Source organism: Tenrec ecaudatus, chromosome 16, assembly GCF_050624435.1.
Source record: "Tenrec ecaudatus isolate mTenEca1 chromosome 16, mTenEca1.hap1, whole genome shotgun sequence".
Taxonomy (NCBI): domain Eukaryota; kingdom Metazoa; phylum Chordata; class Mammalia; order Afrosoricida; family Tenrecidae; genus Tenrec; species Tenrec ecaudatus.
The window spans coordinates 29,997,537-30,067,662 of record NC_134545.1 but is presented as its reverse complement, the minus strand read 5'-3'; the positions used below and the strand labels follow the sequence as shown (position 1 = coordinate 30,067,662).

General features: G+C 57.4%; 1 protein-coding gene across 1 annotated transcript; it reads right to left on the bottom strand.

Moving 5' to 3' along the window:
• Window positions 1-25,960: 25,960 nt before the first annotated feature.
• On the bottom strand, window positions 25,961-54,924 carry RTN4R (reticulon 4 receptor). Its single transcript, XM_075533684.1, has 2 exons — window positions 54,555-54,924; window positions 25,961-27,629 (listed from the first exon to the last, which is right to left on the bottom strand). Exons 1-2 carry the CDS (start codon window positions 54,574-54,576, stop codon window positions 26,239-26,241), a joined length of 1,413 nt encoding a protein of 470 aa, XP_075389799.1. The 5' UTR covers window positions 54,577-54,924; the 3' UTR covers window positions 25,961-26,238.
• Between the last annotated feature and the right edge of the window lie 15,202 nt (window positions 54,925-70,126).

The following is a 70,126-nucleotide window of genomic DNA, read 5'->3' as shown; positions in this document are numbered from 1 at the left end:
GACAGTGACCTCCCTGGTGGGTCCCCCGCCCTCCCACACTGTAACTCTGCGCCTACCCTTGCATCTCTGTCCCTGTGAGCAGGCTGCCACCCCAGGACCTCTTTCTCCTAGGGAGTCCTTTCTCCCCTAGTCTTTCCCAGTTGGGTGGCTCTTTTCTGGAACTGTGCGGAGCCCTGTGGGGATAGTGAGTGAGTTACGAGTTGGGCTGCTCACTGTGTCAGCAGTTCGAAACCACCAGCCTCTTCGTGGGAGAAAGACGGGCTTTCTACTCCTGTGAAGAGTTACAGTCTTGGAAACCCACAGGGGAAATTCTACCCTGTCCGATTGGGCCGCTACGAGTCAGCATCGGGACTGGATGGCAAGGAGTGAGAAAGTGCCCAGGTAGTGCCATGGGTTAAGCATTGACTGCTCACCCAAAGGTTGGTGGTTCGAACCCCCCAGCTGCTCCTGAGGAGAAAGAGGAGACCGCAGGCTCCTTCAAAGTCTCCGTCTTGGACGTGCACATGGGCAGTCCTGCTTTGTCCCTTTGGGTCCCCATGAGCTGGAGCCAGCTCAGTGGCTGTGGCGGTTGTTTGCTTGGGAATGCTGGGTGGGAAGACCCTGCCTGGCCTCCGTGCCTCAGCGGGCTCAGCGTGGGTTCAGTCTGGTGCTGCCCCTTTAAGAGTCTGTGCACAAGTCGTATGGATGGGAGTGAAGCAGAGCTCCTCTGAGGGCAGCACCAAGTCCTCTCTGCACACAGTGGCACATGCATCCCTGCACACCCATGCACGTTGTATGTGTGTGTGCACAACATGCATGGACCTAGATCAAACCCAAGCCCATCGAATCTATTCTGACTCATAATGACCCTAAGTAACCTTCTGAGATTGTCAGTCTTTTTTTTTTTTCCTGTTATCTGGCTCTTTACTTGTTCTCTGATGTATATAATCTTTTATAAACATTCAATTGTTTTAATCCATATCAGATTGTCAGTCTTGATGCGTGCACACAGCCTTACCTTTCTCCCAAGGACCCGATGGTCGGTTTGAACTGCCGACCTTTCAGGGAGCAGCTAATACCCAGGGTCAAGACACTCTAGGCTCATTGTGCACTCATTGTACCTTGTGGACACAGGGTGCCATGAGGCTGGGCATGTGGCTCAGGGATGTGGGACATGGATCAGGGGTGTCGGGCAAGCACCCCCAGTCTCCTTCACTCTGTGGGATCTGGAGTCATAGAAAGGCACAAACCCAGGAGGGGCGGGGGGTGGGTGCCAGGGCTCTGGGGACCACTTTCTTAGTGTGTCCAGCTCTTCAGGCCATGCTGCTGCACTGGAGACATGCGGCAGGTGGCAGTGCAGGACGGGCAGGGTCTGGGGGCTACGGAGCTGCCAGGGTCTCCCAGGCACAGCTCAGGGTCTGTAGGTGGGCCTGGCCTGAAAGTTAGGTATCTAGCTAAAGTCCAAGACCCGCTGAGGGCCCAGACTGGGATTTGGGTCCAGCTGCTGGATACGGGAAGGCTCTGGAAACTGGCCCACAGGCCCTCGGATATCAACTTCTCTGAGACTCCCAGGTCCAAGGCCAGAGTGGAGGTGAAGCCCTTTGGCTCTCCCACCAGCAGCTGGGGCCCTTGCTTATGCTCACCAGGCCTATGGGTGCCCACCCATGCTCATCTGCCTTGGGAAAGCTGGCCCCACATCCCAGGGATGTCCGCTCCTGCTGCCTTCCCACCCTATGCAGCCTGTCCTGCTGAAGACTCACTACTCTGGACTCTACACAACAGAAGGCCACCATCCAGGGGTCCCTGGGTGGCAGAGTAGGGCTGCAGTACCAGGGAGCAGTAGCGGACTCCCTGTCCACCTGGAAGCTGTGACCTGCCCTTCCTACTCAGAACCTGGCCCTACACCCTCCAGCTCAGCCAGCCTGGTGCAAGGTCCACACGCCCACACTTAAGCCCCCCCCCCCCCCAGTAGCCTGGGGCAGGGGTCCAGGAGTCTGCCTCTGGCCCTGCCCCACCCACATGGAAGCCCCTGCCCCTCAACACTCCCACCTCTGGCTCCTCCTCTCTCAGGCCGACTATAGATGGCTTCTTCAGTGCGGTGACTTTCCAGTCAATATCTACTGGGCCGTGGCCACTCCATCTTGATTGTCACACCGTGAAAACCGCTCCAGCAGCCTGTCCTGCCCAGGATGGGCAGGCCCCCGGGGAAACTGGGGACGTGGGCTTTGCCAAGGCATTGCTCTCTTCAGGCACCTGGGCGTCCTTGGCTGTGGTGACACCGGTGACACCATCCATCCAGATCAACCTGCCAGGGACCAATCCCAGGGAGGGAAAGGCTGGAGGGCCAGCCAGCATGGCCGTGGCTCCTTTGATGAAGGTAAGGACACCCGCCCATCTCCTCTCCCCTGTCTTCCCCTCCCTGCTGTGTACACCTTCTCCACCCTGACTCCACCCATGTCCGGGGCTGCTGCCTGCCTGACCACTCCCTGTGCTGCAGGTCCAGGGGTTTCAGATATAAACACCCAGTAGAACCCCACCCAGGGCACTGCCCCCTCATGCTCCTGGGTCCCGTCCCCCACTACCACCTTCTTGACTCCTTGGGTAGTCAGCCCATCCTGGCAGAGATTTGGGAAGCCCTCCCAACCCTTGGCATGTCTGGCTGAGGCTGGTGGGGAGGTGCCCCTAGGATGCCAAGCTTGCCTGTGCCCTGGTACCCCAGACCCCCACCCTGAAGCAGGCCTAAGCCTTCCTGCTCACTGCCTCACCTGTCTTCTTAGACTTCTGTGGACTTTTCATTCGCATTTGAATGGGGAGAATCACAGAAGTCCAGGAAGGTGGCTGCCACCCACACCGACTCTGAAGGAGCTCTTGTGAGAAGGGCCTGGACAGGGCAGAGAGAAGAAAGTGGAATAAAACTCAGAATCATAAAGAGATGAAGCTTTGTGGTTGGGCTTGGGACCCTCAAGACGACAGTCCCCAGTTACCCTTCAGGTCTGGAACTGAACTCACTCCATGGCACCATTTGCAGCCAAACAATATACAGGGCTGTAAGGGGAGCCGTAGCCCTGGTGGCATAGTGGTTTTGCATTGGACTAACCATAAGGTTGGCAGTTTGAAACCACTAGCTGCTCTGAGGGAGAAAGATGAGGTTTTCTACTTCTGTAAAGAGTCATAGTCTCAGAAACCCACGGGGCCAGTTCGACCCTGTCCTGCAGGGTCTCTCTGAGCCCATGAACTCGATGGCAGTGAGCACAAGGACAGCAATGACACTAGAATCATCAGCCACTGGAGATCTAAAAGGCACCATTGACCCAAGGATCAAGTTCAGCAGGATTAGGAACCAAGGAGGGAGGGGTGGGATAGGAAGCGCAGGGAGGAGGTAGGAGTGGGGTGCTCCACGGTGGACCGGCTGTCAGTGACATGAAACCAGACGCGTCTGAAGGGTTGAATGGGAAATGGTCTGCTCTGCCTTACTTATGATATAAAAATTAAGGAGGGAAAAAAAAGTACAAGAAGGTGTACAAATATGGGCCACATGTGACCAAGCTGGACCTGGGGAAGTTGGTCACCAGCAGATAGCCCAGGGGCAAGGCACCTGTCTCCAGGACACACAGGAGGGACACACAGACAAGGGCTTGATGCATAGCTGCTAAAACCCTGATAGGGAGACGACGGAGTCCTTGGCTTCCCCAGATGTTAGCAGCGACAGGCCTGGCCATTTGCTTCCGTCTTGATCTGGAGACCAGCACACTGCCTTCCTCCCCACATCTCTGGCTCAGGAAACAGGCCCGAGGCACCTGCAGCTCTGACTGCACCTGCCCTTCCTGAGGGGGCTGGCGGGGTGCTGAATCCTCTCCCCGGGGCTGCACTAAGCCCACACCCAGTAGGCAGCTGGCCCAGGCTGCTGCTCCCACCAGCGGGGCTTCGGAGACACTCGGAAATGTGGACAGTGTATAACGTAGGCCCTCTGCACCCATGTTATAAACCGTCCACGTTTTCGAGTGTCTCTGAAGCCCCGGTGAGCTTTTGTGTGGCTGATGATTCAAGGGGGGACATGTGAAAATGACAACTCTTAAAGATAGGAAACCGCCAAAAAGGGCCCATTACAGAGATTTATACCGATCTTTAAACATCAGAGATTCATTTTTTGAAAACATCTATAAACTAAGAGATTTACACCTAAAACCATACCCGTGTGTCCTGACAGGGAGGGATTAGAGTCAATTTATTCATGTATTAGTCAAAAACTCAATTTCATATATTGGGCAGGAAAAATTAAAACCCACTCTGCATTTTATTACAAATTATGCATCCTCCATATATGGGCGCTGAATAATTGATAACATTACAAATACTTAATCTGGAAAATATTTATTAGGGGCCAACAACTCATTTTTCACACGGTTTGTTGAGAACAATATTGCATATTTTAAAAAATTAATGGCAACGTTTTGCAAGAACAGAGCAACGGCCTCCTAGTGCTTTGTTTAGCTGTGTCCGAGCCAAGGTTCCTCAGCTGGGCCTGCATGCCCTACAGGCCTGGGGGCGGCGTGGGCCGCCCTGCTTTTGATTCTGACAGAGGACAGGCCACTCCGGGAGGGGCCAGCTCTGGGCCATCCGAGGCCCTGCCTTTGGAGGGACACCTGCAGGTGTCGACGCAATGCCGTGCTGCGCTGCCCAAACTTCCCTTGGCTGGTATTTTGTAGAAAGTGTTTGCACCTTCATCTCTGGGAGATGCATGGGCCAGCTTCGGGGCCAGCAGGGAGCAGCATGCCCACTCCAGGCCCGGATACAGAGTGCAGATGTTTGTCCCGCTCTTGGCTCCCAGGAAGGAGGCTCGGGCTCCTACTCTGCCCCTGCCTGCCCTCCCAGGATGAGATTCTCTGCCCAGGCCCATTTCAGTGCACGCCCTTTGCCTGAAACCCTTCCCGGCGGCATCTCAGACTATCGGCGCCCCAGGCAGGTGTCGGTGTGTTCCGTGTCCGCGGACAGACAGCCGCTGCCCAGCTGTGAGCATGGGTGGCTGGGCAGAATGCAGTGGAGCCGATGGCGGCAAGTCCTCCTGGTCCCGTGCCACCCACTGAAGCAGGCCTAGTGACTGAATAAATAACTGCCGTGTTTATTAAGAAATAAATTTGGTGCCTAGTGAAAGTGCTATTTCTATACATAGAAAAGGGGGGGGACGTTTAAAATAAAAACCAAAACAGTTTCAGAGGCATTGTGACATTAATTATTCATTTATTGCTAATGAAACTCAGGCTCGACAGGCAGCTCAGTCCCCTCCCACCGCGGGGCGGGGTGGGGTGGGTGCGGGTGGGGAGGGAGCAGTCCTCTCTCTCACGCTCTTCCAGTAAGCCTGGCCTGAGGGCGGGGTGCAGGTGGCTGGGACCACCCTGTACACTTAGAAGGAGATGCTTGGAGAAGTAGTGAGGTCTACTGAGCAGGGGAACAGAATGTGTCCACCATCTGTGAACTAGGCAACTCTGAGCCTCAGGGTCCCATGTTGGTAAGTGAGGTGACCACAGTCCCATCAAAGGCTATTCAGGCCACGTGGATTGGCTGAGGTGAGCCAGGGACGTGTGGCCTGGAGGGGCCTTCTGCCTGCACGGGTCACCTCTGGGCAGCCTTAGCGCCTGCCTGCCTGTTGCCTCCTTGGAGTATTGGCCACTGTCTCCTGGAGCGGCATGCAGGTTCTGCTGCAGTAACAAGCATCCCCAAGCTCAAGGAATCAAGCTGCAAAGAAGCATTTCCTGCAGGTGCCAACCAAGGGCTGCGGGGGGCCCAGGTGAGGTGGGGCCTCTGCTCTTCAGAGCCACTGGGTGACCTAGGCTGATGGGCAGCCCCCATCTCAGGTGGCCCTGGATTCAGTGTGGGGAAAAGAGGATGACGGCAGGACTCATACCAGCCAAGAAATGTGCCAGCCCACACCTGCCCATGCCGGCTGAGCCACAGTACCAAGTAGTAGTGACAGGACATTCCACCCCCTCTGTCTTCACTCCCTGCACCTCCATCATCTGCATGGGAGGCAGCACAGCTCTAGGAAGGGACCCCATTCTGAAGCAGGCTAGTGGGCATTACCAGAAACCTGGTGCCAGGCTGAGTCCACAGCTCTCTGCTCCTCCATCAGCTGACCCTGTAGGTGGGGGGGATGGACGTTGGAAGAATTTGTTTGTCCATTCATCTGTCCGTCCATCCATCCATCCATCCATCCACAAGCACCCCAGTGTGTAGGTCAGGCCACTCAAGAGGGAGAGGGGATGTGATCTCATCATTACCCTGCGCAGATGGGAGCCTGGGGGACTAGAGCTGACAAGGCAGCCTTGGGCTGGGATGCAGGTGGTATCCAGGGCAACGATTCCCAGAGGGGAGATGAGCTGTGCCCTCAGGCAGTGATGGGGTGGGACTTTGAAGCTCTGGGGTGGGGGGAGGAGACAGAGGGTCTTGGGAAGGAGGCTGCAGGAGCTGGGCCTTCCTCTGGTCCTGTTCAGCCAAGGCCTTCCTATCCTAGCTTCCCCCAGGGTCGGGGGGAGGGAGGGGGAGGAGGCAATTGGAGCCTAAGACCCCACTGTCTTCATCTGCTGGGCTCTCAGAAAGAACCCAGGTCCTGCATTTGTTAGAGGAGCCTGGCAGGGCGGAGTGCTGGGGGTGCTGGGTGAGGGGTTGGTCTGATTTCTTCAGGGGTGGGGGGAAGGAGCAGTGTGGTGAATCCAAGCCCCCTGAGCCTCAGGGATGGCCTGCTTGCTGGAGACACCACTCAGCCCAGCTGGACTCTGCCTTCCTTCGCCGGAGCCTCCACACCGGCCTCACTTGGGAGTGAGGGGACAGCTGACATGGCCATGTTCTGCCAGGGCAGGAAACGGGCCCCACACTCGTCCTGCCACCTGCTTCTCTGGCCTAGATGCTTCTCTGGCCTACAGCAGGAGGGAGGCTGGTCTTATCCGGGCCCTTTCCAAAGCTAGAGGGACAAGGGCACAATTGCCAAACTCTGACTGACCAACCAAAGCCTCAGGAGACACTGGAGGCAGCCAGGGCACGCACAGACGCACGGGTCAACAGTCACCTGGTCTCCCACAGCTTGAGGTCCCAGAGGCTCCTCAGGGGAGTTTTCACATTGCTCTTCCATTCCCCTCACAGGGCAGATAGGGATGGGAAATGGGGAGCGGGGTGCAGGGAGGATGAGGTGCAGAAGGCTGAGAGATGGAAGTAGGGGACAGAGTGATCAGGGAAATGCGGTCAGGGGTGGGGGAAGGGTGATAGAGGTCGACAGACAGCCCGGAAGCTAGGAGGTGTGCCCTCCACCCACCACACACATACACACACACACACACACACACACACATACACGTGCCTGTGCGCAGCAGGCCGACACACAGCACGTTCTCAGACACACTCACATTCAGGGCCTGCCGGGACTTGGGGCAGGGAAAGCAAGGGGCTACTGGAGCCCCCTTTGATCTCCCAGTGAGTTACCTGGCCCACTCTCTCACAGTCAGTGACTATGGACCCTTGGCTCTGCCCCTTGGCCCACAGCTGTGCCTCAAAGCCCCTCTCCCCCGCGGGGTCTATGTCCCCCGACCCCAGACTCTAAACATATCAATGTGAGGACTGAGTGGTGTGGTCTCTGAGGTCCAGCCCTGCCTGGTCCAACCCCCAACAACCTGCCCAAGCCCCAGGGCCCCCCAGCACGTGGGGTAGGGCTAGGGGCCGAGGCTGGGGGAGGACTTATCAGTGCAGGGCAGAACATCTGTGTCCTCAGGTTGAAGAGGAGGCTGAGAATTCTCAGCTGTGAGGAACCCTGCGCTGGGGATGGGGGTGCTGCTGACCCAAGAGCTCAAGGCTGATTGGGACCCAGGCCTGGGCCAGCAGTGGCAGCTGGGGAAGGTTTCTTTCTCAGCTGTTACAACCATTTATTTAGCTTGAAGAAAGAAACAGCTGTTTACAATCTGCAAGTCAGCGCTGCTCCCCAGGGTGCAGGCTCGGAGGATCCCCTGTGAGGAGGACAGAGGGCAGGGCGGAACTCTTCCTAGCGGGCCCTGGACCCCACAGGAGGTAGGAGTTGCTTCAGGGCACCCCTGGGAAAATGAGGGGTCAGGAAGGAGCAGTGAGGGCAAGAGACTGCTAAGAGGAGGGGATGTGAGCTGGGGTGTTGGGGAGGGAGAGAGAAGGGAAGAGGGAGAGATGGAAGAAGGGTAGAAGGGAGAGATGATGGGGAGAGGGGGAAAAGATGGGGAGAAGGGGAGAGATGAAAGAGGGAGGGGAGGAAGGGAGGATAGGCTTGGAGGGGGGATGGGGAGGGGTGGAAATGTGCAGGAGGGAGGGAGGTGGGAAATGTGGAGGGGGGAGTGGAGAATTGCAGGAGGGATTCAGGAAAGATGGGGGAAGAGGGGAGAGGAGAGCAAGGAGAGGAAGAGAGGGAGGAGGAGCAGGAGAAAGGGTTGGTGGGGGGAAGCAGGAGCACAAAGAGCTGGTGAGCAGATCTCTAAGGTCACCTGGCACTGGGCAGAGCAGCAGAGGCTACAGGGCTGCCCTGGATTGGGTTTCTACAAGATTTCCTGGAGTTTGCCAGTACTGCATGGCCAGAGGCCCCTGGGAGGCAGGGGTTCTGGCCTGAAGTTTATCACAGAGACTCCAGGTCCCTGGTAGAGGGGGACCCTTCCCTTAGTACCCCTCATCAGTCCTGGCCCTACTTCTAAGTCTTGGGGAGGCATTTTAGGGGGTAGGTGCTAGGTGTGGATTCTGGAGTGAGCCTATCTGGGCCCTTGCTTGCTTGGGGCTCATGGTCCAAATTTTAGCCAAAGAGAAGCAAGAGGGGTCTGTCAGAGGCTGATTTTTGAGTCTCTCACCCCACCCTCTCTTTTTTTTCCATTTAACATTTTTGGTGAAAGTATACAGAGCCACGGTTCACTCCAACAGTCTCTCCCTGATGTTGAGAACATCCTTACCCCCCAGGCACCCATTCTCAGCCTCCTTCGCCAAAGGGTCCCACCGCCACTGAGCGTGCTCACGGTCCCCTGAGCTACTCATCCAGCCTCTCGAGTTGCTTTGTCAATTGGATTCCACACAGAGTCTTCTCAAAGGCTCAGAATGCTCACAGTGGACACGCTAATCTGTTGTTTAGGGAAGCAGCCTGGGTGAATCTCCTGACACAAGACCTCACTAACCTAGTATTGAAAAGCAAGGGGGTTACTTTGAGGACTAAGGTGCGTCTGACCCAAGCCATGCTAATTTCGATCGTGCATTTAATTTTCAGTCTTGCAGTTGTCCATGCTAATTTCCATTTCCTACCTGCAAGGGATGTCGGACATTGAATGAGGAAGCCTGCAGAAGAATGGACGCATTTGAAGGACGGTGCTGGCAGATGATGCTGAAGGCCCCTGGACTTCCCAAAGCACTAACGGATCTGTCTCAGAAGACGCACAGGCAGGATGCTCCCTAGCAACACGGATGGCGAGGAGACTCTGGGACATGTTGTCAGGAGAGGCCAGTCCCTGGAGAAAGACCTCCTGCTTGGTAAAGTAGAGGGGCATCGGAAAAAGGAAGACCCTCCACAAGACGGGTTGGCCCAGTGGCCACCACGATGGGACTGGGCAGCGCTTCCCTTGGCTACACGGGGCATTTCTAGGAGTCGGAGCCGATTTGATGGCTCCTACCAACCACAGCAGCGATTGTCTGGTACTAAGAAGATGTCGGGGGTCTTTTTGTTTTTTTAAGATTTAAAGACGATCCCAGGACGACAGTTTCAGAAAGTCTGGATTCCATTGAGAATTGGAAATTCTGTTCCTTAGGCTTCCCCTTTTGATCGGGATTCTGGTATAGCATCTGTGATCCAAATGATCAATAGTGGTAGCTGGGTCCCCTACCGTCTTTCTGCTCTCGTGGCAAAGGAAGGATTTGTTCATGAAGGCACCCTTCTCCCCCTTCAGTTCCCGACTCTGCTGTTTCCTCCACAGCTCTAGCTGCTTAGAGCCCCGTGCTTGTACCTTGTGAGGTAACCCATAACCTATTGCCCATTGAATTGATTTCAGCCCAGACCACCTAACAAACAGAGAATCGCCCACAGGATCTCTTCCTTACTGGGGTTTGAGTGGGAGTTTCCAGAGCACGTTAATTTTCTATTCCACAAGTCATGGCATTGATTGCCATCCGCACAACGTGCCGGCTCTCGGGCTGGGCTGCTTTTGCCCTGTGTCTCCGAGTTCCCTACACCTGTCTTCCCTAACCTTTCCTGTCTTCTGTGGGCACTCTGGTGCTTAACCCACCATACCGCCCGTTGAGATTCCTTCAGGGCAGACCGAATGATAAGGAGAACACAGGGTCCACACGGCACCGAGAGGCCTGTTAGGAATGAGGGGCTCTAGGAATGGAGGAGACGCGGCTGAGGAGATGTGCACTGCACCCCTCACTCAGAAAGCCCGGAGTCTAGAGCAGGGCGGGCCCATGGGCCCACCTACCAGGCCCGGGACAGGTGACAAGAAGTCCCAGCACCCAACGCAGAAAACAGTTTCCTTCATGCTGGGAAGGATATGAGGGCGAGGTCATGTGGGGTCCGTGGGAATCAGCCCCAGCGGGCAGACCTGCTGGAGCCTCACTGGCCCAGAGCCCGTGGTCTGCCTCAAGACCCATGTGATGGAGGACCATCCCCCTGCGACAGCCCTGCTTGGAGGACGTCAAAGGAGACAGCCGGGTATTGTTACTTGTCATGACCCTTGCCTGGCCACATGCCTGGCCACTGAGCACGGCCACTGCCTGGGGCCAGCTCTGAGCACCGACACCCACTGGCCAGATGCCAAGTGTCCTCCCACTGGCTGTCGACCTGGCTTAGGGGGTGGGGGATGGCCCTAGTGCTCGGGACAGAGGCAAGGGGCAGGTTCTGTGGTCAGAGGGGTGGTTGGTGCCGCCAGCCTCACGAAGCCACTGGCATGTCCCAAGACCAGCCTGCCCCTGAGAGGAAGGCAACCATCAGAAACTGCCTTCATCTTTCTCCATGCCCCTCCCCCGCCACACACACACACACACACATACACACACACACACACACACACACACAATGGAGCCAGGCCTGCCGCCCTCTGCCCCGCCTCCCCCTACACACACACACACACCTTGTTCTGGTCTCATTTTAACAAACAGTTCTGCACCTTGCCAGGGGGCAGTGGTGGAGCTGAGCCAAGGTTCTGAACTCCATACCTGGCTTGGCCGAGAACCCAGCCTGAGCATGAGATTTCTCTGTGGAATGGGAAGGTCCCAGAAAGATCTGGAAGGCGGTCGGTGTCCTCTGTGACTGTCCCTGCTGGGGGCACACAGGGCATCTTCTCGATGGATGACCATGCCCCAAGTAGCTCCCCTGCCTCCACACCGGAACCTGGGTGCCGCCAGCCTGTGGCCCAAGGCCCTCCTGGCTTTGCCACGTGACAGGCACCGACAACTCTGAAGCCTCCATCCCACCCCTCCCCACTCGCTTGCTTGGCTGCCTCGACAGAGTTTCTGAAGCGACTGCCCTTTGGGGCCGGGCTTTGCCGGAGTTTGAGCTCAGCTTCTAAATTTAATGCTGAGCAAATCATGAGCAACACACCACACCCAGCCACGAGGAGCTGTGAACACACGCTCCCTCCATCCGAGGCCTCTGGGAACAGGCCCAAGCAGCCTGAGAGCGGCTTTCCCTGCCACCTGCTCACCCCCCCACCCCCAGCACTGGGACCGCCATGCCAGGGCGGGCAGCGCCAGGGAGAAGCAGGCAGTGGCTGGTCTGCAGAGCCTTCGGGGAAGCCGGCCTGCCCCCTAGAGCCAGTGGCAGCTTAGGAGTTTCGAGAATACACTGTTCTCCCCAGAGCCACTAGCTGGACCTCTCTCCACCTTTGGGTGCCCCTGTTCAGTACCAGCGTGTATCTGGAGGTGACAGGGAATCCCCACTGCAGGAACAAAGGGGTTTCCCAGCGCTGCCTTGTCAGGAAACCTCTCCATCAGGGACTTCTGCCAACCAAGTGGTGGCAGGCCTCTGGACACCTGCATGGTCACAGGGTGGGGCACTCATGTGTGGGACCCTAAGTTGGATTGAGGCTGATGAAGGAGATCCCAAGACCACAGGATGGGTTCCAGACAGATGCCCCTCCCCCTCCCCCCAACAGTCCTTTCTGCACTGGAAGTGCCATCTATCCATGTCTCAAGTTGCCCTCACCCAATGCTAACCAGCCCGCTGGCCCACACCCAAGTAGCTAAGCCCTGTGCTGTGGACAGGCGCTCTGGTGTCCTCTGAAAGCAGTTTAGGCCTGGAGGGCCACACGGGAGTGCAGGGTGGAATGTCTCAGTGGGTTTGGCTCTCCCTATGCCCCTCCTACTCCTGGTATCTGACTCCCTGGGGCCCGAGCTATTGCAGGAGGCAGGCATGGGCCTCTTGCCTCCTGCCAGGCCTCAGTGAGCAGAATTGTGCCCACTGAGTCGGAGCAGTGATGAGGCGGCAGCCTAGTGCTCTGTCAGGAGAAGGTCCAATTAGGAGGGTGTGCTGGGGGGAGAGCAGAGCTACACACACACACACTGCTGGGAGGAGCAGAACCTCCCCCCTACATATACACAGAGAATCCTGGAGAGCAGCAGCCTTCTCTTCAGGTGCCCACAGGGTGTCAAGGCCGCTGACCCTCCTACCAGCAGGCCGCTCTGCTCGCCTCAGTGTGCAGGCAGGCTGATGCTGAGAGGTGCCCGTGTTAGACTATGGCCCCTCGCAACCAGCCCAGGGACCTCAGGAAGCAGTCCACGAGGAGGGACGCGGTGTTGCCCAGAGCAGCTGCAGTGCTGGAGGGGGCCAATGTCCCCCTCCACACAGGGCTTGACGAGACCCCTTCGGGCCAAGTCAAAAAGCCTCAACCCAGGTTGGCTTGTGCTTGTTTGCTTCAGATGGGGGAGCACCAGAGCGGGGGAGGAGGGCGGAGCTACCCCAGGAGCCCCCACTGGTCAAAGAGGGCCCCCCCTAGGGACCTGGATGAAGGGACTGTCTTTTCACAGCTGGGTGTCCAAGTGGTCTCCCCACTCAACCAGCTCAGAACTCCTGGGGAATGTCCAGTCGGGAAACAGGCCGGGAGGGAGGCCTGTCTGGGGTGCCCTTGTCAGCATGTGTCCAGAAGCTGGGTAGGCCCAGGCAGTTAGCTCCCAAGAGTGGGTACCAGAGAGCAGGCTGCAGGGCCTGGGTGCACACAGGCCAGCCCCGGCCTTGGGGCTTTCCCTGGCCCCTTTCCTAAGATGTCTCAGTCAGTGGCGGGTGCTGAGTGGGCCCCTCCCTGGCATAAACCTGCCCAGAGCTGGACACGCCTTGGGACCTCCTGCCGGCCCGAGAGCTGCTCTCCACGGCAGCCTCAGGTAGGCTGGAGACATCTGTCGCAGGCCCAGGCCCAGGCGGCCAGTGGCTCTCACCTTCCTCCTTAGCAAAATGGTCGACGCTCCAATAGCAGTCTTTCCCAGTATATGAGCCACCTGGATTGTGCCCCTCACCCAGACTGTCCTGCTCACAGAATGCCCTGTAGCTTGATGTGGACCAAACCAAAGGGCCGAGGACCAGGGCCCATTCTGTGGGGTGATTCAGGGTGTCGGGAGACGGGTGGGGTGACTGTGGCATCCCCTTGCTCTGCCACCCTAGCCCTCAGACTTCCTGTCCCTCACCCTCTGAAGCTGTCACAGAAGACCCTATGGCCACAGGGACTGTGACCCTGGAGGTGAAGGATGAGGTCTATTGCCCCTCACTGGCTCCTCCTGCGGTTATGCCTCCTCCTCAAGGGAGCGCCTACCAACTACATTGTCCCAGAGTCCGGCTCAGGCAGCGCCCTTGATGGATGAGCAAACCACATCCTTCCAGTCTAACCTTGCCAATCCCCATCCCAGGTGGGGCCCTGCGGGTGGGGAGCTGGCAGGAGCAGGACTGTTATCCTGGAAGGAGAGGACCCCCAGAGCCAAGATTGTGTATGGGAGGGGCTGGACCAGCCCTACCCTACACCACCACCTCCCCACTGGTCTCAGGGAAGGGGTGGGACCACCCACCTGGGGTGTTTGTGAGTAGGGCAGGGCCAGAGGGTAGGTCTTGAAAGTTCAAATTCAAGGGGTATCAAGCAGGCATGAACAACATTTCAAGGAGGAGCCAGAATTATAAAAGCTGCCAATTTGGGCCCGTCATTATGAATGGCTATTCATCTTGAAATTGGGGACAACTTAGAGATTGTCCCCCAGGTACTGGTTTCCCTCCCTGCACACCTGTAGCGCCCCCAAGGGCTGGCTTTCCCTACCCTGGTTTCAATCCGTCACCTACTAAAAGCTATGGGGCTGGTGAGTGTAGGGTATCGCAGAGGCCACTAATTTGGACAGTCTGCCTGCCCGAGTACTCTGTATCCTCAAACCATAGTGGCGCCTGAGTGATCAGAACTGGGCCACCGTCCCACCCTCAGTGCCCGGACCTCAGCCCCTGCCTCATCCTGGTCCCTACTACCCAGGGAGCCCTCGGAATTGACTCTGTTTCGCACCTGTTTCGCAAGTCAAATCCTGCACGACCCCGCTCTACCTTGGAAGTATAAGCCAGCTTGATCACCCCTCAAACCAGCCTAGGACCGTCAGGCCATTCTGACTCATAGATGCTGACCCTAAAGGACAGATCCACACTGTACCCGAGAGGTTCCGAGGCGATCAGTCGTTATGGGAGCAGACTGCCTCCTCTTGCTCGCTTGGAATGGTTGCCGACAGCGAAGAGGGGTGGAGGGAGGTGGGGGAGGTTGCCAACCTTTCAGTTAGCAGTTGAATGCTTAACCCACGGCACCACCAGATTGGTCAGCAGGCTGAACTCTGAGTTATCTGGTGGTGCAGCGGTTACACACGTGTCTGCTAAGCACACGCTTGGCCGTTTAAAACCACCAGCCTCTCCTCGGGAGGAAAACGAGGCCTCCCACTCTGGTCACGAACAAACGAGAGCCTCCGAAACCCACAGGGCAGTTCTACCCTGTCTACAAGGATCACTGGGAGTCGGCACCGACTCAATGGCACGGAGCTTGTCTGTGTTTGAGAACCCAGTTGGGGCAGGGAGGGGGATACAACAAAAGCTACCAGTGAGGGGCTCAGGAGACTTACCCTGGGGCCCTGTCCTGGCTCAGCCTCAGTACCCCTTGCTAGTTCCTTGGGGCTGGTGAACCCAACCCTGACCCCCACCTTCATCCTTGAAGCCCAGGCCTCATCGCTACCAGGCCTCATCGCTATCAGGTGAGCTCATGAGGTCTGAGCTCAGGTCCCTAACCTGCCCCCATCCCCAAACATCTTCACTGCACTGGGGGCCCTGTGGTTCTGGAGCCTGCACACTCCTCCAGCCTTGCTCTTCTGTCACCTGGGCAGGGTCCAACCTCGAGGTATGTACACAGTCTTTCTGCCTGCGCGGTCTTCCTGTCTTGAGCTGGCGAAGAGTCAGGGGAGGTCAGTTCTGGACTGTCAATCACCAGGTTGGTAGTTCAAACCTACTAGCCGCTCTGAGTGCGAAAGACGAGGCTCTCTGTTCCTATAAAGATTTATAGTCTTGGAAATCCTGTCATAGGGTTACTATGAGCTGTCATTGACTCGGCGGCAGTGGGTTGGGGTTTGGAGTGAAGACTCAGTGAGAGTTGACCTGAATGGACCAGGGCAGGGTCGTTCCGCCCCCTGCCCCCATCCCCAGACAACCACTGAGAGGGTGGAGTCCATGGATGCCATTTCAGAACGGGGGGCTCTGCCAGTAGGACAGAAGGGGCCTCTGAACCCAGGGCCAATGGAGGCACATTCAGGCAGCTTCCTGGAGAGGACCCAGCCACAGCAACGGGGTGTAGAAGGTCCAGGGGGTACAACTGATATGCCGAGATAACAAGCAGGGACCGGCCTAGCCCTGGATGTTAGTCCAACACTGTAGATGGCCCTACAGGTCGGTGTGCCCTTCCCCAGTAACACATGAGGCCCGGGGATGAGGCATCACCAGGAGTGGACACCTTGACTTGGTTCAGCTTCCTTAGTTAAAAGAACCACTTTAAGGGACCAGATTTCAATCCAGTGCTCCAAGATGTGAGTGCAACATGCCGTCATGGAGTAGGGAACAAGTGAAGAGGTCTGGGGGGCCGGCCACAGTCCAAACTACTAAGTGGACACCTGCCCTCCCCCCAGAAGAATTTATTTCAAAGGACAGCATTGAATCTGCAGCTCTGGGAGAGGGACATATCTGATCAGAGCACATGGGAGCAGATGAAGGGGGAGGAGGAGAGAGTGGAGCACATCCTGGCTCACCAGGCTGTGAGGACGATGTTCCTGATTAGAGCAGCCAGTCCACAGAGAGGACCACATGGCCGGCCCCACTATGAGACATGACGTTCCTCACTGACCCATAGCCCTACAGGGATAACACCAGAGGCAGACACAGTGTGGGAATTGCACCAGATCTGATCCCGCCACACTGAGGCAGAACACTAAGGGGGTGCAACAGAACAGCAAGGGAATGGAGCAGCGAGGTCCCCAGGGAATGCTGAAGGTGGACTTTGGGGCGAGGGTGTGGTGCCCCAACAGACTGGACTGGAAAACACTCCTTAAGGCCAACAATCCTTGAACTAACTACAAGCTTTTCTTTCTTGTTGTGTTTTATTTTATTTTTTGCCATTGGATTGTTGTTGTTGTTGTTTTGCTGTATATTATTGCTTCATTTTGCCCTGTCTTGTTTTTGTGCATGTTATTATCCCCGCAAGTCTGTCTAAATAAGATAGGTTGGATGAACAATCTGGAGGAGAAAACAACGGGACCGACAGTTCAGGGGGAGGGGGGGAATAGGAGAGAGGGAGGTAGGGGGAGTGGTGTTAACAAACCCAGGGACAAGGGAACAACAAGTGACTCAAATTGGGGGTGAGGAGGGTGTGGGAGGCCTGGTAGGGCATGATCAAAGGTAATGTAACCAAGAATTGCTGAAACCCTGAGCATGATAGTGGAACAGGAGGAAAGTCGAAGGAAATAGAGGAAAGAGCTGGGAGGCAAAGGGTATTTATAGAGGTCTAGATAAAGACATGTACATATTCAAATATATTTATATATGAGGATGGGGAAATAGATCTATGTGCATATATTTATAGGTTTAGTATTAAGGTAGCAGAAGGACATTGGACCTCCACTCAAGTACTCCCGCAATGCAAAAATACTTTGTTCTATTAAATTGGCATTCTATGATGCTCACCTTCCCGACATAATCGCTGAAGACAAAGCGGGTGAATAAGCAAATGTGGTGAAGAAAGCTGATGGTGCCAGGCTATCAAAAGATGTAGTGTCTGGGGGTCTTAAAGGCTTGAAGATAAACCAGCACCCATCTAGCTCAGAAGCAACAAAGTCCACATGGAAGAAGCACACCAGCTTGTGCGATCATGAGGTTTCAAAGGGATCAGGTTATCAGGCATCATCAGAACAAAAAATCTTACCATAGTGAATAAGTGGGGAGTGAGGATTGGAGACCCAAAGCCCATTTGTAGGCCACTGGAGATCCCCTTACAGAAGGGTCTCAGGGAGGAGAAGAGCCAGTCAGAGTGCGTTGTAGCAACGATGAAAAATACAACTTTCCTCTAGTTCCTAAATGCTCCCTCGCCCCCAACTATCATGATCCCAATTCTACCTTACAAGTTTCGCTAGATCAGAGGATGTACACTGGTACAGATAGGAACTGGATACACAGGGAATCCTGGGCGGATGATCCTTTCAGGACCAGGGGTGTGAGTGGTGATACTTGGAGGGTAGAAGGAGGATGGCTTGGAAAGGGGGAACCGATTACAAGGATCTACATGTGACCTCCTCCCTGGGGGATGGACAACAGAAAAGGGGGTGAAGGGGGACGCCGGACAGGGAAATATATGACAAAATAATAATTTATAAATTATCAAGGGTTCATGAGGGAGGAGGGAGTGGGGAGGGAGGAGGGAGTGGGGAGGGAGGAGAAAAAATGAGGAGCTGATGGCAGGGGCTTAAGTGGAGAGCAAATGTTTTGAGAATGACGAGGGCAATGAATGTACAAATGTGCTTTACACAATTGATGTATGTATGGACTGTGATAAGAGTTGTATGTGCCCCTAATAAAATGAAAAAAAAAAAAGAACCACTTCAGTAAAACCTCTCCAAAGGCAGTTTTTTCTCCTTCAGCCGTTAGAACCGCAGACAGCAAGGCTGATGGCTTAAACACAGCAGGCGCTCTGAGGGAGAGGAGAGGTTATCTGCTGCCGTAAAGACTGCAGCCTCAGACGCCCTATAGAGTCGCTGTGAGTCAGAATGGGCTTGATAGCAGCGCGCTGAGTGTCGTGGTTTTGTTCAACCACTGGAGACCCACTGTCCTTGTGGTCCCATTGGGATCCAGCATCTGGGCAGGTTTCTTAGTCCAACGGATGCTCACAGCCTTGGGGGTTCCCGGGGGCTCAATGCTCTCCCACTCCTGAGTGTCCCACTGGGCACCAGCCAAGGCTGGGCTTCACTGAGGACAGGGCTCTCCCGCTTATGGGTGGTCAGACAGCTGGCCCAGGCCAGGGTTTAAAGATTGCTCTGGGTGGGTCTGGATGAGTTGGCCTGACCCCGCCCTGGCCGGGTCCTCCCTACCCACCGTCTGCGGGCGCCACTGGTGAGGGTGGGCATCCTGGACTCTGGGCAGAGGACTGGCCCAGATCTGCCCTCTAGCTGCCCTCTTCTCATCACCGACTCATGACGGGCAAACGGGATAGGGTAGAACTGCCCCTGTGGGTGTCCATGGCTGTAACGCTCACAACACAGAAACAAAAAGACTCACTGACCTCAAGTCAATTCTAACTCATCGCGACCCTATAGGGTAGAACTGCCCTGGTTGGCTTCTGAGACGGTCACTCTTTATGAGTAGAAAGCCGCATCTTTCCCCTGAGGGGTAGCTGGTGGTTTTGAACTGCTGACCTTGAGGTGAGTCGCCTAGCGTGTGATCGCTATGCCACCAGGGCTCCCTTGTAGCTCTTTGTGGAGGCAGAAAGTGCAGACCCAGTGGTGGTTCCAAACCACTGACTTTGCAGTTAACAGCCCAGTGCCTCCCCTCCATGCCCCCAGGGCTGACCAAATGACCCCTTCCAGCCAGCATGCACCACCCCTCCCTGGTGTGGGAGGTGCTGTCGACCAGGGTGAGCTGACTCCCCAGGTCTCCCACAGCATCCTGATAACCTCTCCCGGCTCCCTTTCCATCCTGCTCTCCGGCCCAGGACCAGCAGTCCCGGGCTGAGGCACCCCTCACACTGTAAGGGCGGCACTTCACACCCCTTCACACATCCTATTTCTGGAGCTCTCGAATGGTTAGGCTCCAGTGTGTTAATTGGGACTGATTTTTACAGCAGGAGCCTAATGGGGTGGGAATCTCAGTGGGGGTCTGTGCTGGGAGTGGCTTAGGACACAGCCTGGTCTCTTGGGGGCACTGCCATCCCCAACTCATCATCCGGGGTGTGGAGGGGTGTTCTTGCAGCCAGGCCAGGGGCGGGGGTACCCCAGAGAGAGGCCAGATGCCTTCCTGTAAGGGGCCCTGGGAGTATGGGGAACACAGATTCCTGGGGCCCTGAACCCTGAGACTTGGTTGGTCAGGGGGTGCTAACGCTGGAGTCAGAGGCCCAGCCAGACGACCACACTGGTCTCCACGGAAGCTCCCAGCACCCTGTGAGGGGGACAAACCCCCAGACACAGATCACTGGCCTCTGCTGAGGTCCCCAGCACTCTGTGAGTGGTGGGGGACAAACCCCAACTCACTCGTCTCCACAGAGGCTCCTAGCACCCCACGAGGGGAACGAGACCACCTCACAGAGGAGAAAACAGACCCCACGTGAGTGAAGCCCATGGCAGGTGGGTCACAGGCTTCTCTGGTCAGAAACCAGGAATTGTGCCACGGCCCTGACCTTGGACAGCCTGTGATCCCCTCTCTGGATGACACTGGCCTTGAGGTAGGAGGGTCACAGTCTCTCCGGCCACGCATGTGGCTAGTGGGGTGTGGCCAGCCCCACTGAGAGGGACACCAGGGCCTGCTCTGTTTAGTGGCGGGTGAACTGAGGTTGGAGGAGCTGGGGTGGGGTCTCCGCCACTGATCATGCCAAGCTGCCTGTGTCCATTCCCTATTGGCTGCTCCCCACCTCCCAAGGTTACCGCTCAATCTCCCCACTCCCCAAAGTCCCTGGCTCAGCACTGCCCGGACACCGGGATTCCCTTCTCATAACTCCTCTCCCTGCACATCCTCATCTCTTCCCTCCTGTTAGGATCTTCCTAACTCTTTAATTAGCTACATTTATTTTCTCCTCTGCTGGGGTCTGCCCCACTGTGAGACCATCGTGAATTCTGGGGACTATCCCTGCCCCGAGATGAATGTTCATGTCTTACCAATAAATCTCTGCGTAGCCTTTTGTGAAGGCAAACCAGGAGCTGCTTGCTCCCTAGTCCTCAGCAGTTGGGAGACTGGCAGAGGGTTTTAATTAGCCTTCCCCAAGGGACTCACATCCAGGGTGGGTGCCGGGGAACCCAGACCCCAGAAATTTCTCTCCCACACCCCCAGGGCCCACAACAGCCCTGGTCTCGCGGGCACCTTTCTGATCAAGGAGGTGAGGGGGGTGGGTGACCTCCCGACTGGGTCCCCCTCCCCTTGGAGGGGTCTCAGGCATGGCAGCCCAGAGGAGGCAAAGGAGAGTCCCGCTCTCCCTGAGTAGCTTGCTACGAACTCCCAACCCACTAGCAACAGGCCCTCCCCTGCCCCCAGGAGCAGCCGGAGCCGCCAGTCCCCCAAGCTCCCTGTCCTACACCAAGGGGTTAATGCTGTGGGTGTGGGGACAGACCAGGCTGCCAGGAGCTTCAGGAGCACCAATTAGGAGCAGGGGCAAGGTCGCCCACTGCCCTTCTGGGGGGTGAGGTCCACATGCCCCTAAGACAGTAAGAAACATTGGCTGTGTCCGTGGCTAGAGCCGGATACACAGAGAGGGGCCGGTCAGACCAGCTGCTGGGAGCGGGGATAGAGGCGTCCTGCTAGGGGAGCACACTCAGGATGGAGGGGCCACCCCAGGCAACCCCACTGCTGTTGAGTAGGACCGAGCAGGGCTGCCTCATAGGGTAGCCGGGACTGTCGTTCTGACCAGAAGCAAGCAGACTCTTCTTTTTCCCTTGGAGCAGTTGGCAAGTTTGAACCTCTGAACTTTTGGTTAACAGGCAAACGCTGAACCCATTGTGCCACCAGGCCTCTGGAGTGGTGACCAGGGGCATTGGATCCGAGCCAGCAGAGTGTGAGGATGCTGGGGGCGATCTTGTGAGAAATGGGGTGCACAGGCTGTCAGGGGAAGGGCAGTGTTGGGGTGATGGCAGGGATGCCCCCGGATCTCTGGAGGAGGTTTAAGCAGCCTAGGCCGGGAGATTGCTGGGTGGGTCTGTGGGGCATAGGCGGGGCAGGAGGCACCTCCAGTCTCAGGACTCCAAGGCTCTCTGAGCCCCCCACCATTCCAACTGCTCATGAAAGTCCCTCCCTCCGGGGGCCTGGCCTGCCCACCAGGCCCCATGCCGAGGCCACTGTCCCTCCTCGAGGGGCCAGCAGCGTATCCTTTGCCCTTGGTTCTTCCACACATGGGACTCTGCTAAAGAGCCCTGTTGGCACTGTTGGGTGAGCGACAGGCTGCTAACCTCCAGGTTGGCGGTTCAAACCCACCAGTCACTCTGTGGGAGCAACGTGAAACTGTTGGCCCCATAAAGAGCTATAGTCTCAGAAACCCTCTACATAGCCGCTCTGAGTTCAGGACACCCAGCCCCTCCCCCCAGGCACATTTGAGCAAGCTTCCTTTGGGAGGACGAATGGGACTGCGTACCTGGCTCAGAGGTGCATGCAGTCAGTCCGTCCGGGTGAGCCATGATGGGGCTAATCTGGGGCGGGACCTCAGCAAAGGCCATCTAGAAGCCTGGCCCTGACTTCCTGGTGACGGCGAGCCTGAGCCTCGAGTCAGTGCGAACTGGGGTCAGGGCTGCAGTGCCTCGTGCAAGAGAGTCCCCTGCCCCTGCACTGGAGGTGGCCGGAGCCCATGGCTGGGGCGTGTTCGCTATGCCCGGGACAGAGTGGCTACTGCAAGGCTGGACATGGGGCAGTTGTAGAGGGACCAGCCGTATCCTCCTTGCCCCCTCCCCCCAGGTCCCTTCACCCTGGACAGAGCAGGCAGGAGGGCCAAGGGGGATGGCAGCTGGCCCAGGGAGCGCTGACTCGGCCATGGCCAGGGAGCTGGGGGAGGTCCAGGGGCTCCTCTCAGGCCCCCTCGTGTGGGGACTGCCATGTCTAGAATGCTGTTGCCCGAGGTGAGGGGCTGTCTGTCTGGCCTGCCCACCCACGGGAGCCAAGCTGGGCCCCTGCCTGTAAGGAGCCTCTGGGCTAGCTCCCCCATCTGGGAGGCCAGGCAGCTACAGCACAGAACAGGTTGGGGAAGTCGGCCAGGCCACTCCTCCAGAGTGCAGGAGTCCCAAGACAAGGCCACCAGGCCCACGGAAACCCCAGAGGACCAAGCCCCCTTGGGACAAGCTGGGCCTCACTGCAGCTTGGGGGCAGCCTGACCACATCTACACCCCCGGAGGATGCCACGGGTCAGGAATGGACTTCCAGGGTTATGGGACAAACCTCCCCCCAGCACTGAAGGCTAAAGGCAGAGGCTGTTCGGGAGCCCAGTGGGGGCGGTGGGTGGGGAGCGACCCTCTGCTACAGAGCCTCCCACAGCCTTGGGGTTGTCAGAGACAGTGTCTGATTTATCGTCTGCACACTGGAGATATCAGCGTCCCCTCCCTGTCGGGACAGAGTGCATGCAGCTCAGGGCATAAGCGGAACGAGGGACAAGACTGAGGCTGAAAGCCCCGGCTCTGGCTGTGGCTTGGGTGGGGCTGGGGCGATGATGCTAGCCGTTGGCTGGGAGCCGCCAGGAGGCACCTGTACCATGGGCTGGGACTGTGACAGGCTCTAGGGTCCCGCTCAAACAAATAGCTGCTCAATGGAAACACATTTCCGGCCTGCACTCGGTCTTACTGGACACTAATCTACCCTCTGCTGCCAAGCATGCCACCTTGTCTATTATTTCAGAACAAATTTAAGGATTAAAATATAATTCTTCCAATTATGGCACAAAGCCTTGGGGCGGGGCGGGGGGAGGGCAGAAAGTCCACAGTGGTGGTGCTGGGGCCTGAGGTTCAGAGCCATAGGGTGACCCAGGGACGTGGCCTCATTCGCCCCTCTCCTCCCGGAAGTCCCAGGGATGGGTCATGGCTGAGAGGTGGCCCTCAGAAGCTGTCCTGGTCAGGCAGCCTTGAGAAGGCTTCCTGGCTGGGGTCCCGGTCACAGGAAGCCCAGAGCTATGATGTATTCTGTCCATGGTGGTCCCTGGGCAAGCCGGGGGCAATCCCACTACTAGCATCCAGGGCCAGGTTGCCTTGCTCAACATGCCTTCACACAGTCTACTAGCTTTGTCCAAGGTCCCATGGTACAGGGACAGAGACTTAACATTGCCACCCACCCTCACCTTGTCCAGGTCCAGGCCTGGGGGACCAGCTGGGCCAGGGATGGGTAGGCAGAGCCTGTGAGAAGCCAGGGTGCAAGCAGGTGGGTGCTGAGCCTCCCTGGGGTCCTAGGCCAGGCTCTCTGTGGGCCCAGCTGCCCAGCAGGAAGCCCCATCCCCCATCCCTTCTCCAGCCATCCTCAGGGTGAGCTCATCCCTTCCTGGGCTGTAAATATCACCCAGTGCTCACGACTCCCCAATGCGTCCTCCAGCCCAGGCCCCTCCAGTGCTCAGCCCGCACAGCCTACTAGACGCCCCCGTCCAGATGTCTCTTGGGCCTTCGACAACAGACAGACTTGTCTCCTGCCCCCACCTCCCTTCCCCATCCTCCAACCTCAGGGACAGCACCTCCTGCTGGATGCTCAGGGAAGACTCCTCAGCCCAGCTACTGCCCTACCTCTTCATGCATGCTGCCAACTAGAAGTGCAGTCATTCCTCCTGGGCCCCCTCCTCAGCTGGGCCACTCAGGGGAAGATGGGCGTGGAGCCCTGAGGGATACCAGGAGTGTGTGCCCAGGGAGGTAGGGCTGTGAGAGGGCATGGGGAGAAGAGTCCCCAAGGGGTCTAGGTAGCCTTGCCAAGCACGCACTATTGATATGTGCTGCCCAGGGCTACTTCTCTATCCCTAAGTCCTTGCCCCAGCTGGTGGTGGCAGGGCCATTTGGAACCCCCCCCCCCCCCCAGCCTCAGCTTGAATCCCTGTGCCCTGAATCTGGGTGTGTGCTTGTCAGTTCAATTATGCAGAGAGATACTTGGGAGAAACATGGATAAAGAGACCCTTGCCTGTGTTTCCCACAACCACCCAATGCCCCATCTCAGGCTGGCTGACCTCTGTGTCCCCCAGGGCAGCCCCAGGGACCAGGGGCTCCAAGGAGACCTTCAGGGGGCTTGCAAGCACAGGGCCCAGATGGCTCACACTGCCCAGGGTCTGGGACCCTCCACAGCTGGCTCTTGTCTCCAGGGGCCCAGAGGGTCCCAGGCAAGTAGTTTCTCCAATTGTTCGGGGCCTGCTTGATTCACCTCACCTCAGCTCCGTGGGTCAAGGAGGACAGGCTGATTTAGGTATGTTGGCATCTATGTGCACAGTGCCAGCCTGGGAAACAGCAGAGGAGGGGGATCAGGGCCAGCCACCAAGTGAGGCCCACCATTGAGGCCTCTGCTAAGTCCCCTGGGGTTGGGAGCAGCCTGCAGGTTGAGCCCTGAGGCTTCTCTCCCATATTTGAGACCCTTAGATGGGGCAGAGGCAGAGGGGCCGGTGGAGAGTTTAGGGATGCCATGCGAATTGAGCCTGTCTCCCTTGCTCCCCTCCCCACTGCCTACAGCTACAAGAACCCCCACCACCCCCAAGGCCATCTGGCTCCACCAGCTCGACTCCCCCACATCCTCCTGCAACTGTGTCTGCCTCCTGCTCTCCCTCCTCCAGGCCCTGCCCTGTGGGGGTGCCGCCAGCAGCCACATGGTGCCTTTCTCTTCTGCTAGAGGCCTCGAGCTATAAGGCAGAGGCGAACTGCCTCCCCTTTATAGGAGCAAACAGCCTCATCTTTCTACCACAGTGAGACTGAGGGGTTTGAGCTGCCGATCTTGTAGTTAACAGCTCAATGTTGTACCTGCTGTGCCACCAGGACTCCATTTGCTACGTGGTAGGCCTGGGGCTAAGGGAGCTGGGACTCAGTCATGGGCCCCTGTGTTCTTATCTCTAAAATGGGCAGAATGTGGATGCTGCTTGATCAGATTGCCAGGCATTTCTTCAGTGGCATCACTGAGTGGGCTCAAAAGCCACCTCTGTGGCTACCAGCCTACTGCCTAACTATGGCATCGCCCAACCCACTGCCATGAAACCAGTTCTGGCTCCCAGGAACTCCATCGGATGGAGCTGAACTGCTCCCCAGAGTTTCCATCAGGAGTCAGCCTGTTTTCTCCTGAGGAGCAGCCGGGGGGTTTGAACCTCTGCACTACCCCTGCTCCTTCTTCACAGCCAAGGACCCAAAATGACGACGTACGCTCCCGGCATGTGTGCTGTGGGGGCTGTATCCTGCGCGCACCTGTTTCCTGTCTGTATGCACATAGGCACAGGTGTGCTGTGCACGTGTGCTGCACGCGCACTTTGGGTGCAGGAGCACAGACCCACGTGAGCTGTGCCTGGGGGTAGGCAGGGTGAGAGGATGTGGGTGTGGCTGTAGCTACGTGTGGTGTATACCTGTGGTGCGTACCTCCTCCAGGATCAGGGCCTTCTGGTCACCGTCCATTCAAACCACCTCGTTCTCCCTTTGGCCAACCGGCCACCTCGCTACCACCCCACCCCATCCCACCTAGTCCGGCCCAGCTGCAGAAGGGTACCTTGGAGCTGGGGCTGATTTCTCACTGCCTACGACACCCGCCCCATCCCCGTACCCTCAACCGCTGAGGCCACCGCTTAAGAAAAGAGCTCTTTATTCCACATTGTCCAGCATTTTGACACAAGTAAAATAAAATGCATATTTCTATGTTCCGCGATCCGGGCGGGAGGCGGCGCTCTGGAACAAACGCTGCGCCACCCTGTAAACATGATGGGGTGGAGATGGGGGTGGGGGCAGTGGGCGAGAAGGGTCTGCCCTGCCATGAGGCCGGGCTGGTGGGGGCGCCGGCCCAGGCTAATGTGTGGAAGGGAGTCCGTATGCACACACACCTGGTTGCAGAGAAAGGCCTCATGGCTGAGGAGGGTGGCTGGGTCAGCAGGGTCCGAGCACGGTCCACAGCGCCAGGGCCAGACCCAGAGGGGCGAGAGTGTAGGCCAGGCTGGGCAGGGTGCCCGAGCCGTCTGCATCTCCACCACCGACGGCCGCCTGGCCCAAACGGCACTGGCTGCGCGTGCGGTTTTTGCGGGAACAACCTGGCCTCCGGCGCGGGCCTGTGGTGGGGGACGCTGGCAGCTCGGAGCCCTCTGGCTGCAGCCCGGTTAGTGGGGGCTCGGCCGAGCCAGGGAGGGTCCCGAAAGGGGAGTCATTGCTGTGTCTCGGGCTGGAGCCATTGCTGGGTGGGCTGTCCCCTGGTGGCACACGGCCCTTGAGGGCATTGCCCGGGGAGGCAGGGCTCCCAGCCTCCAGCACCGAAGCCTTGTCCAGGGGGCCCTGCTGGCAGCACTTGGGTAACCCAAGCAGCTCATCGTTAGCGGGCCCACTGGCCCGGGCGGGGTGAAGGGGCCTGGCGGCCCTGGCACAGCCCTGCAGGTCACTGGCGGCCAGGCGTTTGAGGTCGTGGTTGGCCAGATGTGGGGGCAGGCTGCAGGGCACCTCGGACGAGGAGCCTCGGAACTGCTGCAGCCAGGCCCAGAGCGGGCGAGCCCGGCAGTCGCACACCCATGGGTTGTCATTGAGTCGCAGATACTGCAAGGAACGCAGAGGCACCAGGGCCTCAGCTGGCATCGCCGAGAGGTTGTTGGCGAACAGGTAGAGGGTCATGAGACGGCCCAGGTCTCGGAAAGCGTGTGGGTGCACGTGGGCCACCCGGTTCTGGTGCAGCAGAAGGCGGTCGAGGCTGTGCAGGCCAAGGAAGGCCCGCTCGGGCACGCCGGGGATCTGGTTGCCATGCAGAAAGAGGTGCGTGAGGTTGCCCAGGTCTCGGAAGGCGTCATTGGGCAGCGCCTGCAACCCGTTGTCCTGCAGGTAGAGGTACTGCAGGGCCACCAGCCCATGGAACAGGCCGGGGCCCAGCTCCCGCAGGCCGCAGCGGTCCAGGTGCAGCGTGTGCAGGCGGCTCAGGCCACGGAAGGTGGTGGAGTCCACAAAGCGCAGCTGACCGTTGTCGCTGAGGTCCAGCTGCTCCAGGAGGGCCAGGCCAGCAAAGGCGGCGGCATCGATGCGGGCCAGCGCATTGGAGTGCAACCACAGGATGGTGAGGTTGCGGCAGGCGTGGAAACCTGCAGCCGGCACCTGCGCGATGCGGTTCCCGTGCAGGAAGATGCGCTGGCTGGCGGCCGGGATGTCAGGGGGCAGGGCCTGCAGGCCTTGCTGCGGACAGCTGGTGGTCACCTTGGGCTCGTTGTAGCACACGCAGGCACCCGGGCATGGCGCTGCCACCCGCCAGGCCTGCAGCCATAGCAACCAGGCCAGCAGTGGACTCCCTGTGGAGACAGATGACAGGGGAGGGTCAATCCCCTGGGAAATGGGGTGCATGGGGGTCACATCTCAGGGGAAGCAGGCTGGGGTTCCAGACAAAGCAAGCATGGATGGGAATTAGGGCCAGGGGGCTTCCTGCTCAACCCACCAAGTCAAAGTTGCTGTGTCTAATGTATGCTGGACACCACACACCCCATTTCTGAAAGCCATGCCTGTAATTTTCACACACACCCCCACTGGAAGCCAGGGGCAGTCTGCCCAGCTCCCCCAAGGCCAGTTGCAGCCTCCCCCCGCCCCTCCACTCCCCAGGATAAGAGCTCATGACTGCAGTAAACAGGGAGGACCTGGGCCTGACTGCTACTCCCATTGGTCCCCACACTGCCCTTGGCTTCTCCCCTGTGCGTTCAATTCTCAGGCCAACATCTGGGAGTGTGCTGGCCGCAGGTGCAGGCTGCTGCCAGGAGGCAGGGTGGAGCTGCTGGAGGAGAGACTCTGGGCTTTCACCAGGGAAACAGTAGGGTCTGGGTGGTTCCATCAACAGGCCCGCTGCATCTGGGACCCAACAAAGACTGAGATTATGAGATGGCCCCGCCCATAAAACACTTCCTGCTCCAGGAAGGAGCACTCTGACAGCCTTCCCCTTGCGTGGTTGGCTGTCTCCTAGCGCAAGGCGCTCACTCCTGAGCAGCCTCCCTCCACCCCAGGCATGGGGCAATGGTAACAACACTTCAGCTCCACCGCGGGGCTAGACACACAGGGCGCCCTGCTCCTCTGGGCAGGCAAGCCTTCCTGAGGCTCCCTATCATGCTCCGGCCACTAGCAGGGCCCCGAGGCCTGAGACGGAGCCCCACCTTCAGACACCTCTCCCCTTGAACCTGAATGGTTCTCTCTGCCTCCAGGAGGGAGTCTATTAAAATGTGAATCCCCAGGGAGGGCTCCGGCCTCTCAGCTAGCACTGGAGCTATCACCAACACCAACACCTTCGGTGACAGCTAACACCTAAGAGCAGGGTTCTTCAGACACGGGGCCCGGTTAAGTGTCAGTGTGGGAGCCAGGAGCAGGGAGGAGAGCCAGAGCCAACTGCCCACCCGACTGTGACTCTGGGGCATTCTCACTCCTGCTGCCCACCTTTCCCATCAATGCCACTCAGGGTCTTTTTGGCTGGGGCTTGTCCCAAACCGGCCATACTCAGTCCCCCCAGGATCACGCCCTCTCCAACTCTGGACTTTGTCTATCCTGGGCCCCGGAGTCCCTCCTCCCCGGAGGCTGCCCGCCCTGACCCCACTGTGCCTTGTGTCCTGTAGGACTGCAGAACAGTCATTGGTCACCTAGGGGGTGGGGCAGAGAGACAGGCCTGGTCCAGGAGGCCCTGGGAGCTGGGGCCCCCTCCCCAGGCCAGCGACATTGCCCCACCCAGGCCTTGAGTGGGAGGCGGTGAGGTGCAGCCTGGCCCGATGTTCTATTTAAGCACTCTCACTTCACACATGTCCCCTCCCGGGAGAGTCAGGCTTCGTTTCAGTGGCTCCCCACCGCTGTCTCCTGTCTCACCTGCTGTCACGGGAGGTGATTGCTGTACAGACAGCACCTCGGTCGCCGGGACCTGGGGGAGCAGGCAGGTCTGGGGCGAGCAGGGGAGCTGTGGCCCACCAGAGAACACTAGGGTGAGGCCATGGCTCTCAGGAAAAGGTGGGCTGAGCCACCTGTCATTGCAAGGACCGTACCATATGACTGTCCCATGTCACCAGCTGAGTCATGTCATCCACCAAAGTCACACTCTGACCATGGCCCCACAGTGGCCTGTCCCCAGGGTTCCCACCTGACCTTAGCAGGGCTTGGGGCACTGCTGACGTTTCCGTCCTCTCCAGCCTGGCCCCTTTCTGTGAGGGTCTGGAGGGTGGCAAGGAGTTGGCCTGGCCCCCTGCATGGCCTGAGTCAGTAGCCAAGGGGGAAGCTCAGTACCCCGTAGCCTCCCCGCCCCACCCCACTTCCCGGTCACCATGGTAAGGGGTGGGCAGTGGGTATCTCTGGGGACATCAGCAAACTCAACGTGGCAGGATGGCTCTCATGCCCGCCAGGGGCTCTGGGGCCAGTACTGCAGGCGGCCGTCACAGGCTGTGGGCCACCAGGGTCTGCATTCCGCCCCACCCCCACCCCCAGCTGCCCACCCAGTGCTTTCCCTCTCTCCAGCTCCTCCCTAGAGGGGGCCACTTGGCTGTCCGGCTGTCCCAGCTGGGTCACACTACAGGGTCCACCCAGGTCTGGCTCAAACAATCCAGTGCTAGGATGGTCTGCGGCCAGCCTGGAAGGGTCGCAGGCTTTTAGGGGTGAATGGGGAGCCAATCTTTAGCTTAGGCCTCACCACCCACCTCTCCTGCCGAGGCAGCCACAAGGGGCAAGAGTGCCAGATCTTTGGGCCCCAGAAAGATTTCTAGAAAGACAAAGTGGAGTGGTGTAAGGGGCAGAGCTGGGGTCTGGGTCTGCCCATGGGACCCAGAGTGGAGTGGCCGATGAAGATTCAGGGGAACCAGAGGAAGCGGGGGCCGGGTGGGGAAGGAAGAGAGGGAGGGAGGAGGAGGAGGAGGGTGGAAGGGCAGCCAGGTGGGACTCCCTCAGCTGCTGGCCGGAGCAGCTACAGGCAGGAGGCTGCTGAAGTCAGCAGCTCTGGGAGGCAGGACTGCCAGAGAGCAGTGGTGGTGGCCAGGCAGTTGGGGGAGGGGTGGGGGAAGGTTCCTCCCATCATCCCCTGCTACCCCTTTGGCTCTGAGTGCCCTCTGGACAGTTTAGGTGCACAGGGGTGTGTGGCCCCTCTGCCTCCTCCCTCTGTCCACAGGGCTTCCTCCTTGCCCCCCCACCCCCCGCCTGAGTGCTGTCCTCCTGGGAACAGACCAGGCAAAGTGCTGAACACCCAGCTAGGGGCTGGGGGCAAAGGTGGTGGAGAGCCATGAGGGGAGTGCTGAGGCCCCTCTCCCCAGACACCCTCCTCAGCTTGGCTAGTCAGTAGCAGCCTGGAAACACCCTGACCTCCCTCCATGCAATGGGATTGACAGGGGCAGGCCACTAAGGCAACCTGAGGCAGTGCCAGGCAGCCCCATTCTCTTCCCTCTCCAGCCCACTGCACAGATTAGCAAGCTAGAGGCGGGGAGGGGGCACTCTGCCAGGCAGGCCCCGATGGAACCTACATAGTGGGCTCTATGGGGCCGGTGTGCAGGCAAGAGCCGCAGTGCCAGCCAGAGGGGACCAGGCGAATCTGGGTGGCTGGTGATTGTAGGGCTCTCTGCAGTCATGCGGGACCGCCTGCTGCTGTCGTGGTTCCGAGTCTGTTTGTCATTCCCAAGCTATGTTATTTCATAGGAGCCCTGGTGGTGCTGTGGGTTAGACATCGGATGGATTGCTAACCACAGTCAGTGGTTGCGACCTACCTTCCCCCTAAGAATTTGGGGCCAACAGGCTTTGAGGGCTTGGGGCTTGGGGGCAGCCACAGCCCAGCTGGGCTCACGGCAGACTCCGGGGCCTCGCCATTGCGCACAGCAGCCCTGGTGGAGCCGCGTCGCCGGTCTCTTTATGAAGGCAGAGTAAGAGGCCACAGCTCAGCACAGGCAGCCAGAAATAGCTTAGGCAGTTGGAGGTGGGGCGGGGGGTGGGGGGCAGTGCTGTCCACATGCTGCAAGGGCCAGGGTACCTCACAGTGCCACGTGCATACCCCCATCCCTGGTCTCCACTCCTGCTGGCCCCCACCCTCCCATCGTCCATCTGTCTGGCCCCCGCATCCTCACATACTTCTCACACCACCACCCTCCCTTCCGCCCGTCCCAAGCAGGGCACCTCTGCGCACACAGACACGTGCAGGGACGGTGCTGCTGCACCATGGGGCTTCCTGTGCTCCCCCCTCCCTCAGTGCCAGGGTCGGCGGCAGGGGAGGGAGGGGGTGAGGGCCAGTAACAGCTCCAGCAGGGCAGGGTGCTCTTACAGGGGCTCCTGGGTGTGGCTTCTGTGCCTTGCTGTCCCTGTCCTTGTGCCCTGAGAAGGGAGAGGCGCACAGTCTGGTCACCGAGCAGAGGAATGTGTGGGGCTGGACCTGTCCTTTGGGGCAGACAAGGCTACTCCAGGCCTGATCCTTATGACTATCCTGGGACCTCTCAGTGCTGCGGGGCGGGCAGGCTGGAGTCTCGCGGGGCTGCGCAGGGCAGGGGAGGGCCCCAGTGGTGCCCTGAGAGCACCAGGGGAATGCTAACAGAAAAGTCAGCGGTTTGAACAGGTCAGCCCTTGCGAGGAAGGAAGAAGGGGCTATTTGCTCCTAGAAAGACTGACAGCCTCACAAGCCCTGGGGAATCGTCTTCGCCTGTCCTACAGTGTCACCCTGAGTCAGTGACTCAACGGCAGGGGGAATATGGCTATTTTGGGCAAGATCACCCGCCATGGTGGGAGGGGGCTGGGCGGGGCCTGGGGTGGCTGGGTAGTGGGGAGACTGAGGCCCAGGTCCACTCCGGATTGCACTGTGGGAGGTGGGGGCAGGGTCATGCTGCCTCCACTTTATGCCCCCCTCGTCTGGACTGCTGGCTTACACCCTCGGCAAGAGGACACCCAAGGGCCTGAGGTGAGCAGGTCAGGTCCAAGGTGGGGTCCCTCAGTCCACTGTGCTTCCCTAAGAGTTAAGTTTGTGGGCCAGTGGCACTGTGGGTTAGACTTGGACTGCCAAGCACAGGGAGCGTGGAACCCACCAGCCTCTGCGGGAGAGGAGGCCGTCGGCTCCTGTACGGCTTTGCAGCCTTGGAAACCCTAGCTGGGGGTCACAGTGAGTCGGAATCAACTCGAGCGCTGTAGGTTTGGTACGGCTCAAGTTATTTCGTGTGAGACGACTCCGAAGGGGCCAAGTTTATCTACCCATTTTTATCGGAGAGGAAATGAGGTTGGGTGGGGAAAGGAAACCATAGCTCACGCCCTCAGACCTCCCATTTTACAAGCACACAGGCCCAGGGACCTGAGTTAAAGCCCCCTCGGACCCAAATAACGAGTTAAAGCCCCCTCGGACCCAAATAACCCACGGCCATCGAGTCCATTCCAGTTCACAGCAGCCCTGGAGGACGAAAGAGAACTACTCTCTAGGGTTTCTACGGCTGTCCATCTTTACGGGAACGACTCAATTTTCTCCAGCAGAGCAGCTGGTGGGCTTGAACCATCGACCTCCTGTTGAGCAGCCAAGTGCTCAGTCCACTGTGCCACTGGGCTTTCCTCCTTAAGGCTCTCTTAAAAAAACAAAAGCGAACCAAAGTCACGATCATTGAGTGAGTCTGCACTCCACGCACCCTGTAGCGGACAGCAGAAATGCCCCGGTGGGTTTCCACAACGGGATCTTTATAGGAGGGCCTCTTATGCCCACTTCATTCATCGCCATCATCCTGAGCCTGGTTGAACTCTAGCCTGTGCAATGACCCTGGAAGGGCTCCCCCCGGGGCCCTTTGCTGGTCAAGAGATAGGGGGGTGGGAGGTATGACAGGGTGAAGCTTAGGAGCAGACTCACCCCCACCCCCAAAGGTGCTCACTCCTTCCCGCCGGCCAGTGTTGGACACAGCAGATACGAGACCATGGTGTAGACCCTAGCCGGGGACACTTAGGAACCGGGGAGGGGGGGGGGAGTCAGGTCACATCCAAGGTGAGTGTCTGAGCCTCAAGAACCCTTCCTCAGACAAGGCCAGGCTGCCAGCCTGAAGGATTCCCGGAACCCGCCCATCATAGACTCACACTCCCCACCCTCAGGCCTGAGGGGGCTGGTGACACCATTGCCAGCTCCAGGACACCCAGTGTGAGCCCCGCGCCCCCAGTGCTAGAGATTGACTGGGGTGCAGCATCCCCTCCCCTGCCCCCTCCAGGAGCAACCACCCCTCCCTCTGCTACCAGCGGCCGGCACACTCATGATGCCTAGTTTCGAGAATTCTGTCTTCACAACTCACTCCTTGTGGTCCCACAGCTAATCTAATCTGATGGGGAGCACGGGCTCCAGTCCCTGTAAAGGCTAATGAGAAACTGGCCAGTGGTTGATATGGTCCTGTGCTGGGGAATCATGGGAAAAAGGGTACCACCTGTGCCCAGGCCTGCACACTTACATGCTGCCTGCTGCCCACCCATGTCAATCCCATCAATTCCTTGGGCCCATCCTCCAGACACTGCTGACTGTGGTCATCCTGCCCTTCATCAGGCCTTGCCCAGCACAGAGGGTGCCTCACCTGGCAGAACTCCCCTCCAGGCCCATACCCACCCCCACTGCTACCACCTTGCCCTCAGCCCTGTGCTAAACTTGTGGTGCCTGGTTGGCTTCCTGCACAGAGCTAGCTGCCCAGTCACTGTGGGGCCCAGAACAGAGCCCTAAGTAGGGCAGGCAAGTGGATGAGTGCACACAGTAGGAGTGCACACTGTGTACTCACAGGAGTGCATACTGGGCCTACAGTAGGAGAGCCCACTGAGGACTCTTCCAGGAGTGCACACTCAGGGCACATGGAGAAACATCCACTGGGGCACATTGCAGGAGCGCACACTGGGGCTCACGCAATAGGAGTGCCCACCGGGGCACACACTTGGCGTGGACGGAGTAGGAGTGCACACTCAGGCCACATGTAGTAGAAGCATTCACTGGGCACTAGTAGGAGTGCACACTTGGAGTACACAATAGGAACACCCAATGGGACGCACACAGTAGGAACACCCAATGGGACGCACACAGGAGCACATACTTGGGCATATACACTAGAAACACCAGCTTGGACACACACTTGGAGTTTTCCCTCTAGGAGCACATGTGCGTCACACAGAAGAGGAGTTCATCCTCAGGCACACACAATAGGGACGCATCCTCGGGCTCACAGTGAAAACTTACTCCATGGCTCTCCTGGCTATTGGGGCCTGAGAGCAGGCCACAGCAGAGCAGGGAGAGCTGAGTGGAGCATCTTGGGGTGGCTGCTGGGAGCTGGACAGAGCTGGGGAGCTAGCACACATGCCAGGAACCAAATCGGGATGGAGGGTCTATTCTTTGCTTGAAGGAAGCAAGACTGGGCAGGTGTGTACTGCGTGCTCGGGGTCCTCAGCACTTATAAAACATGACAGACGAGGTGGCAGGGCAGGTCCTGTCCAGACAAGATTCCTTCTGGATGAAAAGGGACATGCAGACAGTTCCAGGTCTCCGGAAGCCAGCCTGCCTGCTGGGACTGGTGCAGGTGTGTCCACTGCTGCCACTGGTGAGGACCAGCTGGACCAGACACCACCTGAGGATGTGAGCGTCCGCCTGGCCAGGTAAAGGCCAGCCACTGTCAACATCCCTCACTAGTGGCCCAGGAAGAAACCCAGTGAAGGTTAAGGAGCACACCTAGCCCGGACAGGCTGGGCAAGAGGCTGGGCCATTGTGTCCCAACACTTTCCAGGGAAGAAGGAATTCAAGTGCCAACAAAGGACCTCACTTGAGTCACCAGGGTCCAGCTGCAGCTGCCAGAGTGCGGAGTCTATTCGGTCAGAAGGGAGCACCTGTCACACTTTCTATTTCCTCCTGCCCCGACACGCATCATGGCGGAGGGCTGGCAGCTGCTTTTGTAAATAAAGTGATAATTCCAAGGAGCTATACCTGTTCCTGGAGGGGTTGGCTGTGACTGTCCGTGGCGCCATGAGAGAATGGACGACTGCAGCAGTGGCCATGTAGCCCACTTAGTGTCTGACCCTGGATTCCCACTGGCTGCCGGGAGCACCCACTGCGTGGGTATTGCCAGCTTCACTCACCCAACAATACTAGAGTCCCCCCATTTAATGAAGGCCATAAGGCTGGGGCCCATGGACAGAGCCAGGGCAGAAACCTATCTGCTTTTCTGCAGGCAGATGGCCACAGGATCAGCCTGGAGGAGGCTGGGCGAGGGCAGCCTCTCATGAGCAGGGTTAGGTCTAGTCCATGCAGGTTAAAAGAACAACTGTTTTGATAAAGAGTCTGTCAGCAGGCCCAGAATCAAGCACACACTAAAGAGGACAACTTCAAAACACAAACGGAATGAAAGTGGTTATAAGGAACAGAGAGGGTTAGCTGTCCCCAGGTCCCGGGAGGAGGCGCTGAATGAAGTCAGTACCATGGAGAGGGTAGGAAGGACAGAAATGATGGCTCCATGAGAGACAGTTGGGGCAGAGGTGGGGAGGGGCGGGGGTGGGGACTCTCTGGGACCGCATCCCCAGGCCCTTTCTCCACTCCCTGCAGGCTAGCTCATGGCATCCCAACAGCACAACCTGACCAGTTGGGCGTGGCAAGAGGGGATGTAGGTCAGGGTGTGACTAGCTGAGAATCTTTATATTTAAGAACAAAGAGCTATTTAAGATGGGGCTAGGAGTCGAGTTGGGAGGCAAAGGGCAGGGCTTTGTGGGAGAGGAGGGTCCCTGAACCCCATGTGGTTGGCGGGGGTGGGGTGGGAGTGCTGGGCTCCAGGCATCCTGGGGCCTGCCCCCTCCTGTAGACCCCAGAGGGTGGGCTGTGAACGCTTACTGCTGTCATCTACATCATCAACATCCCACCGGCCACATGCAAAGCCCCCAATCAGGGGTAGCCTGGAGTGCAGCCAACCTCACGCATGCCGGACCTGGGAGCCCCAGAGGCAAGTGAACAGCAGAGAGCAGACACCTCTGGGTATGGGCTGTAGTCCATCGGCTACCCCATTTAAGCACTAACAACTTGCAACTGTGGGCAAGACTGCTCAACAGTTCTGTTTGGGGGACTTGTGTGAGCACCTCCAAGGGAGGCCCTGTTTGTCAGTCTATCATCCCACCATCTCACCATCCTACCCCGACCCCAGCCTTACCGGGGCCCACCAGCAGCCTAGAGGTAAGGAAGGAGGGCGGGGAAAAGGAGTTGCCATGGGTTGAATTTTGTGCCTACCCCCTGCTCCCAATAACAACAACAAAAATGAACCTTGACTAAGCATGATCCCCAGTATTGTGTGAGCTGATGGAACTAGCCTTCATTTTATGATGTGCTGTCGATCCTAACCTCTAGAACATAAGGAGCCTTGGTCATGCTGTGGGCTAGCAAGAGGCTGCTAACTGAAAGACGAGTGGTTCAAACCCACCAGCTCTTCCAAGGGAGAAAGATGAGGCCGGCTGCGTCCATAACGATTCGCAGACTTGAAACCCCATGGGTAGCTCCGCTCGGCCTTCTAGAGCAGTGGCTCTCAACCTGGGGGCCGAACGACTCTTTCACAGGGGTCGCCCGATTCATACCAGTAGCTAACTTGCAGTGATGAAGCAGCAATGAAAATAATGTTATGGTTGGGGGTGGGGGTCCCCCAGCTTGAACTGTAGTAAAGGGTCGCGGCGTTAGGAAGGCAGAGTCAATGGGGGATGGATCTGGGATCACAACCTTACAAGAGCCACCCCTTCTATCTGATAAGAGAATGGTGTGAGCCACAGAGGGAACCTCAGTACCACCAGACAGAAAGTCGCTGGGACCCAAGATCTCTGTGCTGAGAACCTCCTAGACGTACGGGATGCCAAAACACATGGAGTTCTTCAAGGGACACCAGGCCTATAGATGTCGAAAGGTGACACAAGGACTTTCCTGCAGAGCCTATAAAAAGATGAAGCCTTGTCCTGGATCTCTCTCTCTGCGGTCGAGTTGATGTTGACTTAGAGTGATCCTGTAGGACAACTCTTCACAGGAGTAGAAAGCCGCATCTTTCTCCCAAGGAGAGGCTTCCAACTGTGGACCTTTCTCCTGGATCTAGTGCTCTGAATTTGGACTTCCTGCCTCCTGAATTGTGCTTTTAGATGTCACTGAAGAGCTTCTGATTCATAGCAACTCTATGTTCAATAGAAATGAAACAGCCCGGCCCTGCACCATCCTCACAATTGATGACGTCTGAACCCATTGTTGCAGTCACTGTGTCAATCATCTCCTTGATGATTGTCCTCTTTTTTCGCTGACCTTCTGCTTTACCAAACAACTCTGAGAGAATACATTTTTGTTTGTCAAAGCCAGCCCCTTGTGGCATCTCTGTTACAGCAGTACTGGGTAACTAAGACAAGGCCCACGGTGCACACACGCTAAGGGTGGATGACTATCAACCCTACTCTAGACAAGGGCACTGGGGCTCAGAAAGGATGGTGACCAGCTAGGGAACCCACAAGATGGTGGGGCCCGGAGAGAGAGTATAGAATCTGAGTCCCAGGACATGGGAAGGAGGGGGTGCCAGACCCCACTACTCCCCTGCCTCTGCTGTGCGTGGCTTCTTGGACCCCTGAGATGGCTGCTAATAGGTCCTGATGTTCAGCAGCCCTGAGCACAGGTTCATGCCTTCTGGTCCCTTGCTGTGTGGCAAGGTATGGAGACCATTGGATGGCCGCCATGTCGCACCAGCCTTCCCAGGCCTGAAGACAACTCCCAGCACCCTTACCGGAGACTGGGCTCTCTGGCCAAGTCCTGCTTCCCTGGAGGGTACTGCCAGACTGCACATCTGACCTTCTCTAGCTTCAATCCCACGCAAGCACCCAGGGCCAGGCTCCATCCAACCAGAAGTCTCAGCTTCTCTAGCCAGAATGGACACTAAACCCGACCTTGCCAAGGAGGTTCTGCAGCACGAGCTGACTGCAGTCTGGGTGGGAGGAGTGGCTATGGGCAGATGCACTCCTAACCTGACTGCAGGTACAGACAGGCCTGGTGCAGTGGTCCGACTCATGGCCCATGAGAGCCCTGTGCGCACTCAGCCTGAATGTTCTTTTTCACCCGGGGTCCTGCTTTCTTGCTTACATACCATATGAGACATGGCTCTGGAGACTTGTGTCAGAGCTCAGGGAAGTCCCCACTACTGACACTTAGGGGTTTCCTGTTTGTTCTGCCCCCACCCGCCAAACCCCATCATCAACAGAGCTTCCTACCTGCTTCTCATTGAGCAGAAAATGAAAGAACAGCACACAGGTGGAAATGGCTCCAATAGAAACCAAAATGGAAAACAATGGGAGGAAGTTGGCACGGTGCGGGAATTGGGATGGGAGGGAGAAAACGAAAATCCTCTAAGGAGGAGAAAGATCCCTGGTAGTGTCATGGGCTAAGCATTGGGCTGCTAACCATAGGGTCGGTGGTTCAAGTCTACCAGCTGCTCCTGGAGGGCAAGATGAGGTGGTGTGCTTCTCTCCAGACGCCTTGGAAACCCACAGGGGCAGTTCTGCTCTGTCCTGGCATTGACTCCATGGCAGCGGGTTTGGCTTTAGGATGGGTGGGGACAGAGAGGTCGTAACACGAGATCAGGGTGGCATAAGAGAGCCATAAAGAAAGACTGGAGATTAAAAATAGAATCGCTAAAATGAATAAAGAAAATCAATAGAAGGGTTGGAAAACAAGGTCAATGAAACTGTGAAGAAAGAAAAAGCGAAAGCGAGGCGGGGGTGGGACTACCTGAGATTCAAGATGGTCTTCTGTAATTGGGGAGCTCCTGAGCAAGAAAACGGAGAGGAGAGTCAGCAAAGAAACAATACTAGAAAACCTCCCACAGCAACGAAGCATGAGGCGCACAGTGGACAGCAGACACTGGACCAAAGCCACTGGACACCGGAAGACCCCAGAACGGCAATGGGGTCAACATCTGAAGGGAACCTGTCTTCAACATGCACTATGGAACCTGGCCAGCCACGCTCAGCTAGGCTTTCAAACATGCAGGAATTCATACTACGGGTCTTCAATGTGCCTACTTTAGATACCGTAGCAACTCCTACAGAAGCCGAGTTTCTCAGCACATTTTAATGCAGTTTTTGTGGTAAAATCAGGTGCCGTAGCTGATATTCAGGTCGGCTTATACTCGAGTCTATATGGTACCTAGTGGGGATGTGCTTCCGTCAAGGGGCGAGCTTGACAATGTCTGGTCGTGATGTGGTGACTCCATCCTCGTAGCCAGGGAGGCGAGGTCTTGGGACAGCAGGACCAGAGCGTGGGAGAACAAACCAACCAACCAAAACACCCCAGACATGCAAACACCCGACGGGGTGGAAATAAGCACGTGAGTGACGAGAGGGAGAAAGATGAGAAACAACGTCAACGCCAACCCCGGGGAAACAAGACTGTGCAAGAAAGACAGGGTCAACAGCCCTCGCTGCTCGGTGGTGACCAGCACATACGCGGCCAGGCACGGGAAGCAAGGCAGGCTGAGCCACACGCGGAGCTGCTGACAACAGGGCCCGTGGCTCGAACTCACAAGCCCTTCCGCAGGAGAAAGGCAAGGCTTTCTGCTCCCGTAAATATTCACAGCCTTGGAAATACAAAGAAGCAGTTCTGTTCTGTCCGGGACGGCTGCTATGAACTGGAAATGATTCTATGGCGGTGAGTTTGGTTTGCAATCATGCCAGGAGAAGGACGGGCATCATGTTTGGTAAAGTCACGAAGGGTCAGCAACACAGAGGAAGACCCCTATGAGATGGACCAACCCAGTCCATCAGAACCGTGTTGATGGGACCCAATAACAATAATAGATTCTGCGGAGGGGGGTGCACACAAATGCTTTGTTTGGCTGCAAATCGACAGGTTGGTAGTGAAAACCTGCCCAGCAGCAGTGCTGAAGAAAGGTCTGGCAACCTGCTTCCATGAAGATGACAACCCAGAATGCCCCACCCCCCACCCCCCAAAGAGCTCAGTTCTACTCTGTCACGCCTGGGGTTCCCGTGAGCCACGCAGCAACTCAGTGGCAACAGATTTGGGTCTTTAATGTATTTATTTTTATTTTTGGCTTTTGTTTGTGTTTTCAGTAAGAAGACAACCATGCCGGGGAGTGTGGTCCAGACTTTAACTTGCACTGGGAACAGATTTTAGCTGGGTGCACGATAACGTTAACCAAAGTGTTATTTTATAAGAACACAATCTTGCTTATTTGATACAGATGGCTCAGAAACAGAGTTAAATACAAAGAAGCAAATGAAAGATGCCTGCCCAGAGATGACGTATGGGGCAAGAGACTGGCATTGTGGGGCCAGGGAGAAAGAACCATACAAGCTGGTATCGGGCGGTGCATTGGCACAAGGACTGAATGTGCTCACCAGGCTGCCCTCTTCCTGCTCGGCTGCAGGGGAGGGGACAGGTCATCCCTGGGTTCCTAGGGGTGCTCTGGAATTGGCCTCAAAACCCGGAGTGGCCATGCACATGAAGGATCTGCCTAGTTGAAGGCAGGCCAGCCTCCCTGCTCGGTTCCCACCTGGCCCAGTTCCCTTAGGATGCCTTTGCTCTCCTCACCACCTTGATCTTGTGAGTAAACAGGTAAGAAACCCAGATGCAGGTCAGGTGGTCCTCTGGGCCCTCCCTGCTTCCCCCTTGCCCTCTCATCACGGTCACGGACACTGCCCCTCAGTCATGTATAGACCTGAACCCCTACAGCCCTGCCAGCGCTCCAGAGCTGACCTTGCCAAACATGAGCAGGCTTCTCGGAGCTTCTGTCAAAGCCCAGAGCGGTGTCCTTGCCACAGACCTGCCGGTGCTCCTTTATTAATGAGTGATAAATAATTCCTAGATGGTTGCATGTGATAACTCTTCCTTACTTGAAATCCCTTAGGGATGGACATTGTCCATGTCTTCTCGCCAATGAGGGTGGAAGAGGTAGGCATCGCTGCCTCCTGGAAAAGCAGGTCAGTGTCTTTTGGCTGCTGACTGAATTGACAGGCACTCCCAGCGGGCCAGTGGGGCGGGCAGAGCAGGCCAGGCAGCCCTGGGAACACGGGGGCCACCAAGGGGAGCAGTGCTGGGGTGGAAACTGTGTGGGGCCTGCGACAGCAGGAGGGGGACAGCACTGCCTTGATGTAGTCTCTTTTTAAAAAAATTGTTTTATTAGGGGCTCATTCAACTCACAGTCCATACATACATCAATTGTGTCAAGCACATTTGAACATTCATTGCCCTCATCATTCTCAAAACATTTGCTCTCCACTTAAGCTCCTGGCATCAGGTCCTCATTTTCCCCCTCCCTCCTTCCCTCCCTAATGAACCGTTGATAATTTATAAATTATTATTTTGTCATATCTTGCCCAGTCCGATTTCTCTATTTTGCCATATCTTGCCCAGTCCAATGTCTCCCTTCACCCACTTTTCTGTTGTCCGTCCCCCAGGGAGGAGGTCACATGTAGAGCCTTGTAATCGGTTCCCCCTTTCCAACCCACCCTCCCTCTACCCTCCCAGTATCGCCACTCATACCACTGGTCCGGAAGCGATTATCTGCCTTGGATTCCCTGTATTTCCAGTTCCTATCTGTACCAGTGTACATCCTCTGGTCTAGTGAAACTTGCAAGGTAGAATTGGGATCATGATAGTGGGGTGGGGGGGGGAGGAAGAATTTAGGAACTAAAGGAAAGTTGTATATTTCATCATTGCTACATCACACCCTGACTGGCTCGTTTCCTCCCCGAAACCCTTCTATAAGGGGATGTCCAGTGGCCTACAAATGGGCTTTGGGTCTCCACTCTGCACTCCCCCTCCTCATTCACTATGGTAAGATATTTTGTTCTGATGATGCCTGATCCCTGATCCCTTTGACACCTTGCGATCCCAACCGGCTGGTGTGCTTCTTTCATGTGGGCTTTGTTGCTTCTGAGCTAGATGGATGCTGGTTTACCTTCAAGCCTTTAAGACCCCCAGATGCTATATCTTTTGATAGCCGGGCACCATCAGCTTTCTTCACCACATTTGCTTATTCACACGCTTTGTCTTCAGCGGTTGTGTCAGGAAGGTGAGCATCATAGAATGCCAATTTAATAGAACAAAGTATTCTTGCATTGAGGGAGTACTTGAGTGGAGGCCCAATGTCCTTCTGCTACCTTAATACTAAACCTATAAATATATGCACATAGATCTATTTCCCCATCCTCATACATAAATATATTGCAATATGTACATGCCTTTATCTAGACCTCTATAAATGCCCTTTGCCTCCCAGCTCTTTCCTCTATTTCCTTTGACTTTCCTCCTGTCCCACTATCATGCTCAGTCCCCACCAGAGTTTCAGCAATTCCTCTTTGTTACATTACCTTTGATCATGCACTACCAGGCCTCCTACACCCTCCTCACCACTGATTTGGGCCACTTGTTGTTCCCTTGTCCCTGGGTTTGTTAACACCACTACCTTTGCTCCCACCTTCCCCTCTCCCATGTTCCCCTGGGAACTGTCAGTCCTGTTGTTTTCTCCCCCAGATTGTTCTTCCAGCCTATCTTACTTCGAAAGACCTGCGGAAATAATAACATGCACAAAAATAAGACAGAGTAAAACCAAGCAACACTATACAGCAAAACAACAACAAACCAATGACAAAAAACTAAACAAAACACAACAAGAAAGAAAAGCTTGTAGTTAGTTCAAGGATTGTTTGTTGTACTTTTGGAGTGCTTTCCAGTCCAGTCTGTTGGGGCACCAAGCCCTGGTCCTAAAGTCCACCTTCAGCATTCCCTAGGGACCTCGCTGCTCCATTCCCTTGGTGTTCTGTGGTACCCCCTTAGTGTTTTGCCTCAGTGTGGTGGGATCAGATCGGGTGGAATTCCCACACTGTGTCTGTCTCTGGTTTTATCCCTGTAGGGCTATGGGTCAGTGAGGGGCATCATGTCTCATAGTGAGGCCGGCCACGTGGTCAACTCTGCAGACTGGGTGCTCTAATTGGGAACATCATCCTCACATCCTGGTGGGCCAAGATGTGCTTCACTCTCTCCTCCTCCCCCTTCATCTGCTCCCGTGCCATCCTTTGAAATAAATTCTTCTGGGGGAAGGGGGATGTGATCTCTTTTTACATCCTCCAAAGGAGGTCTGGTCCTAGCCCAGGAAACACATTCCTTGAGCTAAAGCCTGTGGGAGGTACCAGGTCTGGGTGGCCATAGCTCTGCCATCAGGGGTCATTTGCAGGCCATAATCTGCCCAGTCCACCTCCCTTCACCCAGACCCAGTTCACAGCCTAGTACCTACCTGTTGGGCCCGCTGCTCCAATGCCCCCCTCCACCCCAAGCTGGAAAAAACATTTGTCATTTTCCTAACCTGCTGTCCCCATCCTCCCTTGTCCACCGCCACCCCCACCCCCTCTTTCCTCCTCTCCACCAGCCTGATCCAGGCGATCCTAAGAGTGAGTCCACACCCAGGGTCAGACAGGCCTGGTTCCTCACTGCTGGTCCTGGCTAGTCCCCACCCCCAGAGCCTTGGTGTCATTAGTAAAACGGTCATTACAGTAGCATGGCAGGGCTGCACACAGCAGGCGCTTACTAAGTGCTGAGTAAGAGGCTGACAAAGGCCCCGGAAGACCACTTTACATCTTGCAGCCTTGCAGCCAGTCCCCCATGGGTCTCGGAGCACAAGCTCTCCATGCACATTGGGACAATGGTGTAGCCTGTGCCTGGCGGCCCGGGCCCTCTGCCTTGTACTGGGCACTTCTTCCGGTTAATGCAAATTTCAAACTCAGCAGCCACTGCCCTGGGCTAGCAGCTAGCCTCCTTCTTCAGGGCCAGCCTCTCAAGGCCGTTGACCCTCCCCAGAACCGCGTGCTCCCCCGCCCAGGGTGCTGCAGTGAGCAGGACCCCGACCTCCTATTCCTACCCTCATCCCCAGCCAGGCACTGCTGCAGACCTCAGCCTCTGAGGACTTGGGCAGTGGCAGAGTTGGGTCCCAGCACCCTGAACCCCTCCCCCCAGCGGGTGGTGTTTCAGTGGGCCTCCTCCATCCTGGGTCTGGAACTCACACACCCCCTAAGCTCTCTGACACCTTGCTTCTATCCGTAGCCATGGCATCCTGGACCTCTCCACAAGGCTGCTCGCCCACTTGATATCCACCCTCCCAGCCAGTCACGGCCACTCCCAGCCACAGCCTGCCAGCCTCATACACTTGTGTCCCCAGGGGGCGGGAGCGGCCCTAACACCCCAGCACCACCAGACAGCAGTTTCCCTGAGTGATTCCATGAGGGACTTTGCTCCTCTCGGGAAACGTTGGTATTTCTCCCAATGTCCCGCCACGGGACACACAACCAGTGTGTTCCATGCTTGTGCTTTGTTTGGTTCGTGTGATGCACTGAAGCTGGGGATGAAGGGTAGGTCTAGCCCTGGGCACTCCAGCATGAGGAGTCCCTGACCAGCCACATGTGTCCCTGTGGTGGGAGGGAGACCAGAGCTTCAAGCCTGGCTTAGCATAGCCTCTCAGAGCCTGTACCTTCCTCTGAGAGACACCCACTTTGCTAGAACATGAAGGCCACATGTGCCCACTGGGGCCCCCACCACAGAGGAGAGAGCCAGTCATACCTAGTCATGCCCTCTAAGTCCTGCATTGACCACCCCCAGAGACATTTCCAGCTCCAGATTCAGGCCTGACTGGGGTGGGGGGCCTTGGCTGGCCACCAGTAGGCAAGCAGCATTGGGTAGGGCTAGGAGGAATCTTGGGGCCATGAGCTTCCAGGGATGCTTGGGCAGGGAGAGGCACTGGCTGGGCCCAAGCCATCTAGAAAAACCTCCAACCCCTTGTTGGGTGACTTGCAGTGGGGCAGGATGATGCCCTGGGTAAGAAACACATATTTGGTATCAGCTCCCTGAAGGACATGAGCCTTGGAGCCGGGAGTTGGAGGCCAGCAGCCCCCCAAAGCCTGCTCCCACTGCCCAACATCATGTGCCCCATGAGGCCCCCAGTCTTAGCCAAGCCCCAGAGACACTGTGATGGAGACAGGTTTCTCACATCAGGCTTCAGGGCTTAGTCGACTCCACCGTCTTGTGCTTCCTAACTTTAGGGGGCAGGTGGGTTCCTTGGGGCACAGACCCAGAAAGCAGGCCTCAGGGCTACTGAGACTCAGAAAGGGTGCTCCAGTGTGGAGGGGGCAGGAGAGGCAAGGGGACTGATGCCTCTGCCCCCACCACAGGTTTCAGGCCACCCCCAGGCTGGCTCTGGTCCTGGTGCCAGCCAGTGAAGAATGACGTCCATTAGGGCCACCATCTGTCTCCTCTGTGACGGGCCCTCGCAGTGACACCGAGAGCGAGAGAGGAAGCAGAATGTCTTTATGGGGAGAGGTTTTCCTTTGCCAATTTTTGAACAGGAAGCCAGACGCTTGTCACACCTGTCCCTGTGTCAACCTCTGCCTGACATAAATTGGGGATGAGGCAGGGAGATAAAAGACAGCCTGGACATGGCCTGGTATGCAGGCTATGTGTCACACTGCCAGCCACTGGACCAGAAGGGACCTCTGTATCCCAGGGCAGCCTCCTTGAGCCCTCATACCCACCACATGACCCCAGGGCCTCCCTCTGACCCCCTCCCACCCTGTGGCTTCTTCCACATGCCCACCCTTTGCTTCTCCATTTCTCTCTCCCCATATCTACTGCCCCCTGCCCAGGACAGGCCCTCCCATCACCCAGCTGGCATCACGCCCCACCTGCCTCTGTTTGCCCCTCACTCTCTAAGACCCAGCCAGACCTTGGCCTGGGTCAAGCCTGGTGGGCTGAGGCTAGGTAGAAGGGTACCACCCCTTGGTACCTCTCTATGGAGGCCCTGTGCTGCGGGGTATCAACCTGTCTGCCTGGAGGGGCCTTGGGAATAGAGTGTGTTATGAGAATCTCTGGGGCTGGTCTGGGGTGGATACCAGGATGTTTGCTGACCAGATAGATGAGTGAGGGTCCTGGGCCCCCCACAATGGCAACCCTGTCACAGTGCTCATTAACTCTGACCAGGGTGTGAGATGCCCCTCCCTGGTGACATGAAAGGTCCATCTGCCAAGCCACACTCAGGACAGACACCAGCCTTTCCTGGGGAGAGGGACACCTGGTGGGATAGGAGGGGGCACACACCCACTTTGCTGCTGCCCCAGAGGGCCCTGCACTTCAACTGGAACCCCACAAGGAGTCTAGAGTTGAAGGCCCACCTAGGCTGTCCAGAGCCATGGATGGAGGCGGTGAGGAGGGAGGGGTTGTTCAGCTCTGAGGGGTGCCCGTGAGGATGAGGACCAGGGGACTGGAAAGGTGGGGGTGAGCCTCAACTAGGTCAGCAGGGAGGTGGCCAAAAGTTTGTGGGGGAATTCCATGGTTTTTCCCATTCTGTTACTTCCAATGAACTTTTAGAAGTATCCTGAGGGGCGGGGTCCCTGCCTGGCTAGGATGGGACAGGGCCCCAGGAGCCAGGCCAAGTCCCTATCCCACACCTGGCCCTGTGGGTGTCGCTCGGAGCCAGCGCCACCACTGGCCAAGAAGGCCAGACCAAAAGGGATGGCCGTGGGGGCACTCAGTGGACTCCCAGTATTCTGGCTGGGAAGCAACATGGGGCAGGTGGCGGGGGCGGGGAGGAGGGGGGGGTTGGGAGAGCTGGGCATAGAGTGTCCTTGTGACCTTGGTCAGCTCCACCGCTTCTTGCAACTGCCCTGACAGGGCTGGTGCGTCTGCTGGCCAGCCAGGCCGGGCTGATGCTGTCAAAGTCCCTCCGGAGCACCTTCCCCGCCTAACCCTTCCCTGCCTTAGAGAGGAAGGCCCGGGCGGGCGGCCTACAGCTTGAAGGCCCAGCCCCAGGACCAGTGGAAAACAGGTGGGAAGTGGGGCCGGTTCTTCCCCACACATCTGCAGCCAGGTGCAAGGTGGATGGCAGGTCACACCATCCTTTAGGCTGGACCATCTCCTACAAGGGGGCTTCCTATCATCGCCTCTCAGACAAGTGGCCACTTCGGGGACTAATGAGGGTCTCCAGGAAGAGCCCCTGCCCCCAGTTTCTGGCCCTGTGCAGATCCGCTCACCCTGTTAGCATGGCCTTCTGCTCTGAACACTGCTCCCTGTGCAGGCGACAAGGACGTCACAATCACACATCAGCAGAAGGACCAATGAGTGGTGTGTGTGTGTCTAGGGGTCTGTCGGGGGCCTCCTTCTCTGCCTGTGCCCTTTTCAGCTGTGCCGAGGCTCCCCCCCTAAGAATACTCTGGGGCTCACAACCCCCTCACGCCCTCCACCCACCACCTGCCTACATCTCACCACTCAGCACATAGGGGCATGGTAGAGGAGCCAGATCTCCCCATGGGGGAGCCTGAGACCCCATCGTCATTCCAGCCCGGCAGGACTTACGAGGGGGTGGCCAAAAGTTTGTGGGGGAAATTCCATGGTTTTTCCCATTCTGTTATTTCCAATGAACTTTTAGAAGTATCCTGAGGGGCGGGGTCCCTGCCTGGCTAGGATGGGACAGGCCCCCAGGAGCCAGGCCAAGTCCTCAACCCACACCTGGCCCTGTGGGTGTCGCTCGGAGCCAGCGCCACCACTGCCATAGCTGCTGCATGGAGGGCCAGGAGGTCAGCCAGGTGGGTGGCCCCTACTGAGACCTAGGCCCTCATGGGTGGGGGGGTCACACTGCACAGGCTGGTCTTCTGCTTTCTTTCCAAACCAAAGCCTTCAGCGGTGGGGCTCTTGCGGCCATCTCAGCTAATTGGCCTGTGCGTGATGGCCAGAGTGCTTGCAGCTTAGGCCTCTCCTGGGAACTGACTGAGGGGCCAGGCTAGTGCGAAAACCTGGGAGCCCCACAGATGTCCATGAAGATGCCCCTCCACGTCAGCCTCTTACCCACCTCCCGTTAGAGTAGAAGCGTTCTCCAAACAGGCTGGAAACGAGTTTCAGGGAGACAGATCCGAACCTCATTGGACCTGGCCCAGGAGAGGAGTGGGTCTGATCTAGGCTCTCGGTCGGGCCAGGAAGGGAAGGCCCTGACTTGGCACTGGATTCGTGCGGGGGAGGAGGTTCAGGGAGGAGGCCAGGACCTCTGGCTGTTGGGCTGGGTCCCAGAGGGAGAGAGCAGGTGGCACGGAGGAGTGTCCCATAGCCAGACAGGAGTGAGGGTTGTCTATCTGGGACTTGGGCTGCCCGGGGAGCGGAGCTGCAGTACAGCCCCACTCAGCCACACAGGCCTGGCACCCAGCAGGGAGGCAGCAAGCATTGGCTGCCCACTGCTTGGGTCTGAGGGCAAGAGGTGGATTTGGTGACAGGCCAGGTTGCACCCTCGAAGATAGCCCTACTGGGGTAAATCCAGGGCCCAAGAGCTTCTTGGCCTGGCTGGCACCCTGCTCTGCTCCCCACCCACCCACTTTCCTCAACTCTTTACTGGGAGCAAGTGGGAGGCTCTCCGCCAAGAACACTACTTCAACTTGGCAGCCAGGGATTATAGATGAGCCCATCAGTGACCAGAGAGGGCAGCGGTCACCCAGTGAGCAGGCACCCATAGGTTAATCCGGCGGCTGCCCAGATTGTGGGGGAGGGAGGGGCTTTGAGCATGTCCCAAGGTGCTCCAGCTATGCCCTGGCAGTAGGTGAAAGAGATACAGCTCACCAAGGTCAGAATGGTCTGGGGCAGACAGAGGACATCGCAAGAAGACAAGCTCAGTAAAGGGGTAATCCGAGTGGGCTCCCGGGAGGAGGCGAAGGGGGCCCTGGGCGTCCACCCTGGCCTGAGCCCCTCAGCTCTCCAGCCCGCTCTGCCTTGCCCCTCTCCTCGGTGGGCCCCTTGCCCAACTTTCGCACGAGCCTGACATTTCCTATGACATTTGCTGCAGAGAAATAGAGTCATAAATCCAAAGGTTAAATTTGCACATTGCCTCGCACTGCAGGGAGGAGCCACAGGCCCGATACCCACCAGCACACTGAGCAGGCCTTTGTGGGACAGCCTACCCATCCTCAGGACATCGGAGAAACTCAAAGGTCCCCACAGACCCTTGGTGGGGCCTTACCCACCCTTTCTCAAAATGGGTTCCCGGGATCCCCCAACCCTTAAGCCTCTCATGTGTAGGTGCCTGTCAGAAGTGCGGGTCCTGCCTCCGCACGTAGCCTCCAGGACCTGAGAAGCCTCTCAGGAAGGGGTTGAGTGTGTACCACTGGGCCCACCATGGCTGAATAAATCTGGCCAGTCTTGGTTCAACATCCCAGCCTTCTCCACATTTCAATCTCACAGAACCTGGCCTGGGAGGGTCAGCAGGAGCATCTGTGATATGGACCAGAGGCTCAACTTTGAGGGGCACATCGGTCCCTTTGGTTGCCCCTCCCCCCCCCCCGAGCCTGCCCAGCTTCCTATGCCAAGAGCCCCAAGCAAGGATTGACTCACTGCCTGCCAGGCTGAGGGGGCAGCTAAGACCCAGGACTCCAGGCTTCCCACTGCATCCCTGTCTCTCTCTCTGCCCTGGCTGTCCTCCAAGGGACACTTCAGGAGGGCTGAGGCAGTGGGCCCAGGCAAAGGAGACAGGACTGTGGGGATATAGTAGGTACAGGCCTCAAGGCCAGGAGAGGCAAACCCCAAAGCCAGTCCTGCACAAACAGCAGTTCTTGGCACTGAAATCCGAATGACCAATAAGTGCCTGGAAGTATCCGGAAAATAGAACCATTCACCATGAATGAGAAACCCAGGCCCGGAACGCTGGTGGATACGTGTAAATCTACCTTACTAGGGTCGTATAGTGGTGGTGGCTGGAGGGTTGTTAGGAGATCAGGCCCTGCAGAGTGTGTGTGTGTGTGTGTGTGTGTGAGAGAGAGAGAGAGAGAGAGAGAGAGAGAGAGAGAGAGAAATAGGTGTGGTACATCACCTGACCACAGGCACCCAAATGACTTGATGACTTTCTCTGAGACTACACCAGGGCTGTGCTGTGAATGAAGCTTCCCCTGCCCTGGGGGTATCCATCTGAGGTGTTCAACAGCTGCGGGCAGTGAGAGCCACTACCCTGGGTTTGGATGAATAAATTATGGTGCCCTCTTGGGAAGGGATTACACACACACACACACACACACACACACACACCAATAACTCCCTGCTGCACAAGGGCAGTTGGCAGCGACAAGGAAGAAACTGCACATGACAAAACCCTTGCATGGCAGGGCCCAGAGGGCCCACACAAGCTCCCTGGGTCTGCAGGAAGATGGCAGACATGCCCATCACCCCGCCCAACAGTGGTGTCCCACAGCTTCCGGTTGTCACTCTGTGTTCTCCTGTCCTTTAGAGCACTTAACTAACAAGGACAAGAATCATATCCCTATCACCTGGTGGAGGACGCTCTCAACAGGCCATGAATGGATGAACGAATGAATGAAGAAAGGTCATAAACAAATGTAGCTCTTGGGATTTGGCCATGTGGAAGCCAGATGGTGGGGGAGCCAGCCTCCAAGGCTCAAGCATGGAGTGTGGGGGGAGTGGGGCACTGGGATGCCAGAGGCTGGGCCCTGGCAGAAGATGGTGGCCAGGAGAGGGCTCCTGGGGGACAGCTGAGGGAGAGGGAGGAGGGCTTTGGTCAAAGAGAGAGAGAATTTTCTATCTGACCTCGAGGTAATTCTGGCCTCGAGATCTGGGTGTTCACAGAGGACCAGGCTGTCCTGGGACCAGAGGTAAGGGTGATCAGTCTGGGAAGCAGGGCAGCATGGACTACATCCCTTCAGTAGTCCTGCAACAGAGCTGCAGAAAGGAGTGAAGTCCACACCCTCCCACAGACACTCCCTCAAGCCATTCCTTCACACACACACACACACACACACACACACACACACACACACACACACACACACACACACACACACCCCTTCCCTCCAGACACACACCTTCTCCCTCACACACACAGTCCTTCTCTCGATTATATATTTCCTCAATTTATTCCTTCACACACGCCTTCCCTGTTTCCCTCACACACACTCCCTCCCTCAAGCCATTCCTTCTCACACACACACCCTCCCTTACATTCATTGTTGCACACTCAGCCTCACACTCCGTCCCTCACACACTTCTGCCCTGACACCCCCACCTCCCTGTCATTGCCTCACACCAGGCCCCTTGGGGCTCCTTCACGCCCTCTGTCCTGCCCCCCTCCCTCTGCCACCAACCCTTCCGGTGCTCGGAGTTCCTGAGCCCTTTTCCCAGAAGCTTAGGCCCAGGCTCCCTGAGAAGGCAGCAGGAAGAACAGGGGTTTTCCCTGCAGGGCTGTCACAAGGCTGTAATAGATGGGGCCCCTGGGCCCCAGTAGGGTACCCTGAACCGAGGAAGGCACTTTGCCCCTACTCCCACCCCATCATGGCCCTCCTGGGGCTGCACCATCTGTCCCAGACGACCAACTGTAAAGCCACAAATCTAACCCCTGTGGCTGGGAGCAAACTCCAAGCTCCTAGCTAGAATACCCAGCCCCTCTGGCTGGGGTCACCAGAGGGAGGGTGAGGACAGGGCCCAGACAGGCACAGCCCATCAGTCCTTCAGAAAAAGCGCTCTGGGCCCCTCACTGCCAGCTTAATCAGGCCTCAACATCCCAGGCCAATAGAATTTTCCCTCCACCACTCCCAGCCCCTTTTTTGAATTCTAGCGTGTCCTGTGCTAGGGGCATTTTCAGTCTTCCCCCTCCCTGTAAGTCCTTTGGGCCCAAACTCACTTCTCCCTCCAAACTTCTGTAGTCTAGAGCCAGTTCTCACAGAGGGACCTCAGCCACCAATTAGCCCTTGTGGTAGCCTTACAGAGACCCCCTTTACTCATAGAGGGCAACTCTGACTTGGGGGTTCCTTAGGCCTTAGCTGGTGAGGGGAAGAGTGGAATAGTACACCAGCCTGGACCAGCCAGCAGTAGCTACCTCCTGCAAAGTCCTTTCCCCTGACCCTCCAGCCATCCCACTCCCCAAGCCCTTCCCCTTCTGCAAAGTGGGTAGGAGGGAAGAGTCCAGCCAGCAGTCCAGGAACCCTAGGAGGATGGTCCTATGTTGAGCCACAGGATACAAGAAGGTGTATTTGGGGTGTTTTGAAGGTAGAAACACTGGGATCAGAACACAAGGAAAGCTAGAAGGATCTCTACACCCGGGTCTCCTGTCACTAAGGCACAGCCAGGTGAACTGACAGGCCCATTCTCTTGCCATCCCATGGCCCCGCAGCCAGGTTACCTTCTCAGCATTCCCAGGAGTGTGGGTGCCAAACACCACGGCTCAGGCCCCCACCCACCCATCTACCTACAGGACTGTGTGGCTCCTTCACCTCAGCTGAAACAGAGGAAAGACAGTTCCCACTTCACAGACAGGAAGACTAAGGCTTAGAAAAGGGAGTTCCCAGTCTACCCTCGCTCCACCCTTCACCCTACCCCTCGACATGGAGTACCTAGCTGCCTGTCATCAAACTGCACATCTACCCAACTGACCAATTCCCATTCTGTAGATCAGGACGCTGATAGTGGCTGGAGGAGCACAGTGGGCATGACTTTGGTTTTACTGGCCACCCCCATCCCCGGCATGCACAGATCACCAGCACCCTGATGCATCTGCCCCTCCCCCAGTCCAGGGCAGGGATATCACCACCAAACCCCTTGCTCCAACAGAGAGACTGAATTCCCAGGGGAGGGACGGCCCCAAGGTCACTCACTCTTGGTCAACCGCAGGGATAGCTCACACCTCCCCGTGGCCAGGTCAAGCAGCAGCAGTTGCAGACCCTGTCCAGGGTCTCAGTTAACCTTGAGTCTTGAGATAGCCTTCCCGGCCCTACCCCTGCCACCATTGGCCCCGTGTGGGGTGCGGAGAGGGGAGAGTGGAGAGATTCCACACCTTGCATCCCAGGCTGGGGACACTGAATAAGCAACAAGCTTCCCAAACCACATTCCCAAGACCTCCGCTCCAGATGCAGGCAGAACCAGCCCGACCAGGGTACCCGGAGACCACCTACACCCAGAGGGACCAATGCATATCCCAGGCACCTAGTCACACCGGCACACACATGCAGACTCATCCTGAGCAGCACACACAGCTGCATGCACACTCAGGCACAAAGGGATGTGAAGGAGAAATTCCAGGTCAGGGCGTAGGCGGACAGAAGCAGCTTGATCTGTGGGTCCTGGCTGGCCAGAGCCCCCTTCCCCCCTCCCCGGCCCGCCACTCACCCACCCACACATTCAGGTGGAGAAGGGAGAGGGTTTTGCTTCAGGGGTACAGTATGTGTAAGCTTAGAGACCATGTCATATGTCCACATGTACGGCCGTGGGTGTAAATGTGTGTGTGGGGGGGGGCAAAAATTTGCACCCTCAAGAGTCCCTGTCTGCACCCACAGTGTGCGTGCACGTGCACCCTGAGCAGCCTTGGTGTTCATGTGCACGCGCGCGTGCAAATGTAGAGCTCATGTAGGCACCAGCACGTGCAAGAAAACGTGTGTGCAGCCTTGGGGCGGTAGCAGACACAGCAGCAAGGCAGCCCGGTGGGCATTAGGGAGTGTCTTCCAGTAGGGTCTACCTAACCTCTCCCCCACCTTCCAAAGCGTCCATCCACCCTCTGGGGACCTCACACCTTGTGGGGGAGGGGGCCCCTGGAGTTCCTCAGGGAGGGGCGTCTCAAGCTCCACCACCCCTAAAACCAGGCGACCCAAGCCCTGATAGAGGGTGTGAGGGGAGCATCGCCGTCGCCTGGTACCCCCACCCTGCAGGGAGGGGGCAGCTCTGGGGCATCCCCGCCCCCCCTCCCCGTGCGCCCTCGGCTGTCGCCAACGCCCCCGTTCTTCCGCCCGCCGCAGCCTGACCCCAGGGAAGCCAGAGGTTCTTCGCTGAGTGGGCTAGGGTGTGGACTACCAGATGGCCCCCAGGCCCTACCGGCCGCATGGCCACCCCGCCTAGGTGCCCTCCGTTCTGCCAGGTCCGCGCATTAACCCCTTCGCGGCCAGAGCCCGCCCATGCCGGACCCCGCCCTTCCAGCCCGCGGACCCCACCTGGGCCCAGTCCCGGGCCCAGCGTCACGGGCCACCCAGCCCCGTCGCCCCCGCCCCGACGCCGTCGCCAACTTTCCAGGGAAGCGGCAACTTTTCCTGCTGCCGCCGGCTCCGCCCTCCCGGGGCTGGAGCACCACTGGCCCTGCCCGGCGCGGCACTGCGGTGGCGTTCCCGGCCGCCCGCTGACCCTTCCCCGGCCTCAGCAGGCAGCCCGAGCCCGGCTCTGCGGCTCCGGAGGAGCCCGGCCGTCGCCCCCCGCCCCCACCGGCGGGCTCGGGCGCGGAGCGGACACTCACCTCCGGCGAACGCCCCCTCCATTTCAGGGGTCGGGTGGGGCGCGTCCGGGGCCGAAAGTCTCTTCGGGGCCGGCTCCCGGCACTGCGCGGCCGGCGGAGGCGCAGCCGCCCCGCGGCCGGGTCCGCATCCAGCCGCCGCCGCTCCGCGCGGCCCGGCCCGGCCGCGGGACGAGGCTTGGTGCAGGCCGCTCCGCTCAGGCTCCGGCTGGGCTCCCGGGCCGGCGCGGCTCGGGCGGGCGGCTGGCGGCGCGGCAGCGGCGAGCGGCGGACTGGCGGGGCGCTCGCGGCGCGGGCCGGGAGCGGATGAATGTTTTATGGGATCATGTGGTTTGTCGCGCTCGGCAGCCGCCCGGATCCCCACCGGCGGCCGGGGCAGGTCGGGGCGGGGCGGGGGCGGGGCGGGGCGGGGTGGGAGTCGGGGGCGGGGTCTGGGAGGGCGGGGCGCTCACCTGGCTCCGGCGGCTGGGCGCACCGCGCGGCGAGGCCCAGGCGGCCGCGGCAGGGGCGTGGCCGGGCCGCAGGGGAGGCTCGGCTCGGGCGCTGCTCCGGCACCGCGCGCGCGGGTCCAGACAAAGGCGGGCGCGTTTCTGAAGAGGCGGCGGCCCCTGCAGGTGGCCGCGAGGACAGCGTGCTGGGCCAAAGCGGGCTCAGTGCGCGGCCCGTGGACTTTATCCCGGGGCCTGGGAATGGGCGAGGAGCACTCGGCCCTTCTGGCCGCCACCCTGCCTCGCCCCGCCAAATCTCAGGGCGTCCCTGCCCTGGCGTAGGATGCACCCATTTCTCAGGAAGAATACGGAGGCTCAGAGCTTAAGGGATTTTGAGACCTCTCACTGGCTTTGGGGGAGCTCTCTGTGCTGCAGAGAAGAACCCCAACCCCTCTCAAACTCCCCTGTGCAAGGCAATACCTGCATCCCCTGCCATGCAGGAGGCCATGCGCTAGGCGCCCTGTTCTTTAGGGCCCTGCTAACCGGAGCTTCTGCCCTGGCCCTGTCGTGGGCCTGCAGAAGGTGCCTTGGGGCACCCACCTTTCTCCTCTCTAGGACATGAGCAGGATGAGGAGCTGATGCTCCAGCCTCGAAGTTTCTGTCTGCGCTTAAATCTGTTCTGCCCAAGTCTGTGTTCCAGCCTGAAACTGGTCCCTGTCCAGTTCAGCACCTTGTCCAGCGCCCTCCTTGCTGAAGGCAAAACGTGTGCTCCAAGCCAGCTCCCAACCAAACTCACTGCCTTGGAGACCGTTCTGCCCGGTAGCGACCCACCAGGGCGGGGCAGAAGTGACCCCTGCAGGTTTCCGAGACTGGCTCTTTTTGAGAGAAGCCTGCAGTGCAGAGCGACTGGTGATTTCGAACTGCTAACCCTGTGGTTAGCAATCACTATTCACCAGCGCTCCTTGTGAGCTGACTGATTGTGAGCTTATGGGGAGTGAAGGGTGCTGAGCAGAACTGGGTAGGGGTCAGGTTAGGTCCCCAGACCCTACTCGATGTGAGGAGGATTTGGAACGTTTATCAGGGTGCAGGTTCCCCGGGTTGCTTTGAGTTTGGGTGTAGGCAGGTGCAAAGCAGCCAGGGCAGCGAGCTCCCTGGGTGTATGACCACGGAGGAAGTCCCACACCGAGCCCAAACCCAAAGATTAGTAACAGGTCACAGCTGCCCCTGTTGAGGGGCCAGTGGGTCAGACTTGACAGGGGCTGGCATGGAGCCCTTGGCGTTCGATCCCTGCCCTGCCCTCCCTCAAACCATTTGTGCTCAGCTCCTGGGGTAAAGAGCAGGCCCGAGGGGGGAAGCTGAGTTGGCAGTCCAGCAGGGGTGAGGACAGGACAAGCCTTGCGCAGCTTGGACGTGTGGTCCTGGGGCTGCAGAGAAGACCAGGGTCTGGAGTCAGAGCCAGCTTAGCCCTCAAGGGCTAGCACACCTGCCACCCCTGCCTGGACTAGACCACAGGCCAGTTGTCCCCACCCCTTTAATCCACCACACACAGGATATGTCTTCCTGCCAGCTCACAGGGCCCAGCTTCAACGCCCCCTCCCCCAGTTAACCTGGCATTGCTATGGGAGCCTTCCCTCCCTCCATGTTCTGGGGATTTAGCCTCATTGTCCAGGATGAGAAGGGTCATAGGCTCAATTCAGCTGTGTGGTCTCAGTCCAGACCCTGAACCTCTCTGAGCCTCACAGCAGCACATGGACAAGACAGATGTCAAGCCTTCTAGGTGGCTCCAGGAAATGGCAGGGCACAGCTAGCCACCACCCCTTCTTTGTCCAGTCATCCGCCCGCTGAAGAGACTGTGGGTGGGCCCTTAGGGCAGTGTCTGGGTTTTTGCTCACCCCCTGGTTCCCTTGTGGGCATTCAGCATGGGGCCATGGGGCTATCAAGTGCCAGGGGATACTTCAGCAGAGCAGAGGCCAGCCACGTCTGGGCAGCTATGCAGGGGCCCATGAGTATATGGCTGCTCCCTGCCCCCCCCCAGGGAGGTGTTGGGAAGTGAGGGAGGTATGCTTGGGTCACCCCAGGACCATGTGAGAAGAGGCTGGGAAGGGAAATTGTAGGGCATTCAGTACGCCCACTCCTGTACCTGCCAGGCTGCGCCAATGTGACCTTCCTGGCACTCAGAGTGGGCAGCTGGGGTGTGGTCCTGGTGCCAGGGATCTGAGGGGCGCCGGCCTGCCATCTGCTTTCACCACGGAGGGCTGCTGCCTGGCCGATGCCCGAGAGGACTCTGTGCCAGACCTGCTAAGTGCATTGTCCCACTGGGTCCTGCGGTGTCCTCAACCATTTTCCAGACCAGAAAGTGGAGGCCAGAGGCATGCAGGGAGACCCACATCCTGGCAAGTGCCCCCTAGAGCTATCCTCAGCCCATAGCCACTGCTTCTTCTGGAAACCCCCTAGTTCCCTGCTGGCCTCTCTGCCCCCACCTCTCCCAGCCTCTGAGCTGCAGAAGGTGTCCGGGCCTCCCTGAAGAGGCCTGCCCTAATCAGTCCTTCTGCCCAATTTGGGTGCATACGAAACCACATTTTCTCTGCTTCCTCATCTCTTATTCATCAAAGCCACAGACAAGCATCCAAGGCCAACGTAGGGGAGGGGCAGAGGGCTGGACCCCACTAGGGTGCCTGAGAAACCCATCTGCCCATTTCAAAATACCCCCAGTCTCCACAAAAGATACATGCCTTCCCTTAAGCCTGGTGTCCTGGGCTCTGCCTCCCTGGGTGTGTCCCCACCCAGCACCTGCCAAGCTGAAGAAGGCAGGTCACGTGGGCACCAAACTCCAGGCTAGATTGGCTCCTTTGGGGGATCCAGTGGTACCCATTGTGCTGCTCAGTAGAAAGACGGGTCTTTCCACTCCCAGAAAGTGTTGCAGTTTTGGAAACCCAGGGCCAGTTCGACTCTGTCCTGTAGGGTCACTATGAGTTGGAATTGACTCCATGGCAATGAGTTTTTGTTGTGTGAAAGTGAGGGGAGGTGAGGAAAATGAGGCTTTCTACTCCCATAAAGAGTTAGTCTTGGGTAACCACCAGGAGCAGCTCTACCTTGTGCTAGAGAGTCACTAGGAGTCAGAATCAACCCAGTGGCAGTGAGTTTGGCTTTGGAGAGGGAGAAGAGATGTCTCAGGTCGTCTCATCTTGGGACAGGCCTCAGTAACTCCCATGAGGGTCTCAATGACCTCCGAGTTCTTTACCAGCAGGGGCAGGGGCAGGGAAGACATGAATGTAGTCAGTGGCCTCAGTCTGAACAGGGCAAGGCTGGGATTCACACAGCACCATGGTCCTTGAGGGTCCTAGGTCCAGAGTGGGAGGGGGATGACAGGTCTTGGAAGGTGGAGTCTCAGGTTGTGCTCAAGGTATCAGCTGAGTCTCCCCCTCCCCCAGCGTTGCCGGGAAAGCTAGATCCTCACAGAGCCACCCACCCAACAGTGACAGCTAAATCGGGAGCTGCTGTTCACACCAGAAGCCCAGCTGGCTGGCGGTCAAACGGGGCCGGGCGGGGCACCTGCTGAGGGGACCACAAGGCCCGCCAATGTGAAGAGGGAAGTAGGCCTGTGATGGGGACAGGAGCACCGTCAGTGTAGGCAGCGCTGAGCAGGGTGACAGGATGGGCTCTGCCAGACGCTGCCACTCCCCAGCCTTGCTCTTGCTCTTGCTGGGTCTCCTGCAGCCCCCAGCACCTCTCTGGGCCAGCACAGTCCACCGAAAATGCAGCTTCACTTTGCTTCCCAGGCAGAAGGGGAGGTGGGTAGGTAGCTGAGGGTGCTCAGCCTAGTGCAGAGGGGCCAGCCCAAATCCAACTCAGGGTCCCCACTCAAGGAGTACGTGGGAGCCCCTCAAGAGTTTCCCTGACTTCATCCACTCTCCCACTCAGTCTTTAGTCACTCAACAAGCAGTTAGGGAGACTGGCCACAGCTCCCAAAGCTCTCCTGGACCCCCACACCCACCTGCTTCCCTGGGAGGAAAGCCTGGGTCTGAGCCACCCAGAGACCTGTTCGTACCAGCTGTTGTTGTTGTTGTTGTTGTGAGGTGTCATCAAGTCGGCTTGGCTCATGAAGACCCTGTGCACAACAGGACAAAACCCTGCCACCCCGTCCTGGGACAGCCTCACAATTGTTCTCATGTTAGAGTCCAGGTGGGTTCAAACTGTTGACCTGGTGGTTAACAGGCCAACACACAACTCACTAGGCCACCAGGACTCTTACTACTTGCTGGCCACCACCACCACCACCCCACCTCACTCCCCCAAAAGCAAACAGACACATTCAGTGCCATTGAGGCAATCGTGACTTGTAGCAAGCCCATAAGGCAAGAGAGACCAACCTGCCTGTGGGTTTCTGAGACTGTAACTCTTTATGGAAGTAGAAAGCCTCATCTTTCTCCCAAGAAGCTGTTGGTAGGTTTGAACTGCTGACTTTGTGGTTAGCAGTCCAGTGTATAACCCACTATACCAACAGGGTTCCTATGGCTCCTGGGCAGGCTACGGAATTACCATTCACAACCCTGGACAGCGACACAGTGGGGAATCCACCAGCCTGTTGGGTGGCTATCTTACCTTACAGGGTCTCACAGCTCTCGCTTTTCATAGACGAGGCACCAAGACCTGCACGCAGGATGCTGGCCCACCGGCCAAGGCCACAGGCACAAGGACAAAGGAGTCAGAACCCCTCCTTTGCACTCAGCACTGGGACCCACCATTTGCTTGTTTTCCAATCTCTGGGGAGTTGTGACAGCTTGCATTTATAAAGTATCACGAGTTCTGTTCTAAGCCATTGTGAATCCTCTTGCCTGGATTATCAAGGGAAGAGGGCCAGACAAAGGTGGCAGTTAAGGCCACTGAGGGGTGCCAGGCCAGGTCACATACCAACTCACGCTGTTCATGGCTGTTGAGTCTATTCTGACTCGGTCGTGGCCACCCCCCAGGTGCCAAGGAAAACCGCTCTGTAAAACTGCTTTCTCAAGGATGGGACCTTCTGGAAAGATCACCTGGCCTGTCTGTACTTGCGCTGCGAGCCTGTAGGCTCACAGTCCAGAGCTCAGCCATTTGCACCACCAGATAGGCCCTTCCCATGTATTATAAAGCCACGCTGTTAAAAAGCCCGGGGACAGTGAGATAAGAGGCACGAAAAGGTGTCCAGGACCGTTTTAATGCCCCCCTGCTCCCAGAAGATGACCGAGGAGCCCTGGTGGCAGAGTGGCTTATGCGCTGAGCTGAAGTGGTTCCAACCCACTAGTGGCTCCGCTAGAGAAAGATGAGGCTGGCTCCTCCCCTAAGGATTTAGTGTCACAAACCCACAGGGACAGTTCTACGCTAGGGTTGCTATGAGTTGGAATTGACTTGATAGAAGGGAGTTTGGCTTTGGAGTTTGGGTACATGGTCTCAGGGGCCCTGTTGACACTGTGGGCTAAGCATTGTACTGCTTAGGTTGGCAATTGAAACCCACCAGCCACTCCTAAGAGTAAAGTTGAGGCTGTCTGCTGCTCCAGTGGAGCCCTGGTGGAGTAGTGGTTATGTTATGGGTGCTAACCCCAAGGTCAGCCGTTGAAACCACCAGCCACTCTATGGGAGAAAGACAAAGCTTTCTACTTATATAAAAAGTTACAGTCTCAGAAGTCCACAGGGGGAAGTACTGCCCTCTCCTATAGGGCCGCCATGAGTCAGAATCAACTCCAGCGCAGCGAGTTTGGTTTGTTTATCTGCTCCAGTAAAGATTTATAGCCTCAATAAGAGGAAAATCAAAGGAAATAGAAGCAAGAACTAGGAGGCAAAGGGCATTTATAGAGGTCTAGATAAAGGCATGTACATATGTAAATATATTTTTATATGAGGATGGGGAAATAGATCTATGTGCATATATTTATAGGTTTAGTATTAAGGTAGCAGAAGGACATTGGGCCTCCACTCAAGTACTCCCTGAATGCAAGAATACTTTGTTCTATTAAACTGGCATTCCATGATGCTCACCTTCCAGACAAGATTGCTGAAGACAAATGGGTACATAAGCAAATGTGGTGAAGAAAGCTGATGGAGCCCAGCTATCAAAAGAGATAGCATCTGGGGTCTTAAAGGCTTGAAGGTAAACAAGCGGCCATCTAGCTCAGAAGCAACAAAGTCCACGTGGAAGAAGCACACCAGCCTGTGCGATCACCAGGTGTTGAAGGGATCAGGTATCAGGCATCAAAAAACAAATCATTGTGAATGAGGGGGAGTGCAGATTGGCAGGATGTGGGAACAATGGCAGGAAAGGGCCAGGGAGAGGACCAGAGGTGCCAGCCAACTCCAGCAGAGCCCCAAGCCCAACTCACTGCCGTGGAGTCTGTCGCCCCGCACAGCGACCTGACAGGTGCAGTGGAAGTGCTCCTGTGCGTTTCCAAGACAGTGACTCTGGGAGCAGGAAGCCTTGTCTTTCTCCTGCAGAGTGACTGGTGGATTTGAACTGCTGACCTTGCAGTTAGCCGCCCAACATGTACCCCACTAAGCCATCAGGGCTCCCCCATTGAAACCAAAGAGGAGGTGGCTCCTTGGAGAGGGTAGGCCTGACCCGTGATCCTTCTTGGCATCCTCACCATCCCCATGTCCAAGGAGGAAGGCCTGTCCTGGACCTGCAGCTCGTCCCAGCCTGAGGAACCTTCTGGGCAAATAGGCCAACCCTTTGTTGCTCAGGCAAAGACAGTCGGCCACCAGCTACCAGGTCAGGAGGCACCTCTGTGTGTCCCCAGGGAGGAGCCTGAGACCCCCTCCTAGGATGCCCACCCTCCTAGGATGCCCACCCTCCTAGGATGCCCAGCCCCATGAGCAACTGGCCACTGCCAGCAGGCCGGGCCACGCTGAGCCCTGAGGCAGCAGCCCAGACCCACTTTGCAGGTGAGGAAACAGGCTCAGGCGGGCACACAGTAAGAAGAATGGGGGACTGGGGCCATCCAGGCTGGTGCTAGTCACTTCTCCACCCTGTCTGAGCCTGCCCCCCTTGAAGCCTCCCCAGAGAATGGCTGACCCAAGCTCCAGCAACTGCCCCGGCTACACTTCCCTCTTCTCTCACTCTTGAAAATCGGGTCACTCCTGGAACGGATACAAGCACAAATGAAGGTGATCACAATAGAGTGGGCTTGGGAATCATTGGCCTCTACTTACCTCCGGACCCTCGGAAGAAAGGCCTGGTGATTGCATCCCAGACGTCAGCTCCTGAGACCCCTCTGGAGCGGAGTTCTGCTTTGACATCCTGGGGTCTCCTTGAGGGGAACCTCTTTGATGGTGACTGGTGGCAAGGGGGGCTAGGAGGAAAGGCCTGGTGATCAAAAACCCCGTGGAACAAAGTTCTGCTTTGACACCTGGGTTGCCACAAACTGGGAATCCCTTGGTTTCAGGTAATAATCATGCGACGATATTGGTACATTCATGGTAACAATGATGATAAGCCAGGAGGGCAGGTTTGCAAAATGAGGGGGTCTTCAGAAAGTTCATGGGAAAAATTCCATTATCTTCTAATACTAGTTTTTTCCACCAAGTGTTTGAAATTCCTCTTAGGTGGGAAGCAGCCCTGGTGGTGCAGTGGTTATGAGGTCAACAGTTCAAAACCACCAGTCACTGTGCAAGAGAAAGATGAGGCTTTTTTACTCCCATAAAGCATTGTAGTCTTGGAAACCCAAGGGGGCATTTTCTACCCTGTCCTGCAGGGTTGTCCTAAGTCGGGCATCAACTTGAGGGCAGTGAGTTTTAGCTTCCTCACCCCCAGAAGTCCCTGGCCCACACCCAGGAGTTTGTTACTCACACTGTACCTGGCCGGCCAACAGGGTCCAACCTTGTGGACTGGCCTGAAATGTGTTCCTTCACAGCCCTCTTTGGGGACACCTGTCCCCAGACTTCCCAGACTTCTGCTTTGTTGTGCCCAGTGTCAGGAGGGCTCAGTGGGGTTCACCTTGGTTGGGCCTGATGGCAGGTGTTGAGTGAGGCTGGTTTGAACTTTGCACAGAACACCCAGTCCCCGGGCCTTGCCTGTCCCCCTACCCGTGGGCTGAGGTCACCAATGTGGTGATTCTGTATGCTGGCTGCGAATGAAAGAAAGGGTGATCCTTGAGCCCTGGCCCTGCCTGACCTGCTTGGTGACCATGGCTGACCCTCCCAGCCCCTCTGGCTTCTGCCTGTTTTGTCCCCGAGCCCCCCCTCCCCGCCCCCCCAGGAAAAGCTTGTGTAATGGAGACATGACAGCCGGATGGTGACACGGGCCAGGCTCTGATCCCCAGCCAGGAGGTGGGCCACGTCTCCCGGAGTCGGGCACTGCAGCTGTGGATAGCAGCAGGGGACCAGCTGAGCACCCCAGAAGGGGGCGGTGGGGTTTCTCCCTGCTTCCGGAGTTTCTGTTACAGAAAGGGGATCCCAAATTATCCCTGGTGACGCGTGCATGCTCCTCTCCAGCAGTGACAAGGGAAGCTGAGACGGGAGCAGGGCCCCCAAGAGGGGGCAGCTCTATTAATAACTCACTGTCTGCAGGGCCCTGGGGACCAGTGGCGCCCGAGGCTTCCAAAGTCCCAGCCTCCTTTTCCCAGAGCCAGGAGCAGACCTACTGGAGACACTTGCCAGCTCAGAAGAGCGCCGCCCCCCTCGCCCCCCGCCACTTGGCAGGGAGGCAGGGACCAGAAGACTCAGCCTGACCCACAGAGTGGGGGGCCCTTGTGGGCTGCCCAGAGCCCGACCCAGCACTGAGGCCTATGTCCACCTAAACCACCCCCTTTTCGGAGCCAAGGCCCTGGGAACAGTGTCTGGGAAGCTGGGCTCAGATCTCAATTGTGTGCCAGATACCAGATACCAGGCAAGTGCAGCTTAGAGTCTCCCAGGGTTGGGAGGGGCTAAGGAGGTCCCTGGTGGCACCATGGGTCAAGTGCTGGACTGCTACCTGAAAGGTCAGTGGTTAGAGCCCACTAGGTGGTCCTCCGGAGAAACATGAGGCCCGCTGCTCCTGTTAACGATCGGCAGTCTTAGAAACCATGCAGGGCAGCTCCACTCTGTCCCACAGAGCCACTTGGAGCCAGAATCGACTCCCCAGCAGTAGGGGGGCACCGTGGTTAATGCTGGGCTGCTAACTTCTGGGTTCGCGGTTTGAAGCTCCGAGGGAGGAAGACGAGGCTGTGGGTTTCCCTAAAGACTTGGAAACTCAAGGAGGAAGCTCCACTCTGTCCTGCAGCGTCACTGGGAGTTGGAATCGACACCATGGCAGCAGGTTTCGTTTTGTCTCACCACTGGGGGATGGTGGCCCCATGGTGATGGGACATCGTGCCATTGAAGAGAGGAGGTTGGGACACATCACACAAAACTAAGAGCCATTGAGTCAATGCCAACTCAAGAGATCCTATAAGGTAGGGTCAAATTATCCCTGTGACTTTCCAGGACTGTGATTCTTCAAGGGAGTCCAAAGTCCCATTTTTCTCCCATGGAGCAAGCAGCTGGTGGTTTCGAACTGCTGACCTTGTGGTTACCGGCCCAACACATAACCCCTCCATCACCAGGGCATGGGCTAAAGGGTGAACCCCACCCCTTTGAGGCTCAGGTAAGATACGGATGACCATTTAATCCCTGTGCTAGAGCAACACATAGCAGCAAATCACAAAGGACCAGAGAAGGAAGGGCGTTGGTCACTCACTTCCCCGCTGCCCTGTCCCACAGCCCTGCTGGTGTTTCTGACACCCTATTGCATCCCTGTGTCCACACTCCTGGCACCATGACCACAGCCACCATCTGAGAGCAGCCCTGCTCTAACCGCTGTGGTAGGATGAGCCAAGTCCAGGCAGGGGTGGGTTCAGAGCCTGGCTCAGTAGAGCCTGCTCTGAGCTTCCTCCTGGCTCCTCCCCGCTTCTGGCCGTAAACTCCCAAAGATGTCCCTGATTGGCCCGGGCCTGCCCAGAGCTCCTAGATTAGGTCTAAAAAGCAAGATCTCTCCAAAAAAGTGAGTTGTTCGGTTCCCTGGTGCCAGCACAGCTCAGCTTCCCAAGCTCTCAGTGGGCACTCGTGGGAAGAACGGACAGCCACTTCCATTTGAGGAAACTGAGTCTCAGAATGGTCCCAGGAGTACGCGAGAGGGACACTGAGGGAGGCAACCAATGCCCGATGCTCGACTCTTCCTCTCGCTGCTCTGGGGGCAGGCGCGCGGACTACAGCCGGAACGCACTGCTTCAGAACTTGCTAGTTGCAGGAGGCTGAGATGATGAAACGCTGCACGCCGGAACCGAGAAAAAGTGAAAAGATTCCTAGAGCCTCTTTGTCCTCGACAGGTGACTCATCCACGCGAGCGGAGACCCACAGGGAACATGGAGAGGGCGGCGGGTGGGGGAGAGCAGAGCGCACACCGTGCTGGGTCTGAGGAGGAAGGTCACATCCCCCCAGGCCCACATCCAGAGCTCAGAGGAAGTAGCCCAGGCCACTGTGTAGACTGAGCAGCACCAAGGACCACATTGGCACCAGGGACTCCCAGGGGAATGAGCGTTGCCTCGCTTTCCCTTATCGAGTGTAACTTTGAATAAAGACCCCGTTACAACACACCTGGTCCAGGTTCAGACACCAGCCACAGGATAGGCAGGAGTGGCTCACCTTCCGCTTGCCATTTGGGTTGGACTCGGGGAGGAGATGACACACGCCAGGGGCTGGGCATCCATGCTGGACCCCCTGCTCCAGCCCTCCAGGAGCAGAGCGAGGCCTTGAAGTGCTAGGCCTTTGAATTCCCAGTCTCCATAGCAACACACAGGCACAAAGAGCTGGGCTAGCGAGCAGGCGACTGTGCAGGCTGGGAGGATGGAGGACATCTTTTATTTATGGGGAAGGGCAGGCAGGAAGCCTAGCTGCACACATGCCCACAGCTGGGCCATGTTTCAAGCTCCTGCCCCAGTGCCTGAGCTGCACACCTGGCCTGCCTGAAACCCCAGGTTCACTTGGGCAGGGGAGGCCCAGGCGGAGCCATTGGTGGCCACAGGGAGGACGAAGGGAAATAATATCAGCTTCATTGCCACTGAGCCATTTCTGACTTACAGCGACCCTCTGGGACAGAGGAGGGTTTCCAAGGCTGTCCATCTTCACAGGAGCAGACGACATCATCTTTCTTCCAAAGGGTGGCTGGTGGGTCCAAACCACTGACCTTGTAGTTGGCAGTCTAATACGGAACCCATCACACCACCAAACGAAGAACCAAACTCATTGCTATCAAGTTGATGTGAATTCGCAGTGACCTACAAGACAGGGTAGAACTGCTCCTGTGAGTTTCTGAGGTCATAACTGCTTTCTGGAGTAGAACACCCATTCTTTCACTGGTAGTTTCGAACTGTGGACCTTGCAGATCCTAGCCCAAAGCATACCCACTATTGCCATCAGGGCTCCCATCCAGGGGCTCCTTGTTTCATAGATGATCAAACCCAAGACCAAACCCACAGCCACCAAGTCAATTCCAACTCACAACAATCCCCTGAGACAGAGTAGAACTGTTCCCTAGGATTTCCAAAGTTGTCTGTTTTCACGAGAGCAGACAGCTTCATCTTTCTCCCAAAAAGCAGCTGGTGGGTCCGAACTGCTGACCTTGCAGTTAGCAGTGCAACACTTAACCCACCATACGACCAAAGCTCCTTACTGCCTAGATGACCACACCGACTGCCATCAAGTTGATTCCAGTTCACAGCTAGCTGCAAGGTGGCATAGAACTGTCCCTGTGGGTTTTAGAGACTGTCATTCTGTACAGGTCCCGACAGCCGACCTTTCTTCCTCATTGTACCTGGAGACTTTGAATCACTGACGTTCAGGTTAGTGGTCCAACACCACCCACCACCCCACCAGCCCTTCTTACTAGAAGAAGGGAGTCGGGCATGTGGAGAGGTAGCGGTGGGGCCGGATGGCTGAGACCCCCACTGCTTGGTGACCCTTGCCACAGTAGTTCTGGGTTCATTTAACCACCAAACGTTGGATGCAGGGGACCCAAGTGGGTGTCTTGGGTAGGTGTCAGGGTCTGGGTGCCCTGCAGAGGGAGTCAAGCTTTGGGCTTGGTGCTTATTCTGGGAGAGAGCATTCAAGTCTCCCAGCTTCTCTGGGGATCTGAAACTCTGTTGGGGGCCATACTCAGCTTGGCCTCCGCACCTGGGGTGGGGTTTCTGTAGGCCAGACACAGAAGAGTGGGCCAGAGGCCAGGCCGCAGGGGTGTGAAATGCTGAGGGGTGGGACTCAAGTGGGATAGGGGTGGTGAGCCAGGACCTCCCAGGGAATCCCACTGTGTGGGAGGGATCTCCAGCCAGGCAGGGTGGGGCAAGACTGCGTATGGCCATGGCGGGGCTGGGGCTCTCACTCCACCTCGCCTTGAGATCCGCTCCCTGCTTTTCTGCTGTCCCTTGGGGATTTGGGGTTCTATCCTGCCTCAGGGCTTTTGCACTGGTTGCTCTGAAAGACAGCCCCCTCCCCTGGCTTCAAGTCCTACCTCCCGCTCATTGCTGTGCACTGGGCTCTGGCTTCCTTCCTGTGGGACCAAACAGGCTCCTTGGGCCGGGTGACACCCAGTCTCATCCCTGCCTCAGCCAGCCCTGGCTGCAGCCATCCTCCCCGCCCCTACCTCTCCACTTCTAGTAAGAAGGGCTGGTGGGGTGGTGGGTGGTGTTGGACCACTAACCAGAAAGTCAGTGATTCAAAGCCTTCAGGTGCAATGAGGGAGAAAGGTGGGCTGTCGGGACCTGTACAGAATGACAGTCGCCGAAACCCACAGGAGCAGTTCTTTTCCACCTTGCAGCTTGCTGTGAACTGGAATCAACTTGATGGCAGTGGGTTTGGTTGTCAGTTCAATAAGGATCCCTGATGGCACTGAGGGTTAAGCCCGGGGGCCCTTAACGGTACAGTTGGAGGCAGGTGGAGCTCTGGGTACGGAGATGGCATGGGCTTGCAGGAGCCAACAGACACCTTCTTGGGGTCCTGGGCATCTGTGGTCTCTCATGTGATCATTCGCGACCACACCACCTGCTCCCTCCGGAGGCAGCAGGACTTTCAAGGAGCTGCAGGGAGCCAATTATTCCCCAAGGCAAGCCGGCTGCTGGTAATTGGGAAGACAGGCTTTTAAGGATGCCAGGCTGGCGCAAGCGAGCACTGGGGTGCGTCCGCCTGCATCCGGGACTTGGGACTCGGTGGCCCAGACACGCCTGAAACCTAATTGAGGCCCCCTCCCCCCTCCTTCAGCCCCAGTGCTGTGGGGCAGATGGGCTTTTCCTGGGCACTGAGTCTGGAATCCTGAAAATGAAACTGGTGCTGATGTGCCCCCTTGCCTACCCAGGAGCACTCTCCTCGGTCCCCCCTCCAGACCCTCCTCTGGTGTGCTTTTGTCTCCTCAGAAGTTCACCTCCACCGCAGAGGCTTCTCCTTGAGAAAGGAAACCTGCAGGACACGCCCTCCTCAGCCAACCCCTTGCCCTCCTGTCCATTTTGACTCACAGAAAATAGGATGGCGGAGAACTGCCCCAGGGCATTTCCAACTCGGGGCCATCTTTACTGCTGTTCCTAGATGCAGCTGGTGGTTCAAACTGCCAACCTTGCGGTTAGTAGCCCACCACCTAGCCAACGGTGCCCCAGAGCTCAGCAACAGGCAAGGGAAGTCTCAAAGGCTAATCACCAAGCAGGACCCTGAGAGAACCCCCGCGAGTCGTCACACCCTCCGGTGGCAGACAGACATGGCCCTACACTGTCCCCCTGTTGGCCTTGCCCTGCTGGGGTGGGGTGGGACTCCAGGTCAGTGTCCCCCACGCAGCCCTTCCTCTCACAAAACCCACACTAGGAGGGAGGAGAGAAGGCTCTGTGCCCGCAGACCTGGCTCCCTCTCTCATAGCAGCAAGTTGAAGCCTTGATTCTTCTTAGATTCGCTTCCTGCCCCTCACTGCAAAGCAGGGATGAGGGGTAACTATTGGGGGATGAGACCACAAAGAGTCTGTTGAGGGTGCTGTCATCCCAGAAGGGCCAGAATGACCCATGTGGGCGTCTCACACCTCTGGCACCAGGAGCTACGCAGGGTAGGGGGGTGAGGGCAGAGATGAAAATGGTGGTAGATGGTGGTGGGCGCCAAGTGAGGCAGGAAGCTGGGTGGGTGTGGCCCCAGGGAGCGTTGAAACACTGGGTAGAGTCATTGGAGACGATACACAGATGGAGAGGGAAGGAGGCCTGCTGTTAGGGGAGGGAAGAGGCAAATTTGGGGACACCACCCCTAGATTTAAGGGGTCCAGCAGTGCAGCAGGTTCAGGCTGCTGTTGGAAAGGTTGGTGGTTCGAATACATCAATGAGTCCTTGAGAGAAAAGACGAGATGACCTGCTTCTATGAAGACCCACAGCCTCAGACACGGTAGGGGAAGTTCTGCTCTGTCCCACACAGGTGCCACGAGTCAGAATTGCTTCCATGATGGTGGAGACCCCTGAAGCGGAGGGAAATGACCCAGCTGAGCCCCACCTTATATGCAAGAGCTATGGAAAGGCCTGGGAGCCAGCAATCTCAAAGGAGCGAGCTCCTAGTGGTCAGAGGACACGCCTGGCCATTTAGAACTTCCTGTGGGTGCAGCCTGTGGCTGGCCACTTCTGTCCGAACCTTCCTGCCCTCATGAGAAGAAGTCAGACCCTAAAGATGCTGCTCACGGCTCTGCCTTGGCCCTGTCCATAAGGCTCTGTCGGTGCGGTTGACAGCACCCCAAACAGAGGCTGCGGGTGGAGGTGTAGGAGGGATGTTGGTGCAGAAGGAAAGTCAGAGTGCTTTCTGACTCCTGAGACTCATTCATGGGCCTCGGAAAGTTCAGGAGCTTCACCTTGCTCTCTGAGCCCCCGCTTCCCTGGCTTCTGGCTGGGCCAGGACAACCTCCCGCACAGTGACCCCTGGGAGTCCCATGATGCAGCAGGAAAGAGGTCTGATGGGGAGGTGGTCTTTCTGGAACAAAGGTAGACCTCACCCTGGCAGCCAAGTTAGCTCCTTGGAATTCATGGGTACTAGGGCTAGAATGGAAAACAGCAAGAGAGCAAGGTGCCAGGAGACTCCTTATGGGCTTCAGGCCCCAATAAAAGGGGTGTGTGTACTCAAATCACTGGCATGCCACCTCCTTCTCAGAGGAACCCCCCCCCA

Excerpts from the sequence above, each read along its gene's own strand:
- RTN4R (XM_075533684.1), bottom strand. The coding sequence starts at position 54,576 with ATGGAGGGGGCGTTCGCCGGAG. Across the intron at positions 27,630-54,554 it reads GGAGGGGGCGTTCGCCGGAG|GGAGTCCACTGCTGGCCTGG; the intron begins GTGAGTGTCCGC and ends CTGTCTCCACAG.